The 61,443-nt window shown below is 36.1% G+C and overlaps 3 protein-coding genes across 3 annotated transcripts in view; 2 read left to right on the plus strand and 1 right to left on the minus strand.

Moving 5' to 3' along the window:
• LOC129277458 (uncharacterized) overlaps positions 1 to 1,202 on the plus strand; it is a 13,503-nt gene extending 12,301 nt beyond the window's left edge. The window contains exon 3 of the mRNA XM_064110418.1: positions 1 to 1,202. This exon is cut by the window's left edge and continues 624 nt beyond it. The gene's annotated coding sequence lies outside the window, so the exon portion shown is untranslated.
• Positions 1,203 to 13,538: 12,336 nt separating this feature from the next.
• LOC129277194 (microsomal glutathione S-transferase 1-like) lies at positions 13,539 to 22,346 on the minus strand. Its single transcript, XM_054913404.2, has 3 exons — positions 22,057 to 22,346; positions 17,050 to 17,144; positions 13,539 to 14,932 (listed from the first exon to the last, which is right to left on the minus strand). The coding sequence occupies exons 1-3, from the start codon at positions 22,180 to 22,182 to the stop codon at positions 14,689 to 14,691; spliced, it is 465 nt and encodes a 154-aa protein (XP_054769379.2). The 5' UTR covers positions 22,183 to 22,346; the 3' UTR covers positions 13,539 to 14,688.
• Positions 22,347 to 33,561: 11,215 nt separating this feature from the next.
• Positions 33,562 to 60,666, plus strand: LOC129277925 (parafibromin-like). Its single transcript, XM_054914113.2, has 15 exons — positions 33,562 to 33,760; positions 41,904 to 42,009; positions 42,876 to 42,945; positions 43,695 to 43,757; positions 44,315 to 44,394; positions 45,084 to 45,148; positions 46,881 to 47,103; positions 47,538 to 47,648; positions 48,319 to 48,397; positions 49,526 to 49,608; positions 51,894 to 52,075; positions 52,976 to 53,113; positions 53,833 to 53,930; positions 55,047 to 55,188; positions 55,464 to 60,666. The coding sequence occupies exons 1-15, from the start codon at positions 33,630 to 33,632 to the stop codon at positions 55,498 to 55,500; spliced, it is 1,608 nt and encodes a 535-aa protein (XP_054770088.2). The 5' UTR covers positions 33,562 to 33,629; the 3' UTR covers positions 55,501 to 60,666.
• The last annotated feature ends 777 nt before the right edge of the window (positions 60,667 to 61,443 follow it).

Below are 61,443 nucleotides of genomic sequence, written 5' to 3' on the forward strand. Positions count from 1 at the left end.
AACTGTTTTGTGAAATTAAGCGAAACTTTAAAATGTCATAACTTTCTTATTTTACATCCGATTTTGATGGAATTTTCAGTGTTATGCTTTTGTGATTTTTCTCTTTTTATTCAAATCAACTTCTTGTTGGGGTGGACTTGTCCTTTAAATTGCCTTTCCTAGTCGGCACACTCATCTTTTGTTGAGTATGTCAACCAAAAAAGGCAATGGATTGTTTTTAAATCTTGTTATTCTTATTGGAAATTGTTGATAGTTGTTTGTACGACGAACAGATATGTTTTTTTCGAGGTAGCCATGTCTTACACAGAGGATGAGTTGAAAGTGATCTTGCAAATTTTTTACACAGTGTCAGTCTTCTCTCCTTAAGTGTTGGTAAATCACATACCTGAAATGCATTTGTGTATGTGATGTAATTATGTCCTAAGATAATTTTACATACTCTCCGTTGTATTCTTTCAATAGTATTATTTTGTTTTGCTGTAATTTCAAATCAGATTGTATAATAACTCCAAGAATTTTGATACTTTCTACATTACATAAGGCAGAGTTATTAATGGCAAGAACCTCAGGAGTGATGGGGTTTTTCATAAAAATAATATGTAAGGTAAAACACTTTGAGGGATTGAGTGACATATTTTTTGATTGCGACCAGTATTGCACTGAATTAAGTACTGATTGTAATTGCAAAGTGTCGGTTGATTTACGACACTGTACTAAAGACAAACCATCAACATATTTAAAATAGTGTATAGGAATATTTTCACATGAATCGTTTACCATAATTAAAAAAATAATTGGGCCAAGTCGTGTCCCTTGGGGCATACCGGCATGATTAACTTTGATATCAGAAAAGATTCCATGATATAATGTACATTGCTTGCGATATTCCAAACAAGTGGAATGCCTCTGGCGGTATCACCTGCATCACGCGATTCAATATAGCAGCAGTGCTGACTTTGAAAACTACTATAAAATATTTATTCACAAAAAACACCATTCATATAATGATACAATACTACGTTCATTTGAAATCTAAAACTTGTCAGTGATACTTGATTACCCCAATATCCACATTTTATACACTATATCTATAAACTTTGAAAGTTATGACAGCAATCTAATAGTTACCTCTAAAATGGCCAAAGTTCAATGACCTTAAATGACCTTTGACTTTGGTCATGTGACCTTAAACTCGCATGAGATGTTCAGTGATACTTGATGACTATTATGTCCAAGTTTTATGAACTAGACCGATCATACTTACAGAGTTATAATGGTAATTCAACAAATATCCCCAACATGGCCAAAGTCCATTGACCGATGACCTTGGTCATGTGACCTGCAACTCACACAAGATGTTCAGTGATACTTGGTTACTCTTATGTCCATGTTTTATGAACTAGGCCAATACACTTACAGAGATATGATGGTAATTCAACAAATAATTATATTGTCGCCCTGCGTGGCTGACATGTGGTAGTTTAAGCTCTTTTTGACTGGTATGTTTCTGGTGTCACTAAGGTACTGGATACCTGTGCACCATCTTCAACCAAGTCCCGCCCTCTGAAGCGACGTAGACCCTGGTTTAATCAGTCTGTACTTGTTGCTCGCCAGCACCGACGTAAAGCAGAACGTAAATGGCGTAAAACACGACTAGATTCAGATCGCACATGGTTCATATAATAGGAATATATGCCAAATCATTGATACCGCTTAAGAAGATTTCTTGAAAGATAAGTTAGGTTCATGTTATGTCAAGGAGGTATATCAGATCATTCATTCACTTCTGAACAAGAAGTCGAATCAACTTCCCTTATACGAATCTGCAGCCAGATTTTTTGTCAACAAGATAAGGAGAATAAGAGCTGAACTTGATGCATGTACTGTACCTGTTAACATTCAGTTTAGTGATACTGAAAATAAAAATATTCCACTTTTCGCAGAATTTCAGGTGCTTTCTCAGTCAAATGTATCCAGAATCATTATGTCTTCGGCTACTAAATCCTCCCGACTTGATCCCATTCCTACTTGGATTTTGAAAGAAAACATTGTTCATTTATTACCATTGCTCACAAATGTAATCAATCAATCTCTTTCTACAGGTATTTTCCCTGATCAAGCACATTCAGCAATCATCAAACCTTTTTTTAAGAAATCAGGGTTGGATGTAAATGACATCAGTAATTATAGACCGGTCTCAAACTTAACATTTCTAGGTAAACTCATCGAGAAGGCGGCATGTACTCAACTAGCTGATCATATTGAATCTAATAATATTTTTGATCCTCTCCAATCTGCCTATAGGCCAGGTCACAGCACCGAGTCAGCTCTGATCAAAGTAAAAAATGGCATCATGTTTTCTCTCAACTCAAATAATGTAGTTTTTATGGTGCTGTTAGATTTATCTGCCGCGTTTGATACAATAGATCATAACATTTTCATATCTCGGTTATTCAATAGAATAGGCATTAGGTCCACAGTCTTATCCTGGTTCCAATCATACCTGTCTGGATGGACTTCGCAAGTTGACCTTTCGTTGGAAGAACGCGAACGCTTATTTACGACGTTAGTTGATTTTGGAAGAGACTTTTGGGCCCGTCGTCATGGTCTTAAAACTCTGTCCTGCAATGCAAATTGTGTGACATGAGATTTCTTTTTCGTTTCGCATCTGGAACGGAAACATTCAATTTGCGTTTCGTGTGCAAAATTCTGGTTGGTACTATGGAAACAGCGATATATCCGATTTAGGACGACTTTCCAAATCCACATTTGGTTCCTCCCAGAGCTCGAGAGGCCGCCCGGGGGCCCACTTCCATTGAAGAGTGGATACCAGGCGCAACCACGCGTAAAAAGGGACTCAAGAGTGGGTAAGTACGTTACGTATAGGCCTATGTAACGTTATAAAGGTGTCAAAAACGATGATTAAAATACTGAAAAAGGGATATATTTCCAATACTTGTAGGGTTTCACAAGCCAAATAATTGTTAAAAGATGCATTTTCATAATCTGGAAAAGACTTGCTTCCCTTGTTTAGGGTACTTTTCGAAACCCCATGGTCGTGCCTGGTATCCACTCATCAATGGAAGTGGTCCCCCCGGAATTTGAATCTAATCCCCATTTCTGGGGAAAGTAAAACATAATGCCCATTACATCGTGTGCTAGAGGCGTATCGTTTGTGTAGAAGGAGTAAACAAAAGAAACCCGCATGTTCAAACGTATTGCATACGCTGTGTACATATCAACGCATGCGAAATGGGTTCGGAATCAATTGCCAGTCATCCATCAATAATCCACATTAAATGCAATATCGATTCGATGGACTGTAATGATTCAGTAACTTTTTCCTCACTTAATATATACTCGATTTGTTTGAAAAACCACTTTCTTATCCATATCATATTCTATTTTAGGTCCTGCATTTCGAATATCTCCATCCATCAGTCGTAATACATGCATGTATGGTGCGGGTGTCGCGGGAAAGAATTTTGCACACGAAAAGCAGATCTGTAGGGCCTGTAACCCCCCTGTAACACAAATCTTATCATTGATTGTAGAGCAGTTTTCTACGTTTGATTCTATTGACTATAATGTACAATCAATCTTAAAAATCAAGTGTATGATTAAGCGTTAACTTTTGTGTTAGGGGACCCTAATATTAGCGTCCGTGAGGATTGCGAAAGGTGGCAATTCTCAAATCCCATAACTCTAGAATTTGGACTCCCTCAGGGGTCAAAAGTCGGACCCATAGGCTACTCAATATATACTCTTCCAGTTGGTGATATCATCCGAACTCACTGTATCAATTATCACTTTTATGCTGACGACATACAATTATATGTTTCTTTTCATCCGAAGACTCCTGGAGCTCTCAATAATGCACTGGTTAAACTCCAGAATTGTATATCAGATAAGACAGTGGATGATAGTGAATAAGCTAAAATTAAATGACAAAAAAACTGAATTTTTTGTTGCGGCCTCTACTTATAACTTGCGCTATCTTCCAAATGTTCAACTTGATGTTGATGGTACACTCATTAGACCATCAGAAAAAATACGAAACCTTAGTGTCATATTTGATTCCCGCATGTCAATGTCGTACCATATCTCTCATATCTGTAGCACAGTCACTTTTTATTTAAGGAACATTTCTAGAATCAGAAGGTTCATTGACCAGTCTGCCTGTCACAATGCTGTTCGTTCTTTAGTTCTGTCTCGTATCGGTTATTGCAATGGGCTCCTTTCTACAATTCCCTCTAATCAATTAATCCTTATTCAACGACTACAAAATTGGGCAGCACGATTAATTTTACAGGTTTCCCGAGATCATCCTTCCCAACCACTCTTTGATTCTCTTCACTGGCTTCCTTTTAAACAGAGAATTACATTCAAATTACTCTTGATTGTCTACAAAACACTGAATAAACAGGCTTCACAGTATTTAAAGTAACTGCTTGAATCTGTATACACCAACTAGAGCACTTAGGTCGGCCAGTGATCACCTTCGCCTCACACATTCATTAACTCGTACATTAGCTGGTGACAGAACTTTTACGGTGTCGGCTTCAAAATCCTGGAACGACCTGCCACTAATATTTAGACAGTCTCCAACATTAGCAATTTTCAAAAGTCATTAAAAACTCATCTCTTTCGTACTTTGTAGTTTTTTAAATATTACATTTAATTAATTCATTGTAAGCGCTTTGGGCCTAATGGGAAAAGCGCAGTACAAATAATAAGTAATAATAATAATACCCCCAATTTGGCCAAAGTTCATTGACCCTAAATGACCTTTGACCTGAATCATGTGACCTGAAACTTGCACAGGATGTTCAGTAATACTTGATTACTCTTATGTATAAGTTTCATGAATCAGATCCATAAACTTTTAAATTCTGATGGTAATTCAACAGATACCCCCAATTTGGCCAAAGTTCATTGACCCTAAATGACCTTTGACCTTAATCATGTGAAACTCAAGCAGGATGTTCAGTAATACTTGATAAACCTTATGTCCACGTTTTATGAACAAGGTCCATATATTTTCTAAGTTATGATGACATTTCAAAAACTTAACCTAAGGTTAAGATTTTGATGTTGATTCCCCCAACATGGTCTAAAGTTCATTGACCCTGAATTACCTTTGACTTTGGTCATGTGACCTGAAACTCAGGCAAGATGTTTAGTAATACTTGATTAACCTTATGGTCAAGTTTCATGAACTAGGTCCATATACTTTCTAAGTTATGCTGTCATTTCAAAAACTTAATATTCGGTTAAGATTTGGTGTTAAAGCTGCCACCGCCGCCGTCGGAAAAGCGGCGCCTATAGTCTCACTCTGCTATGCAGGTGAGACAAAAACTTACAATCCAATTTATGATCCATGGTTTTATGTGCATATTAATCATTTTTTAAATTAGAATATTGTGATCCAGGCGATCAAACGCCTTTCTAAAATCTGTACATACAACAGTGGACACAGATTTTTGTTTTCTGCTTTGTCATAGAGATGATACTATTCATACCGAGCTAGGTTTTTTACCTGACTGCTAAGAAAGCAAGAATGTCTGTGAGCAAGCAACCAGGGGACCAACGGCTTAAGGTCCTCTCCGAGGGACCTGGTAATGAGGATAAATGCCTTACCAAAGGGCACTATAGCGCACCACTAGGGAATCGAACCCGGGTCACCGGAATCCGAAACCCCCGCTCTACCGACTGAGCTATCGCGCCTCCCTCAATGTAATAGACCAACAAGATAATGTGATGTAGACTGGTCTGTTACCGAACTGCTACATATCAATTTGCTTCTCAATCTTCAATAACCATTGAGCCATAAAAGATTCGGCGAGCTTAGCAAAATGTGAAGTTAAAGCTATAGGACGTAAATTATTGATGCAAGGTGGGTGAGATTTTGGAATGGGAGTTACTTAACCGAATTTCCACTGTGAAGGTACTATTCCTTATCTAAAAGATATATTGAGTATCCTAGTAACTGGTACACTCAATTCACATGCAAATTCTCTAATAATACGAATGGGGAGATCGTCTCTGACAGATTGTAATTTACGCAATTTACAATAGACTTGCCAACAACTGATCTCAGGACTTTCAAACTGAGAAGGTAAAAAATCTGGTAATGATTCGCTATTTAGAGGAGAAAGATCAGAAGCAATTGACACCAAAAAAAATCGTTGATTGCATTAGCTGCTTGTTTAGATCATCTTCATTGTCAATACCAGGAATCGTGATTAGAATATTGTCTTGATTACCATTTGTAAGTATTTTAATATGTCTATACCAGGCTGAAGGATTATTTAATTTTACTGTTTTTTACGAGTGTTGTAATAATTAGTTTTTGCAACATAGATAGCTTGAGCAATTTTATTTCTTAAATGTCTCCATAGAGAGTCATTTTGTTTTTTAAAAGCCTTTTGTCGGTCAAAGGTGTTCGAAAGATCAAAAATGTATTCAGTTGTGAATAATTTTTTTTTCTAGTGTCTCGAGACAAGATTAATTTGGAGTTGAAACAAGTAATATAGTTATGAGAGATTTTTTTAATATTGATATTTCATCAGAAAGAAAATATTTTTTTTCATTGTAAAACTGAATTCCACTGAAATAAATTGTAAATAGTTTGATATTGATTGACACAAGTTTGGCTGAGTCTTATTTGAGTATGCATGTATCCATGTGGCATTTTACAATACTTTGCTTTCGATTGACATTTTATTTCTTACAATAAATTTGTAAATCGAATCGGGTTCGAATTCTAACCATGGCGTGTTTTCCTTCAGCAAGAAATTTATCCGCACTGTGCTGCACTCGACCCAGGTGAGGTGAATGGGTACCCGGCAGGATTAATTCCTTGCTTGCACTGAGCGCCGGTGATGGTAGCTAGAGCTAAAGCCAGGGTAATCAGTCAGTCTGCAAGCCCCTGTGTTAATGAGCAAATGAGCAAGATTTATCGAAGTCCTCTCGTGGCTGAATTCATATCCCTGCAAAATCTCGTGAATTGTGAGACTTTTTTCTCAAAGAATTTATTCATTTTCTCTTTGAGTAAACTTGATTATTCTTGTACCAAGGGAAAGAGTAAACGTTACTCTTTCGTATTCCTTATTTCTTTTGAATAAAATATTATGATAAATAAGTGAATTTTAGGACTGAAAAGATGTCTCAAACGGAGTTTTCTTTCTCTGTTTTCTCTTGCAAATTGTGCAATTTTTTTGTTTTAGGCACAAACATTATTTATATCATCAGAAAGCTCAAATTCTCTACTTTCATACAATGTGACTCTTGATACGTGACACCTTTTAGATGGGTCAGCAGCCAGCTTTTTCCATCAAGATGCAAGACGAGATTTCTGAATTTCTAAGTAGCATAAAATCTAGAGTTCTGATTGGCTGAATGAGGTTTTCAAAGCAACAGGCGCGGGTTATTTGAAGCGATTACCACATGGGGAGTGTGACCTTGCTGAGGCCCAGTGTGGGGAACATTGGAATTTGCGTGGGTGTGTGGTCTCTATGATCAATCAGAGCGCAGTATTTTTGTTTTTGTGCTGCTAAATGTACTTGGCCTATGCAAAGCTGGCTGCTGACCCATCTAAAATATCTCTTGTTATAAAAATTATATCATATTAAAGCTTAGATCTTCAGCTTTATCATAATTTAAAAATCATTTGGGCTCAAACAGAAATTAAGTGTAAAAACAACAACTTTTGTTGCATGAAAATAATCATTTTGTTTCATGTTTTAGATCAAAAGTTTCCCCTATATTACAACTTTTTTTGTAAAGTCCAAACACATGACCCGAAAGAATGATTTTTCTTCTTTATAAAGATACCAAAACATGAAATTTTGCCAATATTTAGAGCAGCAATGGCAGAATAAAAAGAGGTGTTTTGGTCCGCACCAAGCTCATTAACAATGCAAAAAACACTCTAGTCATGAATATCACTGGGATAAAAGAAACTACTTTTTCAGGGCTTGCCAACTGACTGTAATAATAGGAGCGCTTTGTATCCTCAGGCAAAAGGCGCTTCATAAATACAGCTATTATTATTATTAAATACGTTTTGATATGTATAATAATCTCCAGTCCGTGTATTCCTACGATTTCTCGTTATGTTGATAACCAACCCTATTCGTACTTGTAATCTGAGCAGCTGAGAGAGATTGTGTTATATTTCAGTATTAGTTGGAGAACAAAATGTACATTTTTGTGTTATGAGTACAATCAGTGGCGTACCGTGGGTCACGGCATGTGAGGGGCAGGAGCAAAAAAATGTAGTCACTTAATATTTGAGTCACTTATTACTGACTGCTTCGCACGCTCAGATCAAGAGCCAGGTATTATAGTGACCTTATAGGGATATTTTAAGGATTGTTACTATAGGAATGCATGAAAAGGAAATGTTTCATTTCATATCATGGTTTGTGTATTTCAAGTAAAAAATCATATTCATACTGCAGCTAAAAAGCTGAAAGATATGCATTTACAGAGGTATAAAAAATTGACAATACATGTAGCATAAAACAATAATGAAGTGATGATAAAACTAATGGTACATTAAGAGAGATCTAGTATACAATATGAAATTATAGTGACAATATACAGTTCATCAGTTATTTAGGAGATTGGTTAAATACGGTATTGAACTATCATGACTATGTTTTAAACGGGATATCCTGCATTTGTATTGCATATACTTTTTGTTTATTGCGTAAAGTCATGCCAACAACGTTCACACTAAGAAATAAAGGTTCAAAATTGAACCCCGAAAGGTTGATGCAAAATCAGCACCCTATAGGTTCAAAAATTGAACCCCTGGTTGGGGTTCATTTTTGCACCCTGCGGGTTCAAAACTGCACCCCTAAATCTGAAATTGAACCCCTAGGGGTGCAGTTTTGAACCCGCAGGGTGCAAAAATGAACGCCAACCAGGGGTTCAATTTTTGAACCCATAGGGTGCTGATTTTGCATCAACCTTTCGGGGTTCAATTTTGAACTTTTATTTCTTAGTGTGTTCCTTTCCAGTAACCAATTTTTACAATCTGTATTCTTGCTCACAGATACTTCAAATTCATAACAAATAATTGTTCACGTCTATCTTTTAGTATATCCAGTTTACATAGTTTTAAAGCATCTTCCTAACATACTTTTGGCTACGATAAATTTGCAAACTCTTTCCTGGATTTCTAATTTTTGTACATGGTCTAAAGTTTTAAACTTCCATTAAACACAGGCACAGTGGCGTAACTACGGGGGGGCATGGGGGGGCACGTGCCCCCCCAATCGGCTGACCAAAAAAAAAAAAAAAAAAAAAAAAAACGGGGAAAAGGAGAAAAAGAGGGAGAAAGGAAGAGAAACGAAGTGGGAAAGAAGACATTATTGTTCATTATAATGTTATATTATATCATAATTATGTTATGTTATATTACATAAGAAACATTTTTTTTCATAACTTTATGAAACGTAATTTGCTCAGGGCCTATGTCGTCATTGTTCCTGGTGCTCGCATTGTCTGTTTACCGAGATATATAATCCTGTTATACTAAAACCTCCCGTTTTCAAGTCAATATACACCAAACTGCCAAATATATTTCCTCGCACTTCGAGTTATTGTTTTATGTACAAAGTATGCTTCTTTTTCATGACTACTTAAAGTGATTGCCCCATTTTAAGGTCTTGATATAAAACATTTCCTGTCCGTGCTTACGTTCGCAGTAGTGGATTGGTGAAATATGTCTGCTCTCCATGGATTCCTAGAATCAGTCCTTAAATGTCCCTCTTTCTAATCTTTAAGGTCTTGATATAAAACATTTCCTGTCCGTGCTTACGTTCGCAGTAGTGGATTGGTGAAATATGTCTGCTCTCCATGGATTCCTAGAATCAGTCCTTAAATGTCCCTCTTTCTAATCTGAATATCAAAAATTTTCAGCTCGCGCTTCGCGCTCGCATCATTTGGTTAGTGAACTACGTATGGTCTTCGTGAATTTCTACAAACAAGCCTTAAAATGCCCCTCTTCAGGTCTGAAATTCCTAAATTTTCAGCTCGCGCTTCGCGCTCGCAAGATTTGATTAGTGAGATGGGTATGTTAATCATGATTACAAGTGCTTTATGTGCATGTTTAGATGTAATTCTAACAAAATCAGCAAGCGCTTATTGGCACTCGCATTAGATGACTATGGTGAGATGTGTATACTCTTAATGCATTCCTAAAATATAGTCCTTAAAATCTTCCTGTTTTGGGGTCAATATTTACAAAAATTTCAGCTCGCGCTTCGCGCTCGCATTATTTAGCGAGACAGGTACATATCATGATTACAAGAGATTGATTATAATGTCCCTTTTTAGGTCTAAATATCAAAATTTTTAAGCTCGCGCTTCGCGCTCGCATTATTTGACCAGTGAGAGACATATCCGTTTAATGGCACTGTCCTTAAAATGTCTCTATTAGGTAAATCTGGCAGCTGGGCGCGCGTCGCGCGCTCACTTAGTGACTAAAAACTTTTGCTGGTGCCCCCCCAATGCCGTGACCCACGGTACGCCACTGCACAGGCACACAGTATTCTAAGACAGGGCGGCTATATCCGATATATATTTGAATTAAGTCAGATATTGGTAGTTTATATTTTCACTAATCTTATCAATTAAAGCTTTGTATTGCACTTTTTTCAACATTTCATTTATATGAAAGTCTCTTTGGATGTTGGATATAAACTCCTAAGATCTTTAAAGTATCAACGTAAGGCAGTTCTGACGCAAAAAATCACAAAAAGGTGCATTTTCCATTAATGTTATGTTCATTGCTCTACACTTAGGGTTCAGTGTCATATGATTACTGTCTGTCCATTCTAATAAATCATCTAATGCATTTTGTAATATCGATTGTTTTTGTACAGTTCTATTTTCAAGTAACGTATGATCATTAACGTATTCAAAATATGACAATTGTTCTTGACAAGAATCATTAAACATAATCAAAAAATAAAATGGGTCCTAATTTTGTACCTTGGCCCAGGGGTCTCCGCGTATTCTGAAAAATTATTATGATAGTTACATACGGAAATCTTTGTTCCAAGAAACCATGGACCTACTACTAGGTCCATGAAGAAACTAACAATCAAAAGCCATTTGACAATAAAGGATTCTGCTCCTTCAGAGAGACGACTTGTTAGTGCAATTGGGCGTAGTTGAGTAAAAGTAGGGGGGTTGTGACTTTGGGCAGGGACAATTTGACCTTTTTTCCACTGCCATGGCACAATACCTAAATTAAAAGTGCATGTAAAATATCTGTTACAGGTTTACTACATTCATAAGCAAATTCACGTAAAATGCGGGGTGGAAGGTCTTCCTGCATGCTTTGTTGCTTTTTATCTTTCTAAGGGCATTGTAAACTTCATATTGTTGGACCCCTGCATTTTGAATTCCAAGGCAAGTAGGCTGGTAAACTGTTCTTGTCGAGAGGTTCTAGATCCCTAGTTACTGATATACAGGGGTGTGAGTGTTCAGATTTTTAGCTGATTTCAGATTTTTTTTTTTTTTGATTTGATTTTCTGCTTAATTTCAGCTTATATTTGGCTTTCCTCTGTACAAAAAGTCTATTTCAGACCTTTTCAACACTCTTCAGCTTTTATTCAGATCTTTTTATTTGCGACCACTCACACCCCTTTGATATAGGGCCTAAATTGCTCATGGATAGCACCAGTTACTTTTAGCATGTTTAGGGTCTCTATATCTGAAATACCATCTACTCTTATAACGGGGGGGGGGGGGTATTTGTCCTTTAGTTATTATTTTGATTTGTTTATACCAAGCACCTGGGTTTGTAGATTTGAGATGATAGACGAGTATTATGATAATATTTTTTTCTGTGATTTATCATTTTATTTATTTTATTCTATAATTTTTTTATCAAAAGGCCTTTTCCATGTGAATAGGGCATATACACTCTAAATTACAGGGATTTAAAATAAGTCCAGATGGACTGTAGCTAGGGACCAATCGATTTCTGAATTTAGTTTTAATCCTAACGACTTAAATTTAAATCTCAAATGATTTAAATTTAAATCTTTCGAGATTTAAAAATGAATCTTAAGGATTCAAACTAAATCCGGAATTCGATTGGTCCCTAACTACAGTCCATGTGGACTTGTTTTAAATCCCTGTAATTTAGAGTGTACTTTATTTGTGAATCACCATCCATTCCTTGTCTTTGTCATTTTGTTTAGTTCTGCTTCGTTGGTAAATTCATTCAATTTAGACAATAGAAAATTAGGAAACGGTGAAAAAGGTTCTGATGGTTTTAACACGTCACTCCAAGAATTTTGTGTGACCCACTATATCACTCTAAATTACAGGGATTTAAAACAAGTCCACATGGACTGTAGTTAGGGACCAATCGAATTCCGGATTTAGTTTGAATCCTTAAGATTCATTTTTAAATCTCGAAAGATTTAAATTTAAATCATTTGAGATTTAAATTTAAGTCGTTAGGATTAAAACTAAATTCAGAAATCGATTGGTCCCTAGCTACAGTCCATCTGGACTTATTTTAAATCCCTGTAATTTAGAGGATTATCGTAATAATAATAATTATATCCATTTATATAACGCAGTTACTATGTGCAAATACACAACCGCGCCTTGATACTTGGTATCATAATTATTACCCTGGCTGTAGCTGAGTCGCCATATTAATAGGGGCTAAAGCGTTCAAGGAATAAATCCTACCGAGTACCCATTCACCTCACCTGGGTCGAGTGCAGCACAATGTGGATTAATTTCTTGCCGAAGGAATTTACTCATGGCTGGGATTTGAACCCTCGACCCGCTGTTTCAAAGTCCGGAGACTAATCCACTGGGCCACAACGCTCCACAAACTCTCTACTGTCAGGAATAGGAAATACAACTCTTCTTTTAACTTTCCTCGTTGAACGTGTATAGATGGTAAAGGGGATAATTATATACAATTATGATTACTTCTACCAAGAGATGATAGTGTTATCACTGGTAGGAAAAACTTTTCCTCACTAGCTAGTTGGCACATTTATAATTTGAGTAAAATTTCCAAAATTGATAATACTCTAAACATCAAGGTTATTCCTTATCACCTATACTACGGATATCTGTTACAAACCTTCTTACATATAGTTAATTTGATTTGATTTTTATGAAAATCCCAACTAATGCTTCAGTGAGTGCACAATATTCGAAAATTATGCAAATTAAAAGAAAGTTCAAGGCCTTAGCCATACTCTGTGCCATATCAAATGATTATTTTGGTGTGTGCGCCTTTTGGATATTGCCACCCTGAAGCCATGTGCAAGTTTCATGAAAAAAAATGCAGAAGTTACAAATATCGTCCATGAAACAATCCCTCATTTCATTTTTGTTAAAATTTTGATTTTCTCTCTCATAGGCATTGTGTACACTATGGGTGCATTATTATGTTTAAGAATAAGTAACCCCTTGTTCAATATGTTGGAACTTTTTATTACAAAAAATGTCTTTAATAATGGGGACAAATTCTGTTTCAAATGTGAGTTTTATCATTTTATTGTCACACACTTTCCGAACTTTTCACACTTTCATGGTGTTTGAACGAGCATAATACTTGGGAATGAATACTCTTTATATTACATAAATGCATTTCTAACAATTTCTCAGGATGAGTTGAAATTATGGACAAATCAGTGGTGGATCCATAATTTGAAAATGGGGAGGGAGACACTAAAATTTTCAAATTTTAACATGTAATTTTAACATGTGTTTTTTATGTTATAGATCGTAGGGTATTACAATAAACCCCTATGATGATACGTCACAAAAAATGTGCTCATTCAACCATGAACATATACGTTATCCAAATATTGTGTGGAGTGGTAAATAAAATTAATGTAGGTAGTAAAGCATAAGCAGTAAAAACACCATAAAATTACCAAAAGACAAACTTCGCCCAATTACTCCGTATACTTACACAATCTGAAAAACAGTTCTTGTGACTTTCAAAAATTATCAATTTTCATTTAATATTGGCTTACTCATGCATGACTCAACTGATCAATCTCATTTTTTCACACGAGTTGCTTAATGAGTGAAGAAAATCACCTACGAAATATTGTGTCTCAAAATTATTTCTGTCAAAAGTTACAGCATTGATTTAGGGGTTTACTTTTTTTTTTAGTATACATATATGCAATATTTTATATTGAAAAAAGTAATTTATTCCAAAAAAGTCAATTTACAGTAAATTAATGATATAAGTTACAGGAGTAGATTCTCCATTCGTTATATTCTTAATGAATAGTCATAAAATTCAATTTTGGCGGGTGTTTAAAAAGGTGCGATATAAAGACACTTCTTGCAACAAAAACATTACTAGCAAAACAAAATATCACTGAAAAGGCGGACTATAAAGAAAAAAATGATAGAGAGAGAAAGAGAAAGACTGACACTTCAAAAGGGCACTTTGAAACAAAAACAAAGAGAAACATTTTGGCAAAGGGGGTGTCACAGCTAGAGACAAATCGCCTATCATTTTCAACAAAATTTTCTATAGTCTTTAATACGACCTATAACAAAATGCACATTCCCATAATAACTTTCCACACCTAAATGCGAATACCAAATCTTTCAAACAAATTGGATAGCGTCTTTATGGGAATTCTCTACCCATCCCAATGAGCGTTATCATAACTGTCCTTGGTTGACGATGCTAACGGCCATGGAAACATTGACGATCACCCCAATGATGTGGGCTAATAGTCGGGAGGGTTGCGGCAGGGGTGTGAGGTAGGCTATGGTGTGGAAGACTCGGGAGAATGCAAATGCTCGGAAGAGTAGCGAAGCCGCATTGAAGCTAGGTCTTGTTGCTATGTAGAGCAATCCCAGCACCAAGAAAGGGACGATATTTTCAAGATCATTGACGTGGCATCTGCAACAACAACAAAAAAGAAAAATAATTTACAGTTCATTCATGCCTACATGATTGTAATTATCGTAATTAACTCAAATTGAAAAGACAGCTAAGTGAACATTAATAAGATGGGCCGCGGAACGAATTCGAGAGAGTACTGTATGTGGAGGAGGGTGTGAATGACTTAAATGAAAGTCACAATTTAAAGGCCATAACGTTTACTGAAAAGGTAAGTTTTAAAACCTTCCACCCCCTCCTTCCGTGGCCTTTTTGAAATTGAATATGATCATTCAAAAATTGCAATATCAAGAAACTGCACTTTTCAGAATAATTTTGTTGGCTTTTGAGGAAGGCCGAAGAAGTGAGGCTATTTCTCCGATTTTTTGTGTATGATTTAAATCTTGGGAACAAAGATGAATAGGCATAATAATACAAAAATCGTTTAAAAATATTTTCAAAATGTAACAAAAACAATACTGAAAGTCTAAGCTGGCGTAGGCAGATTAACATATATATATTAAAGGCAGAAAATATGATTTTAACAGATAGAGAAAAATCAGAAGAACAAAACATTGAAAATTTGATCAAAATCGGACAAGGAATAACAAAGCTATGGCATTTTAAAGATTTGCGTTATTCCGTTGAAACAGTTCCAGGCATGTCATCATGAATATTCAATGAGCAAACTAATGATGTCATATCCCCACTTCTTCTTTTGTATTTTTCTGTATTTTGTATATGAAATTAGATTATTCAAATTGTTTATACCAAGAACTAAAACACATGTATTGACAACAGTGCTGATTAAGTGCCTTATTGCTGCAACTTATTTCATTATAATGTAATGACAAAAGAAATAGGAAAGTTTGGATGTGACATCATCTGACCACTTAATGAATATCATGACAATGTGCATATAAACTGTTTTCACAAAATATTGAAAAACTTTAAAATTCAATATTTTAAATTGTTAACCCAATTTGATACATGTATTTTCAGCATTTTGCTCTGTGAATTTTACTACATTTATTTAGATATAAATATTTTCAGCCCGGAGTATTGTGCAGGCCGCTAGGTCTTAAACTGGCCAGATTTGGCACGGTCGCCATAATATTTTGTGTAAATCTCGTATTTTAGATAAATCTTGAATATATGGGAGTTTGAAATACCAATTAATCAAGAAGATTTTTTATTATTGTTTACGATTATCCATATAATATTTTATGTATCGTCATCATCATCATCAATCATCATCATTATCATAGAAATTGTTAATATCTAAAATACATTTTGATTATTTAATAGATTATGAAGGGTTCGGGTGAAATTTAATTATTTTCAGCCTTTTATATATTTTATTCGTTAAATTGTATTATCACCGCGTAATCGATTCCATGAACCCTGCACAACTCGACCCAGTATTTGTAGTGGGGCCGAGTTATATCATGGCCAGCGTTGTTTCGATACAATTGTAGAACATTTTGATTGATTGTATAGACTACGGTGTAAAATAATAGTGAAAATCAAGTGTAGATCAATCCCTAACCCTTGTGCTACCGGTCCCTGACCCAAGTGTTCAATCAATTATCAATCCACAATAACTAATGCTTGACAGTGATTATTTTAATCCACAGTAATTAATGATTGGCTTAGAGTCTACTATGTATTATTCTTAATGTATAATACTGTATTCTGTCAATTTATTTTGTTATGCATGGCAAAAAAACAAGTTGAAAAAGCTTTATCGATTTGTATTCATAATTATTATTTTGTATAATCTTTCGGAAATTGATATTTTGAAACTTGATGGGGAGGTTAAAAGCGCATCATTATCAACGTCGTTGTTGTTGCCATAATAATTATCATTATTATCATTAGAAGTAGTATTAAAAATAGTAGTAGTACTTAGTACAGGTAGTAGTAGTATAGTAGTAGTAGTAGTAGTAGTAGTAGTAGTAGTAGTAGTAGAAGAAGAAGAAGAAGAAGAAGAAGAAGTAGTAGTAGTAGTAGTAGTAGAAGTAGTAGTATAGTAGTAGTAGTAGTAGTAGTAGAAGTATAGTGCAATAGCAGTAGTAGTAGTAGTAGTAGTAGTAGTAGTAGTAGAAGTAGTAAATAAAATTACCAAGGCAACGTACCTTCTTAATCTTTCAATGTTGTGATCACCATGAATAGGTTTCAGTTTTTCACTGTCATCTCGTGCGAAAGCGATGTCCTCTGGATTGGCAAATACCTAGAGAGTAGTAACAAAAAAGAACAATAACAAATATTGTTATGACTCATGCAGCCATGGATTGAGCCCACGACACTCCATTCATGCGAGGGTGGCCCTCAAACACTACTAAATGAACCAACATAAAAAGCCCTCATATTTTCCGAAATATACTGTATCATCCAATTAGCAATTAGTAGTTGTTTAGAAAAATAGGGATAGTCGCAGTACAGCCGCTGACATCGACCAATATCGAAACGGAGAAACGGACCGTCGCGCATCCACGGCCACGTGCCCCCAACTATGTTTCATTTGAAAAAAGATTGCCAAATTTCTGTATTGATCCCATTCGAGTGTGACAGCAGTTAAAATTTGCTCAATTTAAAAAGTTATTAGAATTTTAATTATTTGATTTACGGTGACGTCATAAGCGAGCAGGTTTCCTACATATCGTACATGTCGTATGGTAAATATAAAAGAAATTTTAATTTTGTCAAAAAATGAAAAGGGTTTCAAGTACCTTTAGTGCATCAACAGACAAATCATTTCACACCCATTTCTAAAAAAAAGAAAAAAATAAGTCATCACGAACCATTAAAAACTTGAAATTTTTGCATTTATATAGAAAAAACGTATGGCAGCTGCTCGTTATAACGTCACAAATTCCAAACTTAAAATTCTAATAACTTTCTAAATCTTTAAAGGACAAGTCCACCCCAACAAAAAAATTATTTTGATAAAAAGAGAAAAATTTAATAAACATAACACTGAAAATTTCATCAAAATCAGATGTAAAATAAGAAAGTTATGACATTTTTAAGTTTCGCTTAATTTCACAAAACAGTTATACGCACATCCCGGGGGCCGTTTCATGAAAGGACTTGTCGGACGTTTTATCCGACAAGTCCCATTTTATCCGACAGTTACCATAGTAACAGTACCTCTCAGCCAATCAACATCAGAGAAAGATGTCAGATCTGACAACTTGTCGGATGAAAATGTTGATGAAACACTCCCCAGGTCAGTATGCAAATGAGGAAACTGATGACATCACTCGCTCACTATTTCTTTTGTATTTTACCATATGAAATATGAAATATTTGAATTTTCTCCCCATTGTCCTGTGAAACAAAGTTTTATTTCTCCCTGAACTCATGGAATTACCATTGTTTAACATTTTCTGGTTCAGTCAACTTTGTCCTTAAAGTCAAATCTGTAAAAAATGAAATTTTGTATAATTCAAATAATAAAAAACAAAAGAAATAGTGAGTAAGGGACATCATCCACTGTCTCATTTGCGTGTCACTGAATTGCGCATATCACTGTTTTGTGAAAAATAAGCAAAACATTAAAATGCCATTACTTTCTTATTTTACATCCGATTTTGATGAAATTCTAGTTTTTTTTATTTTTTTTATTAAAATCATCGATTCTCTCAATTGCATGTGACTAAATTGTGAACATAATGGTGAAAAATAAGCGAAACTTTGAAATGTCACAACTTTCTTATTTTACATCCGATTTGATGAAATTTTCAGCATTATGCTTGTCTGATTTTTCTCTATTGATTCAAATCTACATTTTTCTGAGGTGGACTTGACCTTTAATGGATTTTCCTCAAACCTTCACCAATATTTTTTTTCTGCTATTTTTTACAACAAACTTTCATTCAGGGTGAACTCCGGGGTTGAACTTCCCCTTTAAAGAAAGATAAAATTTAAAAAATGTAAATCAATCTTAATGGACCGTTTCTGGACGCCTGTTGTGAAGTTAGTTTCCCCGCAATTATCTGATTAGGTCTATATTAACCAATAAACTCTATTCACGCGTACATGCATCAGCCTCATCGGGACGTCAATATCCAATATGGATATGGAAATGCCAACCAAATATTACTTTAACTATGGAGATAATGCTTTCATATTGTGATTCAACGGAGAGATTATAATCACATCTACGCAAATCAAGCAAACAGAAAATTCCATTATTATGAGTACATGCCTTTATTGGTTCACTAACCCCACATTTACACATCAGACCGGGGCAGTGCCAGGGCATTTCAATAGGGGTGTAGCCGGGAGGGTCGTTAAATTTAAGGGGGCATCGCTATTTTCTCACCGAAAAAAGGATTTCATTTATAATATTTGCTATTTCTATACTCCCCTAACCCGGCCCACCCTTCTTTTGTAAAATCATCTGAAAAGGAACAACAAGGTGTTCAACAGTATAGCGTTACTAGAGCCAAGAAATTTTGAGGATCTAGATATGGCATATCACGTAAAATTCACAAAGAGTTGCGATCGAGCAAAGCGAGTGAACAACAATTTCGACATTTTACAAAAAATCAAATTTTGTGATAGATTTAGACATAATATTCAGAAAATAATAAGGTATTTCACACTTCTCTTTTTCCTTTTCTTTCCTTTTCTTTTCTTTTGTTAGTCGTGAAAAATTGGGGAGCGGCAAGAGCCCCTCCAGCCCCCCCCCCTATCTGTACGCCACTGGTGTTCATCAGGGCCCTGTCCCTTATTATGCCGCTGCCAATAATTTGTGCAATCAATGATTTTATAAAGGTAACACTGATCAAATCAAAATCCATACGTTCTAATTTGTCACCAAGTTCGATATTTTTTTACTTCAAGATGGATTATCCACAATTTACAAAACATTCATTTTCATCTTCATAATGTAGTGTGCGTGGCAACCGAGTCTTCAGAGAATGCTTCCCAGGTAGTAAGGAATGCATGTCATGGGGAAGCTTTTGGTTTTTCTAATGAAATTTAAGCATTTTGTGCACATGCACTTTTTGCGAATCTTGTGGAAAATCTTCAGTCAGTGAAAAATGTAAGATTTCAAACTTTCGGAGTGGGGGGGGGGGCAACGTATTTCGGGCAGTGACGTTTGGTCCCAGATAAATGATTAAGTAATTACACACGCACGATATGACACCGTCTGTTAAATCCATCTATTGATACAGTACGTACACGTGTAATTAATCAAAATAATAATACACGAAGAAACATTATCTGTGTATTAGTCACGCGAAACATATAGTTGAGGGCATATAGTTATTTTCAGAGTTAAAAGAAAACAAACATTTAATTATTACGCAATAGTGATACCGATCACTTCAGATTGAGCATATTATAATTCCAGAATTCATGAAACGCTATAACCATATTTCTAGTTCAAACTAAGCTAAATATTAAAAACCATCAACACGAACTGCCAAACAACCTAGATGACCATTTGAACAGATCACGTATATGTTTAGATTATTTTGAATAAAATGTTTGAAATTTAAACAGCAATTTTCAGTTTCTAATATTTATTGCTTTTAGGTTTAACATTGTTGTTCAAAAAAATTTTAAAACTCTCTTTGAACGCGAACCTACACACTAAAAACTGAAATGTTAAATCAACAATAATATTGAGAGTTTGGAGTGACAACCTTTTCCAAATGATGCGCATTCAATCCAGCATTGGGTTCAGCTTTATGCAACATTTTAGAAAAGATTGTCACGCATCCAACCCTTTAATTGCTGATTTAACATTTAAGTTTATACACTGCAAAAACTCTGGTGTTGATTTAACACCAGCCCGGAATCTTATATTTCCACACCAGAGAAGTGTTAAACAACACCAGTTTCGTTTTGGTCGAACACCAGATAGGTGTTTATACAACACCAATCATAAAACAACATCGGTTTGATTCCAAACTGGTGTATTTGTTTCAATACTTCTCTGGTGTAGACATAATAGATTCCGGGCTGGTGTTAAATCAACGCCAGAGTTTTTGCAGTGTAGCGTAATGTACGTTCATAATAGCGAGCTTGTACATAAATATGCCTATTATAGGGGTCTACAATATAATTATACACCCACCCCACCCACCATCCTAACTAGAAGCGAACTTCAAAAGTCTTCAGTGAACATATAAAGGATGCATAACATGAAAAGCATTTTGAAGAAAGAAGTGGGCTCAATAAAGGGTTAATAACTAAAGATTTGGATAAAGAAGACAATATGACAGCATACGGTAGGGGTCGAGGCAATCGATAAGAGACCGGGATAAGAGAGGACGCAGATTATTGTCGACTGCTCTTTTTACACCCATTTCGTCAGGGCCATATTAGTCATCCCACACGACAACCAGTCCCAGTCAGTTTGCTTGATACGACTCTGTATTGTTTAGCACCTTCAGCATTCTGTCTGATCTTGAGTAGGATTCGACTAATATTTAATCTATATGATTAGAATGATCTGTTCATGAACACAATTTATTGATAAATTCTCTGGTGTGGACATAAAATTATATAGATTCCGGGTTGGTGTTAAATCAACACCGGAGTTTTTGCAGTGTAGCGTAATGTACGTGATCGGTATCATAATTACCTAATAATTAAGTGTTTTGTTTTCTCGAATTCACTATACTTACCTATTATTTCGCGTGACAAATACACGGATAATATGTTTCTTCATATTAGTAGCCGGTGGCTTTAGTAGATTGAGTGGAAATAACAGTCAAAGTGACAAACCCAACTAGACTTCAGACAATAAAAATGATAATTAAGTGAGATCGCGTATAGTGTGGATCAAACTACAATTAATTGATAACGGTTTCAGGTCATATAAGACCATTTGAAAAGATGAACAACTGGGATGAATATATAACCAGACGTAATACTCATGTAATATATCGGAGTCGTCTTTAAAATCGAATAGAATTTATGTCCCCCGGTCCGGGTATATGTCAGAAAGTGAAGAACATTACCATCAGACCATATCTCTAGAAAATCTTTACAAGAAATTACGAAATGACGGAAAAATAGACGCAGATTTGTGAAAAAAAAATCTCGTAATGGGTGGGACAACTCGGCCCGCGGTCCGAGATGTCCCGTGGTCCGAGTTGACCCGACCCCATATGTCCTACCTTGTTTTGAAAGCGGTACTTCGAAGTCCAGATACCGACCCAGAGCATCTTTATTACGACGATGGTTGCATAGGTGGCGAAAAGACGGAATATTTCATTTTCGAATGAATACAAAGGCGATGCCATTATTTCAGAAATCAGAATTACATAAACGGACTTATTAAACGATCAAGGAGTAAAGACGACACAGCTGGTATGCATGCATGTAGAATGGTATTTGGCCTTCATGAGCTGTGTGCAAGACGGTAGAGTTTATGAATGGGTGACGTAATAATATAAGAGGCCCCTGGACTTACGACAGCTATAGAGGCGAATGCTGTCGTCGTCGTGCTAGTCTTTGAGCGGGAGTTGAGCAAATGACGAGCAAATGGCCCGTCAAATGGGCTTAGCTGCAAATAATAGATTGTTCTGCAAAAAAAATCCATAATATGATTGTCTAATAGGGGTCAACCCGGGACTTTCGGGCAGGAAATGTTAGCTTTTCTTACTCAAATTTAAATAGAGTCTAATATCCAGTAGACTAGCTATATAGGGTACCTGATTATGCAATACCAAGATTGGAACGAACCATTTATTGAAGAGGAGTGACAACAAAGTGGTTTAATAAACCCCCTCATAATTATAATTGAGGGAGCTCGGTGTCCCGAGAATGAACTATTCACAGCAGTATGCTTACCCTGACCGCAGTGGTTTAACCCTATCTAGGCTGGGGGGGGGGGGGCCTCGGAGGCCCCCCTCAACGAATCGCGCGATATTTTGGCCGCGCAAATTTTTTTGACCGCGCCGCTCGCTGACTTTTTACTTACAAATCTTGCGCAACTTTTGTGATCAATTTTGCGTCACCCGGGTACGTGGTTCCGAAATTACGCAACATTATGTAAGTGCATGTTAGACCAAAAATTGCTCAAAAACGTGGTTTTATGTACAAAGTCAATGCAAATTGTGTTTTCAACCAAAATTCATAAATGTATGATTATTTTTAGTTTTGCTGGTCTAAATGTATTTATTTTATGCCAACAATTCCATTGAAAGGACAATGAAAAACAAAAGGTAAAAAAACAAAGAAATACATAAATTGCAAAAAACAATATAATACATAAGAAAATGATTTGATATCGCAATTTTTTTCATGTACACTTGCTAAGAACACCACGAAGAGTTTCTATACCATATATTAGAACATTTGGAGCTTTATTTAGGGAGTTTGAGGAAAAAGTATGATTTCGCATACTAATTACGCATAAATTAGCATAATCACTTAATAGCGATTCGCGTGAAATAAATTACTATACAATTTTGTAGATTATGTCCAGGCAACTCGCGTGCCAATTTTCGGTGCGATCGCGCGGTCGACGGCCGAGATCTCAAGGGAGGGGGGGGGGCTGGGAGGCCCCCCCCCCCCCGGCCATATGAACTCCAAAAATACCCCGGCCTAGATAGGGTTAAAACTCTATATTTTAATGGGGGAAACAGAAACAAAAGTTTTTTTTATTCCTCTGCATAATTGGGTTTTTTACACTCATATCTCCTAAATACTAGCCTCTTGTCGAGGCCCTGGCTGCTGCTTCCCGAGCGAAGCGAGGGATTTCCTAATTCGAAGCGAATTAGGCCAGGCGCGAGCCGCTCTGCTTCGCTCTCTACCTTGCTTCGCCATGTTCGCTCGGAAAGCAGCCGACAGGGCCTCGACAAGAGGCTACCTAAATACAAGCGACTAAAAAGATACTTGTTTATATTCAGGCTATGGTATAAACCATTTTATTTTACATAATGAAAAATAGAAGTATATTTTAAAGCATTTAAATGGAAGCTAACCCTGACAGAAATTTTATTGTAAAAATGGCAGCAAATGATTAAATAAAATATTGGTGAAGGTTTTAGGAAAATCGATCAAAGATTACAAAAGTTATTATAAGTTTGATATTTTTTATTTGTGACGTCATATGCGACCAGTTTTTCATGTTACGTGAATTTAAAAAAATGTTTTTATTTTGTTAGTATATACCTTCAGTATATCAACAGACAAATCATTTCACAAACGATTAAAACAATTAAAACAAAAATTAAATTAATGCATTTTATATAACATTACATATAGGGTAGCCTGTAACGTCATATGCGACCAGCTTTTCATGTAACGTGAATTTAAAATAAATAATCTTCAGTATATCAACAAACAAATCATTTCACAAACGCCCCTGAAAGAAAACAAATATTAAAGTCATCATGAACGACTAAAACAAAAATGAATTTGCAGCATTTTATATGACATTACATATAGGGTAGCCTATAAGGCAGCCTATACGTCGGGCTAGTGGGCAAACTACTGACGCCCTCGCCCGTCAGTCTCCTTCATGCGATCAGTAACTTGCCTACTAGCCCGGCGCATATCAGATAGGCTACATAGGGCAGCTGCTCGTTTATGACGTCACAAATCGAAAATTGAAAATTCTAAAAACTTTCTTCATCTTTGATAGATTTTTTGAAACCTTAACCAATATTTTTTGTTTATTTTTTTCTGGTATTTTTACAAAAAAAAAACACTTTTCGGCTTATATAATGGGGGACGTGGCTTGGAGGCCATGGGTCCCAAAAAAGTTATGCCCCCCCAAAAAAAAATTGAAAAAAAGAAAGAAATGAAAAAGAAAGAGTGAGTGAAATGTATATCATGTTAAAACATAAGAGAGGTAAAAACATTTGCTCACTTGCAGCTGTTTAATGGAGCGTTGTGGCCCAGTGGATTATTATTTTGACTTTGAAACAGAGGGTCGTGGGTTCAAATCCCAGCCATGGCGTTATTTCCTTCAGCAAGAAAGTATCCACATTGTGCTGCACTCAACCCAGGTACGTGACGTGAATGGGTACCCGGCAGGATTAATTCCTTGAATGCATGAGCGCTGAAAGGCAGCTCGAGCTAAAGCCGAGGTAATAATGATAATAACAATGCGCCTGGAATATTATTTATGTATGGCGCAATATGAATGCCTATTATTGATTATTATTATCATAATTAATAATAACCATTCATATTATATTATATTATATTATTGTTATTCATCTTTCCCATAAAGCGACATACGCGACAACAACATGCCTCTTGTACGAGATCTACCAAACCCAAGCCTTGAGAGTGAGAAGAGGATGTGAAGTGCCCAGGCTGCTACAAGATCTCAAAAGTGTTCAGCCATGCACAGACAGTTGTTTTGTGTGTAGGTTGCTCAACCGTGCTCACTAAAGCTCACTAAACATGCTAAATGTGGGAGTGGATTGGGAGTAAACAGATAAAACCGTGGGTTGATGGAGCACCGCCACACCCCCGGGCCACACCTCTGCTGTCTTTAAGATGATCTTGAAATGTACGCAACTAAGAAGACGAAAGAAAATTATATGTTAATCACATCAATACATGTATTATAATAAGTGGGGTTAGCCATCGTCACATCATTAAAAAACAAAAAAAATACTATACAGATATTGCCTACCTAGAGTTTGAATATAAAATTTCCTCTCCCTGACGGAGTTATATTTTTCCCAAGGGATTATATTTTGCCCGAAGCGCGCAGCGCTGAGGGAAAATATTATCCCGAGGGAAAAATATAGCTTCGGAGGGGAGTTGAAATGTTATTTATTAAAAATTATAGACCAGGTAATATCTGTTATATTATATAGTCTATGTGGATTCGCCATCAGAAATTGCATTCATCATCTGGCTCAAACCCGAAATTCTTACTACAGCTCTGATCCATCTACGTCATAATAGATTTTGTTTTAAATACATCAAGCGCGTTCTTCATGCAATCGACGCGTTAACATTAGCGCGTTCATTTACTTAATCGGCATTTGAATCGGCTCGCGGTTCTGAACCGCGAGCCGATTCAGCATCGGCTTTTTCATAGCGTGTAAACGCGAGCAACTTGAATCGGCTCGCGGTTCAGAACCGGCAATTTGCACCACCAAAGTAGTAGGTTCTGAACCGCGAGCCGATGCAGAATCGGCTTTTTTACTACGTGTAAACAGAAAGCCGATTCTGCACCGGCAATTTGTGCGCATTTCAATTACTTTACCATTGTGACGTAATTGTAAGCGCACTGATCCAGCGTTGTCTTTATTATGACGTATATTGTAGGTATGCGTATCATTTCAGGTTTTTGCATCGGCTCGCGGTTCTGAACCGCGAGCTGTAACAACGTGTAAACGCAATCCAAATGCCGATTCTGCATCGGCATTTGGTTCAGAACCAATTGCCGATTAAGTGTAAACACGGTATAAATAAACTACCTTGTTACGCAACTTGTATGCAGCGAGTGACGTCACCTTAGTGAATATAACGCCGCAATTGAAAATACAACGCAGTATATTCCCTGAGGTGACGTCAAAACCTAGAATATAACAAATGCGATCCTCGCAGGTATGGTCACGTGATGGCGTATTGACCTATCACTGACTCGAATCTACATAACCTATGTAATATATATTATTATTATACGCCAAGCTCTCGACCTCAAAATGTTGGCTCCTTTAACGGCTGTGTATCAGTGACCCGTTTGTGACGAAAAACACTGATATATTATATGGTGAAAATGTATCTTTCTTTAGTGTATATCACACTAGACTATCTGTTGGAGATGGTCCTCCAAAACATAGGCAAAATGTTCCACGTTACTAACAGGCGAGAATTTAAACTCGGTGTCCGTCATTGCCCGACCGTATAATCCTTTATGAAAGCTTTTCAGATTTATTATAATAAATAGTAATTGTATATTCTAGTTACTAATATGAATTTGTTTTTCGAGTTCTAAATAATTTCTTCCTATTTATATCTCATGTTTTTAAGTTTGTAATACATAAAAAAAAAATTTACTTAATGTTTATAATTACAATCATAATTTGATGAAAGTTTATTACTTTATGAATTTCTTATAATCGATTATAATTGGGAAAAAAAATTTGGGGGTCTCTTTTTAAATGCAAAGTGAGTGTTATCCGCATACTTCGATCTCTCAAGAATTTACTTTTAGTAGTTTATTTTGTAAATATACGCATGCATTCATACAGAGCAAAATTTCCCTCTTTTTTGCCCCATTTGGAGGCACTTATTCTTAATCTTAATCTCTCCTTTTCCCACATTTTTTTAGAATTCATGAAGGCGTCACATGTCTTGTATTCAGTTATCCTAGCAATAGGCCTACTGTAGATTACATTTAGTTTGAACATTGCTACGGCGTATAGTACATTTGGAGAAGGGGTCTCGGGAGTCATGGACTCCAAAGCTTTCACAGCCAAGAAAAAAATGGAAAAAAGGGGGAAAAGAAAAGTAGTAAAGGGGTGAAATATATCACTTTTGGAATATATTACTGGTATGTTAAAATCTATCGCAAAATCAGATATTTGTATTGAAGAGATCACAAATTTTGCTCGCTCGTTTCGCTCACTCTTAGCTTTTTAAAAACTTCATACGCCAATTTCGCCCCTCAAAATTTTGACTCTTTTGAATTTCAATGATTTGAAATAAATCCAAAATTTGTAAAAATACAATTAGGATTTATTTTTAAACGCAACGATTAACTTTTAAATCTCATAAGATTAAAATGAAAAAAAAAAACTGAGTGGTACCCAGGGAGAAATTGTACTCTAACGAAGAAATCTGATTTCTTTCTAAGAAAGGAGCTTCGCAAATTGCACATTGTCAATTTAGAAACAAAAAAGGTTGCCCTTTCATTGTTTAGGTATGTTCTATATAATTAATATAAATTTAGACTCAAATAAAGATATCAATTCAAATCATTTAAATTCTTTATGTGTTTTGGTTTATGATAAAATAACTCGTAATGTGCAGTTTTAGTGAATGTTAATTATGATTTAACAAATATTGTCACAAGTGTACAATTTTTTTCATTGGTTATTGCCTGTTCTTTATAATCGATTATAATGGGAATTTTTTTAAATGGCTCTATTTATTTGCGAACAGTGATAATAATACAATCCAAAATCCGGTACGGTAGAAGTCTGCAGAATTTTATCTGTCACAAGTTCTGTTTATTTTGCATATACACATGCAGTCATAGTGATAATTTCTCGCATTTTTTTTTTCAAATTCACGAAGGCGTGACATGTCTTGACAAAGTTTGTATTGTATTAATCCAGCTGCTGCAGTATAGGCCTACATATTACACTATGTTTGAACATTGCTACGGCGTATACAGATGGGACGGGGTTTGGAGGCCATGTCCACGAACCCCAAACATTTTACGGTCAAGAATAAACGGAGAAGAAAGGAGAGAAAAGGAAAAGGGGTGGAATGTATTATTTCCTGGGTATTATACTGGTATTTTAAAACATATCACAAAATAAGATTTTTGTATTAGAGAGGTAAAAAAATTGCTCACTCGCTTCGCTCACTAGCAGCGAGCTGTTTAGAAGCCTCCATACGCCAAGTCTCGCCCCTCATTTATTTTTAGGAAAGGAGCTTAGCAAGTTGGCTCCTTGAATTTCAACGATTTAAAATAAATCCAAAACGGCTGTGAAACAGTGACTATCAGACTATTCAAATTTGGAAACGATTATGGGCGATTCCACAACTTCAAAATATCATAAATTTCAACATGCTTTCAATAAGTCATAAGTAGTGTAATATTTTACTATGATACCTAAATTTTATGAAAAATGTGAGTTTTAGCCAAAAGTGAAGTCAGATTAAAAAAAATTGAGGGGGGGGGCAATGGAATTTTCAATTTTCAATATTTTTACTGATTAAATAGTCAAGAACAAACACTGCCTGAAACCATTATTGGCAGAGCACAAGAAGATTGAAAATATTGCAGGTCAAAGGAATAATGTATCATTGATGGTTCCAACTAATATCTACAACATTTTCGTGATCCTTTAAAGGTGCAGCCCCGATTTTCCGAACCTACTTTGGCAATGTCCCGTACGACTCATGAAAATGCAAAAGTTGTTTCTACTCTTTTGTTTTTGATGATACAATCTTACGATATCAGTTTCTCTATCTTTGACCCATGGGTGATTGATTTATCCTATATAAGGATCTAATTGCTGCCCTTCATTCTATTTGTCCTCATACGACACATAATTCTATTGCATTTCATTGCAGGATTTGGATTCAGAAACTATAAACAGTAGACCTATTTGAATTTAAGTAATTAGTATGACATTAGGTTAAGTGAATAGGTTTTTTTTTTTTTATCTCAAGAGAACATGAAATTCTGTAAATCTGCAGGCGTAATAATCATGTAATATATCGTAGTTGTCTTTAAAATGTCCCCCGTCCCGGGTATATGTCCTACCTTGCTTTGAAAAAAAACCCGGTACTTCCAAGTCATACCGACCCAGAGCATCTTCATTACGACGATGGTTGCATAGGTGGCGAAAAGACGGAATATTTCATTTTCGAATGAATACAAAGGCGATGTCATTATTTCAGAAATCAGAATTAATTAAACGATCAAGGAGTAAAAGACGGCACAGTTGGTATACATGTAAAAATTAAAATTTGATTTTTGTCTCACCTGCATAGCAGAGTGAGACTATAGGCGCCGCTTTTCCGACGGCGACGGCGGCGGCGGCGACGGCGGCGGCGGCGTCAACACCAAATCTTAACCTGAGGTTAAGTTTTTGAAATGACAGCATAACTTAGAAAGTATATGGACCTAGTTCATGAAACTTGGCCATAAGGTTAATCAAGTATTACTGAACATCCTGCCTGAGTTTCATGTCACATGACCAAGGTCAAAGGTCATTTAGGGTCAATGAACTTAGACCATGTTGGGGGAATCAACACCAAATCTTAACCTAAGGTTAAGTTTTTGAAATGACAGCATAACTTAGAAAGTATATGGACCTAGTTCATGAAACTTATACATAAGGTTAATCAAGTATCACTGAACATCCTGCATGAGTTTCACATCACATGACCAAGGTCAAAGGTCATTTAGGGTCAATGAACTTTGGCCGAATTGGGGGTATCTGTTGAATTACCATCATAACTTTGAAAGTTTATGGATCTGATTCATGAAACTTGGACATAATAGTAATCAAGTATTACTAAACATCCTGTGCAAGTTTCAGGTCACATGATCAAGGTCAAAGGTCATTTAGGGTCAATGAACTTTGGCCAAATTGGGGTATTTGTTGAATTACAGCCATAAATTTGAAAGTGTGTTGGTCTAGTTCATAAAACTTGGACATAATAGTAATCAAGTATCACTGAACATCCTGTGCGAGTTTCAGGTCACATGATCAAGGTCAAAGGTCATGTAAGGTCAAAGAACTTTGGCCACGTTGGGGGTATTTGTTGAATTGCCATCATATCTCTATAAGTGTATTGGTCTAGTTCATAAAACGTGGAAATAAGAGTAACCAAGTATCACTGAACATCTTGTGCGAGTTATAGTAGTTTTCAAAATCAGCACTGCTGCTATATTGAATCGCGTGATGCAGGTGAGACGGCCAGAGGCATTCCACTTGTTGTATTATTAGAGAGGTAAAAAATTGGTCGCTGGCTTCGCTCACTCGCTGCTGTTTAGAAAGCCTCCATACGCCTAGTCTTGCCCCTCAAACTTTTGGCTCCTTTGAATTTCAATGATATAAAATAAGTCCAGAACGGCTGATTTCAGATTTTGTTGGATTGCATGATTTCAGATTTTGTTGGATTGCACCTGCACATGTTCAGTGGGGTACCGGTCTCCAGATACTCTCTGGCATGTCGGAAGTGGGTGGGTTAATTTGTGCCCGTTTCTATTTCTATTACTGCTCTTGTATTGTACATATGTTTATTATCATCATGTTTGATTCTTGTTACCTTTGTATTTTTTTCTTATGCCTATTATTGCCATTGTTGTAAGTTGTTATATTTCTTCTATGCCCCCAGGAGGGGCCGTCAAAGAAATAAAATCATTGTCATTGTCATTGTCATTGTCATTGTCATTGTCATTGGCTGTGAAGCAATGACCATTTTGGCAATTGCGACATAAATTCTGTATTAATGTAATACATCTGATTGTAATATGGACCACCTGTCGGTGATTTCTGATTCGCGTTATAGACGAAGTTCTTTGTCTGTATTTAACCGTCCAAATACCCAAAGGGGGTAGATTTTTTGTAATATATAATAAATAGTAGTTGTTTATTCTAGTTATTTACATAAATTTGTACTCGAGTACAAAATGAGTTCGATTTGTTAATATAAATTTGTACTCAAATAAAGAACCAATTCCACTAATTTACATTTTAAGTCTGTTTTTTTTTGTTAACCGTAATGAAAAAGAACTCGGTTTTTTTCGTGAATGTTGATAATATGATATTGTCATAAGTGTACAATTTATTTCCTTGGTAATTCCCTCCTCTTTATAATCGATTATGATGGGGAAATTATTTCCACGTCTCTAGTTTATATACTGATACAATCCAAATTCGGGTTACGTGATAAAATTGTTATCCGCAGACTTTATATATTTTCTAAATTCAAAGTAATAAAGTTGAGACTGATTGCAATTGCTATCAGGAAGGCATCATCATCATCTTCATCACCATTACGATGAGGATGATGATGATGAGCAATATTTTTTTTTACCTCTTTAATGAAGAGAAGACCTAATTGTCTGATTTCTTTGCATAACATCAGTATTCAGAAATTAATACATTTCACCCCTTTCCTTCTTTTCTTTTCCTTGTCTCCATATTTTCTTGGCCGTGAAAATTTGGGGTCAATGGCCCCAAGACCCCCCCCCCCCATCTGTATACGCCGTATCAATTGCAAAATAAAAGTTAGTAGTAGGTTTACTGCTAGATCTCTCACTTTCCCACACTTTTATCATATTACCGGATTTTGCATATAGAAACATTATTTTTAATAATTTCTTCCTCATAATCGATTGTGAAGAGGTTGCGATTGAAACAGGGACGTCACGTCCCTGATTTAAACAATGTGAAAATGTACACTTATTTCATTTCATTTCGTTTATTTCCATTTTCAACAATTAAAGTTTGTTTTGTATATTTTTACATATAAATAACAAAAACATATTTCAAGTATCCCTGTACAAAAATTATATTCAAGATTATTGGAAATGGAGGTGGCTGCTAAAAGGCGGAGCTTGTAGAGTGCAGCCTCCTAATAAATATTCTTGTAGTTACATAGCATATAAAATATTCTTACATTAATATTCGTTATAAATAATAATGAACATTCGATAAAACTACAATCAACCTTTTTTAACTATAAAAAAAAATGGATGTAAATATTTCGAATTTATTTTATATTTGACTACAAATTTAATAAATATTTTATTAGACAATAATAAGAAGCTACTTTCAATAATATGTATACGGACGGGCAATAGACCGACGGACGCCGAAAGTCTCTTTTGGAGGACCAATGTCAGATGTTCTAAACTGAGCAAATGAAAAATTACAAGTTCATCATATTCGTTTGAAATTTCATTGTTGTTATTATCAAATGGCAATTGCAAGCTAAGTCATTATATTCACATTCTATGCGTTTTGCTGAGTGCCGCTTTAGTCATAGATTTTTAATCATTTTTTTTTCAATTGATCTTTTGCAACTTGATGAGCTCCGTCCGTTAAAAGACAAGATTTCCCCCATTGTATTACATTTTTCTTCTTATCTCCTCCTGACCTCGGCATATATGGTGTGAATTATATTTTCGAGTGACAAATTTTCCGATGACATAGTTTTATAAGTGTATCCCGACACATCCACCTGCTTTCTTGGTTGTTACACCTTGTTCGATCAATGTACATATTGCATTTACATTCATTGTTTTATTACTGTTGATTTGTATATATCATATCTGAAATTGGATTGTAAATCGGAAGACAATAAATGTTTGATGGAATTTTTAGGCACGTTGCGTGATGCCTCGTTCTAAAGCTACAGTTTGTTTCCAAAATAATCGATTATGACATTGGATTCCAAAGGTAGGCCTACCCCTTGAATTGAATGAAATTGAATTATTATGTTGTGCTCAGAAGGGGGCAAGTCTGATAATTTGTATCCCGGAATTTGGGTACAAAATTCATGGAGAGATGTCCCCATATCATCACTCATTATCATTATCATCACCACCACCACTGCATACACACTGGCATCATTAATTCTCTCCAGGCCCAGCATCACCATCATCATCACCACCACCACCATCATGCCACCATCTCCAATTCTTCATTATCATCGTCATTAGGTAGGGCCTGTTGGCACCCGCCTGCATCTAGTCTGCAGGTACAGACCCTGATTGAAACTTTGATCAGCAAATGTGTCTCCACGCAAAGACTAGCACCACATACAAAACTTGCTGTTTCAATCCTGAGAGGCCAGTACACAAGGCATGTGTAGGCTGCATATTCAGACCCTTAACTCGAGTGAATGGTTTGCACAGCATGGAGCTGCTTTAAATAATATCGGTCGAATTCAAAGTTTGCGAGTTTGTGCATGGCTGGGCGACACACTTGGAGTTTTGGGCGATTTGTTTTACGTGCCTGAATTTATTGTGACGAGGTACGTTTGAGGAAAGAAAGGTTGGGGAGGCTGAGACGGCGACATGGCTGACGTTTTAAGTTTACTTCGTGTTTATCACTCTCAGAATAAGGTTATAACGGAAAGAAACGATGATGTTATTTTCGGAGAATTTTCATGGCCCAAAGACACAAAAACTAACTACGTTACCTATGGGTAAGTTAACGGCTTTTCCTCCTTTCTGCTCTGCAAATTGGAACAACACGGTTGGTAACACAGCGCGCTGCAGTGTGAAACAACTGCCCTTAATTGCCTTGCCCTTGCATATGATTATGAATGCATATGCCACATGATTTTTATTTTTTAAATTAAAAGTAATGCATGTTTGTACGGCATTATCGTGGTTTATGTCACCAGTCCATTCACTGCCGTTTATTTCGTCAGCGGTGGTGACATCTTTCCACTCCTAATCCTATTGACTTTGTACACAACGAGCGCACATGCACATAGCCAGGCGGCTTCTAGAGTAGGTACGCTACTCTAGCGCGAGAGGGCGCGATTTTCGCGTCATCATTTTCGCGTACGAAAATGGCGACAAGCTGCTTCGGGAGCGGGTGCGAGCAATAACTGCAAGCCCTATTTGAGTCTCCTGTCTAGGATGGTAAACGTATATCAATGGGAATGAAAACGATGACATCATCTTCCCAATGCATTCAGCTATACTGCACGGTTAGCTCTTGCGACGGAGGATCGAGATCGGAACAAAAATTGCACTAAAACAGTCTGTAAGTACAGTTTATGCATCAAATCATCATTATATGTTATTTTCATGGAATTATCAGACATATTACGCTAAAAATACATATGCTACTCGAAAATTGAAGTCGTAAGCTTTCATTTCTTACCTCATTCATGGCAGCATTTCTTGCCACCATTTGCCACGGCCGAACGTTAAACGCCCTTGCTATTTGTTTCGTGGGATTTTTTTTTAAGTTTGGCGACGCGTTTCGCGGGCTAATTCATGGCGGCTGCTAGGGTTTTTGGTTGCCCGCGGTGTGTAGTCCTGCGCATTGGAATTTGTGTAGCAGACCGTCTATCGTGATATGTCTGGTATTTCTTTGATTAAAAAAAACTTTTTCTTTTTTATAAATTAGGAATTGAAAACCAGACACAAATGTAGAAATCAGAAATATATCCCACACTGACACACATTCATTTTGATTGAATAAAATATTGAAAAAAAATGGCAAATGACGCAACAACTTTCTGAATCTTCTCGAAGTACCTAACGTTAATTTTAGCCTTTACTTTAGGTAATTTACTTTAAGTTTAGTCTTGATTTATTATTTGATGATTATGTTCTGTTGAAAATTCATGTAACATGATTTCTTTTGGCCTAATCAAACTTTACATTTTTATTATTTAAAAAATGAATGGCCTAGATCTAATTTAATTCATTATCATTTTAATTTTCTTTTGTTTTCATATTTTATTTTCATTCAGATTAATTTCTTATCTCCATTTGAGCATGGCAATACTTACTGATCTGAAGTCGAGGGGCCCAACAATGAACAGACTTGGGCTGAGCCGTCGAATATCTGTGGTTCCAAGAAAGCGTGATGGAAATGCCGCCTTAAAAAAACCAACCCCACCTCTGCCTCTGGGCTTTGTTCTTGGCGATCCTGCATTCCATTCAGACTGCAACTTTAAGCAGGAATTGTTCTACCAACTACTTAATTATTCACAAATGTGAATTGCAGCTTTTAAATTGACAAGAAAGAAACAATTGATTTATCTCACCCCCCCCCCCCCAACTGTCTTCTAACATTTTCTATCATCCCAAACTAACACTTTTTTTTTCTTGTATGTCTGTTTAAATATTTTTATTTAGACTTTATGTAATTTTTTCATGATTTATTTAAGAAGTATGAGCAAAAAAAACAAAACAATTTGGCACATGCAGTAGAGAAGAGAAGGAACATAGTGTTAAAAAAGGATACACATACAGATCTGAATATTAAAATAAATTTAAAAAAGAAATGACAAATCCACACTGACACATGAAAGTATTCATTTTATTTTTTTCCTTATTGGCATTGGTTACATTAATTAACTCCACATAAAAATATAAATTGAATATGTTAACAGTATTAATGAAGTTGCTCAATAAAATTTAAAATTAGGTATTCTCATTGGAGGTAATGGTTGATACAGATGGGTGGGTGGACCTGCAGCCACTAGCGTACCTATGGGGGGGGGGGCAGACTGCCCCCCCCCCCCGACGAGTCACAACCAATGTAAGGGACATATCCCTGCCCCCCCCTGATGAGCCACCGGTGGCCCCCTCCTTTGAAGTTTAAGACCTTTTTTTTGCTTGTAATTTTTTTTCTGGTACGAAATCCTTTATTTGTGGTTGAAGACTTTTTTGCTTGTCAAATTTTTGGGCGGACGATTTTGCCCCCCCCCCCCTGTGGAAAATCCTAGGTACGCTACTGCCTGCAGCTCTATTGTTTTATTAGATTTTCATTTTTTTATTGCTGGGGGGGGGGGGGTATTATGTAGAGATGAAGCCAAATGATCTTATGAGGCAAGATTCAATGTACAGCTCAATATGATGCATGTAAAGTGATTTATTAAACTTTTGAAATATCAATTAAGAACTGGAATGATGAATGATATGAATATAAGAAATATATTAAATGCATGTACAGTGATTTATTAAACTTTTGAAATATCAATTAAGAACTGGAATGATGAATGTAATGAATATAAGAAATCTATTATATGCTAGTTCATCACAACTTTAGCTGGATCTTGCTGCAGAAAGTGCATCGTGTAGTTCTACAAATATCTCGGGTGAGAGGCAGTTTGGCAGAGCGGATGCAATGCTTCATAGGGCCTCTAACATTTCTGTGGTAAGGTCGAATCCAAACTGATGTTTTCATCGAATGATACAGCCTCCTGGCTACAAAAATTTCCTGTAGATGAAAGAGAAAACAAAATAATGAATGCAATGAAATTGGGGAAAAATGTGAGGCTAGAGGAGCAAAAACAAAAGCAAATGGTTGTAAAGTTAGTACAGGAGAGGAACAAAATGAGAAGAAAGGAACTCACAGAAAAGGAAACAAAACAGAGAGACAAACTTGAGACTAGCTCCTTTAAAAAAAGTTCTGTATGGTGTACTATGGATCTGTAAAAATATTTTAAAATTATGTAAAGTTTCAAGGATTGAGCATGCATAGGAAATCACGTAAAGGCAAGGATATCAAGTCACGAATAAAAACAAAAAATGAGGGGGGGGGATGGGAATTGCATCAACCCCCCCCCCCCCACCCTACCTCTCCAAAAAAAAAAAACGACTTTAATAACTTGTCAAAACTGTATCTAGTATCAGCTTATGTTATTATCCTTTTTAATGTTATTGTTAGGGATCGAGAGAAAGGATGAACGCGGGGGGGAGGGGGGTGTGCATTTTTCGGTTTCATACTTTCAAGCATCAGTGTACTGAAGGGGAAAATGTAACATAGGACTACACAAAATTGCGGTGGACAGACAAGAAACAAGAAATGATGATTAAAATGAAAGAAAAAATTCTCGATCTCAAAACAACTTGAAAAAAGAAAGATGCAAAACCAAATGTTATCAACTCACTTACATATTATATTTGAAATCCATCCCAATGGTCTTCCATGTCGTAATTGTGCACTGTAATTCAGATAATCTAGTTAAAACATGTGAAATTAACTTCAAGTCTCAAATTAATTGTCTTGCAAAACAACAAAATACTCCGATATATGCGTATCATGAACGTACATGCATATTTATGAGCGCCGCGAAAATGACCAATCTCATTCACAAATGATGCGCACTTACGCTTCGTCACCATGCCGCGAGAAGCGTTTATGCGCGATGTAAAATCTCCGCCCCGAATTGGCAATCCCCGAATGCGCATGCGCGGTGGTGATTGATACTCGATGGTCGACAATTCGTTCGGAATGGATAATACTTAGAAATCATTTTTTTAAAAAATCATAACTTGAGTTATTCTTCATCATATGTCATAATCAATGCATCATCGTAATGGGTGACACATTTTCTTTATGTTGAGGTAAGTTTCAACAGATTTGGATGAAGATTTGAATTATCAGTGGCGTACCTATTCTAGAGAGTAAAAATCAATGATTTACTAACGTAAGGTCACTCTCATACGAAGCCAGGGCTTCCGTCATATACTTTTGCGTGTACCACCAAAAAACCTGAAACTTTCGCCCCCGAGATTTCTACTTTCTTTCTAAAAGATCTAGCCCTAAATCATGTACGCCTACATGGGATAAAACTTCATTTCCGACATTTCTACGCTCTCGTTATTTTTTAACAAGAATTCATCAAAAAAATGAGAGAAATATTGTGTAAAGACGGAAGAGACTTGCCCGATGTTTACGCTGCCATCTTGTTTTCTATTGTTCTTCCCCAACGTTACCCGACGCACACGTCTGTAACGTTGGCGAAGAACAATACTAAATAGGAAACAAGATGGCGGCGTAAACATCGGGCAAGTCTCTTCCGTCTTTACACAATATTTCTCTCATTTTTTTGATGAATTCTTGTTCAAAAATAACAACGAGAGCATAGAAATGTTGGAAATGAAGTTTTATCCCATGTACATGATTAGGGCTAGATCTTTTAGAAACAAAGTAGAAATCTCGGGGGCGAAAGTTTCAGGTTTTTTGGTGGTACACGCAAAAGTATATGACGGAAGCCCTGGCTTCGTATGAGAGTGACCTTACGTTAGTAAATGATTTTTACTCTCTAGAAGCCGCCTGGCTACATGCACACCGACACACTCGAGAAGAGAGGTGACAAATTTCACGATAAGGCCGTTTGTACTTATTTTGCAGTTTATGTTCTTCTCTATTTGACAAGAGGATGTTTTTTTTTTAATTATTCCATGTATATCATGCAAATTAGCGCATAATTAAAATTGGGTATGATGGGGTGTCAAAACTTCGCGCACTTTTCAAAAATATTCATCAGGCTTAACTGTTAAATTTTTTCACAAAATATTCATAATTCATACAAAACCAATTTAAAAAATAGTTATCACATTGACGGCAAGATCGTAAACTATAAAATCATGAACGAAAATGTAAAGTAGGTCAAGGGGATTCGCCGGTATATCTCAAAATTCTATTCCGATTGGCGAATGCGCGCTGTGCTGGAAAACCGTTCAGAAAAAGTGTGACCTAACTTCGCGGACCAAAGTTTTTGTGGACATTTAAACAAAAACTCAAGCTCAAAAAGTGAAATATTTATATCAGATTGATGGCAAAATGCTATAGAATCGGACAGTACAACATTTAACTCACATTTTTGATGATTTCTGCTTGCAAAATGGTGATATCGTGATGCTTGTTGAGAATATCAGATTTCTTCAAAACGGGCGCTAAACGTGACAAATTTGCCGATCTTTTGCCAATATTTTCATGAATACTGAACTCATCCTAAAGAAACTTACACCAAAGGGTAATTTTAGGTCGCTTTTCACGTAATGATGTCAGATTTTAAGGATATTGGCTAGTTTTTTAGATAATGACCGTCCGCGAAGTATGGACACGCGCAAAGTTTGGACTCACTGCCATACTGGCATGACTGGAGTTTGTGACAAAAAAATGAAAATCATCAGTCATCACATATTAAGTTACTGGTGGCCACTCTCTCTTTGATCTATGTTATTGACCGCGATTTATCGCTAATCTCCGAAGAGCGATAAATCGCGGTCAATAACATAGATGAGATGATCATGCACTGGGATGAAATCTAGCTCATTAGTTAGCATGTGAAGAGTACAGGCGATGGGCATGAATTATAATGAAGAGTCATCTTCAGGATGGAATCGTTAACAGAATGAGGAAGGTAAGGGTCATACGGCAAGAGAATGGGGCAAGTAATTTCGAAGGGATCCTGGGTGTTGAGTAGAGTAATTCTTGGAGAGGATTGAAGAGCATCTCGTAAAAGTTTGCTCACTTTGGCCAGAATTAGGTCAGTGCGTAGATGGAGGGTTGACGGACAAGCAGCAATAACCTGAGTCACTGTATCCTCATCATCCTGGCAGAGTGGACATTTCGAATCAGTTTCTTTCTTGAGTTTGGTGAGCCGAGTTCTGGTGAGATATGTTGATGTCAGTATGTCACAAGTTGTGCTCTGATGGTTAATGCCTGTCTGATAATAGTTGATGGAGGATCCTTGGGGTAGAGATTCTTAGGGTTTATAGTTTTCCCATGCCAGAATTTGAGAGAGGACTTAGTAGATGAACCATCTTCATCTAGTGTAGTTTGCTCAGCAGAAAGAGAGATTGAATTCTTCACCTTCCGTTTCCATGAGTTGTAGGGAATAGGATTCGTAATGAGGTCTTCAATGGTAGGGAGCTTATATTTGGCCAAGATGTCACTCAAACACTTCATAGATGGGGTACCAATGCTGAGTGCATGAAGAAATGTACGGTACTCAAATCTGGATCTGTCAAGATTCAGGAGTTGGCCAAGTAACAATAGCTTCTCTTGATCAATGCGAAGGTTTAATGGCAAGAGCCCTGTCAGTAAGAAGACGCTCTCATCTGCTGCTGAGACTGGGATGCCAAGGATCCGCTTCATTAGATGGGTCTGTGCACGGTTGAGCTCGGTGAGCATGGTCTTGTTGAGGCGCAGAATAGAGTTGCCATACAGCATTCGAGGGATGCAGTAGATGTTCCAGAGGTGCACAGAGAGGAGAGGAGCAAGACCTACAGTATGAGCACCAGCCCCATTCAAAGCGTAGAATGCATTCAGACCCTTCGTAATGATACGATCTGTTAAATCTAGATGGTTTGAAGATTTGATTATGCCAAGATGCTCATGTTCATCTTAGCGAGATATGGTTGAGTTGCCCATTGTCCACTTCTGCTGGATGTCTGTTTGGATGTCACTGCGGGTGCTGCTCTTACCGAATAAAAATAAATACACGCGCTTTTGACGTCACCTGTAATTGTTGTGTGATTGAACAAGACATATGATTAAAATGCATAGAAAATTAGTTTAAAACAACAAATAATATGACATCAAATTGCGATTGAAAATTGTCTACGATGAATGAATTTACGAATATGATAGTTTGCTTACCTGAGTCATGATGGATGTTTCTGATCTTACAGGATTTCGGGAGCCATATTTCCATGTTCACTTGCGGAAGTAAAAAAAAAACGATGCATACCAAATTTCTAGAGGGAGATAGACAGACTGAAAATCTTTAAAAGTCTTTGCATGGCATCCACTCGTCAATGGAAGTGTCCCCCCTCCCCCCCCCCCCCCCCCGGGTTGAATTCCTCCGTTCACCGGAGAACTGCAACCTGGCTTGAGTTGGCAGTATGGCAGTGCAGTGTATCCTAGTATTGCCGGACACCTTTATTTCAGTGCTTTAAAAATGACAACTAAAGTTAGAGGAAATACAATCAAGAAAAATTTACTCTTTTCCAAATATTATGAAAATAATGAATATGATAAAATTATTTTATATTTACCAACCGTTTTATTTTCTTGTGTGAAAAATTGCATCATGATTCCAGATGGGTTACGGGTAAAGATTGACTATAATGATGTAAGAAAGAATTGGTGTGAATTTTTCTCCATATATCATATCATGAGTAAATTCTAAGTTTTTGTTTGCTTTTTTTTATATGGAATCTGCACAGATGTTGGTAAAAATATTTGTGTTTGCTAACTAATTTTCTTTTTTTTTCTTTTTAACTGCACATGTTCCATGCCCCCATGGTACTTTCCAATATTATGCTCAATTGTTCATTCGTATCGTGACGCTCATCATGTTCTATCAATTCGCTGTCGACGGCTCTAATCATGTTCAACCTCGTGCACAGGTTCCTTAGAACTAGCCGTTGACAATAACCCAATTACAATTCACCACATCTCAACATTTGATCGAAGGAGCGGACGAGATTGAAATTCTGCAAATCATACCCATATTTCTGTCAGAAAATATCAATTGTTAATGCAAAACTATGTTGTATGATATTTCAAGCATTTTCTGTCATTTTAGAGATAAATAAGGTTAGAGCTGGATTTTTTCGCCTTGTTTTTGCAATCTTGTTATATGTATTGCTCTGTGAAATTGAACTGCAGAAGTCTTACAGTACAAAATTGTTTTCGTACGCAGTAATATGCGCGTCCGGTAGTGTCCGGGATACAGCTACAGCATGGTAAAATAGTATATATAGTCAATTACACTTGTATTTTTTTCCCCTCATTTTTGAATAATTCAAATTAATTTAACATGAATGAAGTATCTCACTTGTTTGTTTATCTATGTGCAGTACTGGCAAAGAAGGGGAGGCAAAGAGTTACTACACACTAGAATCTATCCTCTACCTACTGAAGAATGAGAAGCTCACTCACACCAGCTATGTCAAGAAAGCACTTGTAAGTATCAATTGCCAGGCTGGATAACTTTGAAGGGGAATGAAATTCCATGTGGAAAGTTGTTCGAAAAGTGAAAGATTTAATAATATACATGTAGAAGCAGAATAGTGAAAATGTGATTACTATTTTATTATTCCTTTACATGTATTACACTATGTCACAGTGATCTCCCCCCTTCGGTGATCAGATGTTTCAAACATCCTCAGCTTTTTATTATTGTTGTCTGATTTATTACGGTACCACTTCGCTATCACTCAAATAAATCATCAAAGGTCAACTCCCCATTAAGCAAAGTGCTAACAATCAGAATTTATCCATAAAAGGATGCAGTTCCATTAAATAGTTGGAACAGTATTGAAATTCTGACGTTGAATTTTTTTTCAACAACTAATAAGCACCAAAGCCTGTAAATGATTGCCAATGTGATGGAAATTCACATTAATTGTATTTGTAAAAAGTCAACTCATACATATTTTGGGTGCATGAACTTCTATGTAGCTGCAAAATTAACATACATGTGCTATTGTCAGTTTGAAAAGAAATTGCTGATGAAAATTATTTTCAAATGATAACTCCCTCTCATGTGATGTAAGTTTATACAGTGTATGTTATAATCAGAATACCACAATCTGTTGTATTTCCATTTCAGAATTTGTGTAACTGTTACTGTCATCCGTTTGTGTGCATGGTCTATTTGGTATTTAAGCTAAATTATGCCTTTTTATTTTATGTCCAACTTTTGTAAACTGGTGACTAAACCTGGCTTGCATAAAATATTGACCATGATTATACTTATTGGATATTTTTCATACACAATATGATATTTCATTATGAAGTGTCAACTTGCTTTGTTCTTAAATTAACAGGAAGAGAATATTCCAGTAGTTCGTCGTCCCGACAGAAGAGATCTGCTTGCCTATCTTAGTGGGGAAATAAGTAAGTGATGATTTACCCCCAATTCTTTTTCTTTTATTCTCTTGTGTTCTGCTCATTTAAACAAATCTGTATCAAGCTTTCATTGGGAATAGATTATTTTTTGCTGACACTAGAAATTACTAGAATTGTATGCATATTTAGGGATCAGCAAATAATGCTGTCCCTCCAGATATTCTTTAGTCTGAGTCGGCCACCGTTGTACCAGGCCATTTGAGATAATGACTATTGGATTGAATATATATATACAGCATTATTACACATTAGACCAGTGTGTTTGCTCAGTTGGTTGAGCGTCCGTCTCACACCGGGAGGTCGGGGGTTCAATCTCCGGCCACGTCAGACAAAAAAATTTTAAAAGATGGGAGTTGCTGCTACCCTGTTTGGCATTCAACAATTAAAGGGACAGCAGCTGCCAGGTCCACGATCAATTGGGCAAAGCAAATTTTTTGAGTATTTCATTTCATGTCTATTTCGAACAATAAAATATGGATTTTCATCATTTTTTTTCATCATCATTATCACATTACAAAATGGATGTTCTTCATAAATCTAGATTCCATTCTGTGTGATTAACAACTCCTGTTCCAGGATTAACACTTTTAAGGAATTGAATCCCCTTGAAAAAAATTAATTTGCTGACCCTGTAATGGTGAAAAAATTCCAAATAATCAAAATGATAACAAGATACATGTTTGTAGATAGAATGATTTTATATGTTATTTGTTTGTTTTTGTTTCTTTATTTTTCAGAAACATCTGCAAATATCGACAAAAGTGCACCCCCTGAAATATCAAGGCAGAGACCAACACAAGGTAACATGTCTTCTCAGTCATAAATTTTGTTTTCGTGTTCTTCAAATGATGTAGCAAATATTACACTTTGCTGTGATAGTAAATGTGAAGTAATTGATAATACAATTCAGAATAATGAAAAAAATAATAATATAGGGTATTTGTATAGCACATATATCCTCTTTCTTAGTTGCTCAAATCCCTCCTATATTACCCCGGCTAAGCTAATCTACTGATTCCGGCGCTCACATTTTATTTACAAATAAATGCAAAAGATTCAATAAGTCAGTAAGCCCTCTAATATTCAGAATACACATAAATATTTACTGATGTGGCAAAACTGCTTGTCTAAAAATCTAGTTTTATTCAGGTGAGAGAAAAAAATTGGCTGACAATTTAGCCAATTGGAGGAGCATCCTTTTCTTATATTTCTATAAGATATCACTTGAAAGCTTATCTTTTCATTATTAAACAAAGTAATTTTCCATCCGACAAGAGGAAGCGACTTTTTTTGGAGTAAAGTTTACAGACACGAAGGTCCTTTGTTATTTTATGGTTTTATTTTCCTTCCCTTGTAGTCAAAAGAAGTGCAGATGAACCGCAGATAGAAACGACCAAGAAAAGAAGATTTGAGGATGATGAAGTTCGACGAGACAAGGTGAATATGTTTTCTTTACTTATTTTTTGCTATAACAGGTCATAATGCCAGCATTTTCATTTGTTGATTGTATGGTGAGGATCATGTTAGACAATATTGTACATTGCCAGTTAGTAAAAAGTCACAAAATATGAGTTTTTATATTTTCATTGAGCTTTAAATAGCATGTTCTAAGTTTTGAAATGATATATAACTTGTCAAAATTTATCAGCAATAACCCTTTCAAGTAAATGATGTAGAAGAAATTCAGTGAGAGCTTCATAGAATAAGGAAAAAAGAAGTTTGAAGTTCAGGATTCACTCAGGCATGAGATGTGCATGCTGTGTATTGTCAGTGAAATTGAAAAGTAGTCTGGAATAAATGGTTTAAAAGAAACTCTTTTATCTTGCCGTTTATTCAACTTTACAACTTCAAATTTTTGCAGTATGAAAATGAAAGTACCCTTTCAAATAAGCAAATTTTCTTATTTTTACTGTTGGAGACCAAATTACTAATTTGGATATTTACAGAGCCTTCCCAGGCGATTTATTGTTGGTTATATTACCTTTTCAATTATTTCAATATTTGTTTTAGGTGGGAAAACATGCTCAAGTTACATTATACCATTGATAGCAGGCCATAAAATACTGATGGGCCTTTATCATTCTTGATCATTAATTATTTGACCATAATTTTTTTTTCCTCAAAAGAAACGTCTCTTGGAGAGACTGGAGGGTCATAAAGAAGGTGCCGTGGCAACAACTGATCACATTCGGTGAGTTCAGCTTTTATTTCATCATTGTATTGTTTGGTGGGTTACACAACATATGCTCTTGCAAACTTTGCTCTGGTCTTTAAAGGACAAATCTATCCTAACATTAAGTTGATTTGAATAAAAAGAGAAAAATCCAACAAGCATAACATTGACAATTTCATCAAAATCGGATGTAAAATAATGTTATGACATTCTTAAGTTTTGCTTAAATTCACAAAACAGTTATATGCACATCCTGGTCGCCGTGTGCAAATGAGGAGACTGATGACATCATCCAATCACTATTTCTTTTGTATTTTATTTATTATATGAAATATGGAATATTCTCATTTTCTCATTGTCAAGTGAAACAACGATGAATTTCTCCCTGAACATGTGGAATTAGCATTGTTTAATACTATATGGTTCAGTCAAGTTGGTCCTTATTGCCAAATCTGTAAAAAATGAAATATTGTATAATTCAAACAATAAAAAATAAAAGAAATAGTGAGTGAGGGACATCATCCACTGTCTCATTTGCATGTCACTGAATTGCACATATCACTGTTTTGTGAAAAATAAGCGAAACTTTAAAATGTCATAACTTTCTTATTTTACATCCGATTTTGATGAAATTATCTTTATTTATTCAAATCAACATTTTTCTGGGATGAATTTGACATATAATATCTCAGAGGGCATAGGGTTAGAGTTAGGGTTGTAATAAGAGTTCTTGGTTCTGAATACTGTAAAGATCAGGATGATAAGGGTTTATTAAGTTTTGGAGATTAGGTTTTATGTTTGGCTTTAAATAACGTGCAGATTTTCCATCGGAGCAGTTGCCGCCGGATCAAATTTTTTTAATAGAACCAATTGATGTTACCTTTGGCTGGGTGGCGGAAAAGCAAAAATAAATTACTGTGAGCAATGGGTCTCTCCTGATGTAAGTTATTTGGGGTGTGCAGGTGGACCACCACACCAGGGTTTCCCCATACTCTCTTACAAATAGTGCAGCAGATTCTCAACAAGCAAAGTTTGCCATCTTCTATACACATGGCCTGCATTTAATCTCCCAACCGAGGGACCCCGTGTTTTCCACTATTACGCAACCTGCATGTATGAAACAAAGAGAGGGGTATCTTATCTCACAATGTAATCTTCAGTCATCCGCTCAGGACACGCCCAAAGCTACCCTCTTTCTTTTAACAGAGTTGCATAAACGACCGAGCCAACTCACTCCCTCATAATGATGCAAATCATTGAATTCAATTGCTTCAAGTGAGATCCCTATATATCTATTCTAAACCCTACTATACAAAGAAACAAATACACGGGGGCTCGGGGCCAATACCCTACAGAGCCACGGAAAACTCCTAAAGAAACCGGGAAGTTCCCTTAGGGTCAAATTTAAGTGTAATACAATATAGGAAAATTGAGCTGGTGAGCTAAAAAATTAGCGCTGGAAATGAAATTAATAATTTCCCTGCTTTTTCACCTAATCTGTGTACATACACAGTTACATTTTCACTTCAATGTATGATGCTTATAAATCAAAGTTCCCAAACCATCCAGAAAATTCAGGGAGATTCAGGGAATTCGATACAAATGCCCCAAATCAGGGAAAATTTTGTAAAAATCAGGGAATTTTCTTTTCTTGATATGCGGAAATCTTGTAAAATGCTAATGCAATGTATCTTATCAGGGCTACCATTGGTAAATGGGAATTATTATGATTATCGCTATCATTATACAGATCTCTCTCTGATACAATGTCCATCGAGCGTATCGCATCCATCAGAGCGAAGATCCATACCAAGAAACGTGTGACCATCAAGGCGGACGTGGAGGCTGACCTTGGGGTTGGAGGTCTTGAGCAGCGTAGTTTCATCGACGCCGAGGTCGACGTCTCGAGGGATATCATGAGCAGAGAAAGGAATTGGAGAACGAGAACATCTGTACTAAGGAGTAATGGAAAGGTAGGTTTCTGTCTTGTCTGGGCCAGTCACGATCTTGTTTTTCCATGACTTTTTCGTCCATTTTTTCCTCTCGTACCACACTTCTATTTTTCACTTGCTACTTTTCGCAAACTACTCTTTAAATCTGCAACACTGGATAAGCTTTCACATTGCAATGCATGGGGATTTTCCTGGGCTCTTTTGATAATTTTGAGGGTAAAATCACCCCAGAGCCCCCATTAAATTTTTCTCCTTAGTACTGCAGATATTTTTTTTTGAAGACTTTGATTCAGGTTTCATGTCTTGGATTTTTATTTTTCAAAGTCTCACTTCAATTTCAGTTCTTTTCATAACTCTCAGGTCAGCAAATTGTAATTCACTGCCTAGTGAATGCCGAAGATGATACGTCCTTTAAATGGGGATTTTTTATATATATTTTTTTTTTTTTTGAGCAGGAATTCAAGAACATCTTTGCTATTCTTCAGTCTGTGAAGGCAAGAGAAGAAGGCAAGCAAGGCCAACAGAATCCGAATCAATCATCACATCAAACCCCATCACAAAGCCAGGTAGGAGTGGATTCGGAGTTCACCCTGATTATATATTGGTTTGATATGAGTAGAAAAACCAGAGAAAAATATTGGTGAACATTTGACGAAAACCCATAGAAGAATACAATAAGTTAGACATTTTCATGATCTTTAATTTCTGAAGTTCTGAAAATCAGACAGATTTTGCAGACCAATTTTGCTGTTATTTGTTTTTGTCTTGTTCTGAAAGAGTTCATGTTTTATTGGTGATCATGTAAAAGGTCTTTTACAAATACAGATATGCTCTATCAGAGTAGGGTTTGTTGATTTGGAACAACTATTTTCTTGTTATTGGGGCTATAATTAGGGCTATACTTTTTTTTTCTTTTTGGAGCCAGTTATTGGATGCACATCACACAAGTAGGTAATGTACTATGTTGATAACATTACATGTAGATCTTGAATATAGAGCGACGCAGACATTTTTTTATAGGACTTAGTATGTCTATTACAAATCATTATAAATAGATATTATTGAAGTGCAACAATTCTTGAAAATTCTTGTTGCAGATTGGGGACGATTTTGAAGAAAATGGTTGCACTAAAGGATTTAATAATGGGCAATTTTGGCTGCAATTGGGGCAAATCACCTGTGGCCCTGGGTTATGCATATTTTATTATTATATGTGAAATATCGTCCTTTCAACAGCCCACAGAAAGAAGAAAAACGGTTCAGCAGACTGCACAGTACAACAGATACGATCAGGAGAGATTCAAAGGAAAAGAAGGTATGAATGGGTTATATAAATGATACACATCATTAAGAGCATTAGTGAGAATGGCATGCTTGAGGTAGCTTTGTAACGGTTCTGATTATATGCTTGATGGGTAGCCGTCGTAACTTCATTGATGACTACACTGTAGTGCGCATCCTCTGACCATGGTCTCACAATTCCCATGATCAGGGACACTGTTTTATAATTAGCTCTCCCAAAAGTTTTAAAGGGAGCGTTAGGGAAGTAATATAGTATAGTATTTATTTTCCGTATAAAAAAAAATACAAAGTGGATGGATGGCCCATATTCAGTTTTGTCAACATGAGTTCTTCCTTGGGGTCCATATACAATAAAAAGTAAACACATATGAAAAAAAGCATAGCATATACAGTAAATCAAACAAAATTATCTGTATTTCTGCAGTTATCATTTCATGTCACAAGAAAATTAAATTCACTGAGACGAGCAATATATCGCTCAACCAGAAATGGATTAAGGCGAGCGGTAGCGAGTGATCGCCCTTGCTCCCCTTAAAACTGAGTCCCCGCATGATGCATTAATATGGATATATGGATTAAGGCGAGCGGTAGCGAGTGATCGCTCTCGCTCCCCTTAAAACTGAGCCCCTGCATGATGCATTAATATATACCTCACACTTAACAGAGATCTTATGCGCAATATTTAGTCAGACTTGCTCAATTTTGACACTACAATTCAATATTGACACCCTTTGTTTTAATCTTGCATAAAATGCCAGTTGTGGTTAAACAATATCAAAAGGAGTTCATACAAATCAAATTTTAATGACCACCTTAGCATCTGTATTTGTGAATGAAAAAATGTGCCAAAGGATTCTGCAAGAGATTGCTTAGAAATTAGCAAAATAAGCTTGACATTCCAGCTATCTTCCGGCCTTTTCCAAGCAATAATACAGTGTCCCACATGCGCTTATCTGTGTTGGCTGATCTTCAGGGTATTAAATTTTCAGTTTAGATTTCAAGATTTCACAGAGGTTGGTTTATGTTAATGTACCAGATCTAGATCTGCGATGATATAATGACAATTAACCTTGATTTTACAGACTTACTCATAAAATCAATTTTTTTGCAACTATAATTTATCTCTAACATTTCGAAACAGAAACTGAGGGTTTCAAGATCGATACCGGTGGCTCCCATATGCTGGCCTTCCATGGGATGTCTAATCTCAACAAACCTGCACAGGTAAGCAACTGCCTTTCTTTAATTTGTGATGAATAATACTTACACCACTAACGTTTATTGTCATGAGAGACTTGTAGTTCAAAAACTTTTCCCAAGGACTTACAAGATAGCACGGGCTGCGAGTGAGAAATGCAGATATTAAAAAAAATATGTCATTGAACAATAGATCCGAAGCACAGGGATTAATGAGGATTAATCAGTAAATCTACAACTGAGATTCAGGAAAACTGTATTGGTTTCATGGTGGGTTATTTTTTTCTTCTTTCTTTTTGCTTTGAAAGAGAAACATGTTGATTAATGCATGGTGTTGAGTACACTGGTCAACTAAGGTCGTACGAACTTTGCAGCTTGCACACATGTATCATGAAATGCACGAATTGGAAACATAGATATATTGATGTAAATATATTGATGTAAATATATTGATGTAAATATATTGATATAAATATATTGCTGTAAATATATTGATGTAAATATATTAAGATAAGCTTCTGAGGATTCATTGATCCAAATGTAATTGTATCCAGATTCCTTTGGAAACTCATTGATATGAACAGTTGATAAGGGCTGTAGCAGGGGATAAAAGTTGTTAAAAAAAAAAACGTTGCAAAATAAGATGTGTTAATACAAATTTAAGAATAAAACACAAGTCTTGAATCCGTGCTTTTGATTAGTTTGAAATAAAGTTGCTTTTGATATTTAGAGTTGCATTAAATAGCAACCTTTTCTTCATAGAGTCCCATAGCCCCGTATTACAAACAGCATTTTAATTCTTCATATAGAAAATATTCTAAACATCTCTTGGAGACAGCAGAGTATATACTGACTTGTCACAAAATGTAAATCACAGACTCATTCTAGATGTTGGTAATGCGTGCTTTCCATAGTTGATTGGCTTGATTGGATCAATCACAAAGCTTTATAAGAGTCCAGGTGCCCGTAACACAAAGCTTAGCAATCATTTTTTTTGTCTCGCCTGCATAGCAGAGTGAGACTATAGGCGCCGCTTTTCCGACGGCGGCGGCGGCGTCAACACCAAATCTTAACCAAAGGTTAAGTTTTTTAAATGACAGCATAACTTAGAAAGTATATGGACCTAGTTCATGAAACTTGGCCATAAGGTTAATCAAGTATCACTGAACATCCTGCATGAGTTTCACGTCACATGACCAAGGTCAAAGGTCATTTAGGGTCAATAAACTTTGGCCGAATTGGGGGTATCTGTTGAATTACCATCATAACTTTAAAAGTTTATGGATCTGATTCATGAAACTTGGACATAATAGTAATCAAGTATCACTGAATATCCTGTGCAAGTTTCAGGTCACATGATTAAGATCGAAGGTCATTTAGGGTCATTGAACTTTGGCTAAATTGGGGGTATTTGTTGAATTACCATCATAACTTTAAAAGTATATTGGTCTAGTTCATAAAACTTGGACATAGAGTAATCAAGTATCACTGAATATCCTGTGCGCATTTCTGGGGAGTGTTTCATCAACATTTTCATCCGACAAGTTGTCAGATCTGACATCTTTCTCTGATGTTGATTGGCTGAGAGGTACTGTTACTATGGTAACTGTCGGATAAAATGGGACTTGTCGGATAAAACGTCCGACAAGTCTTTTCATGAAACGCCCCCCAGGTCACATGACCAAGGTCAAAGGTCAATGAACTTTGGCCATAATGGGGGTATCTGTTGAATTACCATCATAACTCTGAAAGTTTATGGATCTGACTCATGAAACTTGGACATAAGAGTAATAAAGTATCACTGAACATCCTGTGCGAGTTTTAGGTCACATGTTGAAGGTCAAAGGTCATGTAAGGTCAATGAACTTTGGCCATGTTGGGGGTATTTGTTGCATTACCATCATATCTCTGTAAGTGTATTGGTCTAGTTCATAAAACGTGGACATAAGATTAACCAAGTATCACTGAACATCTTGTGTGAGTTATAGTAGTTTTTGAAAGCCAGCACTGCTGCTATATTGAATCGCGTGATGCAGGTGAGACCGCCAGAGGCATTCCACTTGTTTTATTTTTACAATTGATTCCATTTACTATAATGTACAATCAATCATAAAAATCAAGTGTTTTATTAATCACTAACCTTTATGTTACAAGACTCTGGTCTACAAGCTTGAGACCATGCTAAATGGGCTCTCAGTCAATGATTCAAACTTCAAAATAGAATGGAATTTAAATGCAAATGCCTCTGCTATGGAAATCCTGAAACTTAGAACAACTCATTTCTTGCAATTGTTATCTTTTTGTCTAACCAGGAAACTGCACCTGCCAGGAAACCTGTTACCCCTGCACCAGCACCGCGCCCGGAACCCGCAGCGGCCCCTAAACCCCAGACACCTGCCAAGAGGGTATCGCGTACCCCCATCATCATCGTCCCTGCAGCAACTACAGCTCTCATCACACTCTATAATGCCAAGGATATATTACAAGATTTTAGGTTGGTTTCTGTCGTATTATTAGCCCACATTAGTTCTGCAGGACCTTGAAGTTACATAATGTTGTCTAGCTTTAATGTCTGAGAAATGAGCATGAATTATTAATGGGGTTTGAATTAATTCATTTGCTGGTTTAGGGATTCATCTAGATATAGACAGACTGCTCATCAAGTATACAAATCAGTGATATGATCAATCGCTACATTTTATGTAAAAGACCACTTTTGTGGGTGTCTTCAATTTCACAGACTTTGAAGAAGGCATAGTCTCTCACCAAGGGTTGAGTTGACTTTAAGGCATGCATAAGTGCCAACATCATTGTATCATTAGTGCGCAATCCTTGTGATGTATTTCAAACATTGTATACATACTACTTCATACAGAATTCCAGTTGAATGCTTGTGTGCACACTTATGTGCTGTGCATGCGATTTTTAAAAGTTATTTTCTGGGATAAGAAATCTTTATTTCATGCATGGATGAATTCGCATTGTTAGCATATTGTGCATGCCGTTAACAACCATTGACTGATAGGAGGTGGGACAGCTTTAAAAACATATCACAAAAGTTTTCTTGTGTTTCCACACAAATGGGGGACATTTCATGAAACAAATAGTGGTTCTCACTGGTGACTGTTATAAGCTACTGAAATCCTAGCATCCGATTGGCTCAGCACAAATGAATAATTGAAAATCACCGACTGTATTTTAATGAAACACTGTCCTGAACTTTGTTGGGGGCGTCGTGTTATAATGTTTACGACTCTCATGATAAGCAGGGCTCACAGGGAGAACAGTTTGAAAACTGAAGTGGTCACCCTGGGTGAAATATGAAGTTATTATTATTAGTAACTGTCAGAGATTGCTTGTTATGTTCTACAACTTTTCTGATCTCACTTTTTAGGTTTCTTACATCGGAAGACAAGAAGAAACAAGGTGCTAGGAAGGAGAATGATGTCTTGATCCAGAGAAGAAAAGACGACGGTAGCACGGTGCCCTACAGGGTCATAGACACAATCACCAAACTCACCCAAGCAGATTGGTAAGTGGCTCTGGTTGCATTCAACTCAAAGGTGAAGTCCACCCCGAAGATTAATTGTTTTCTTAAAAGCAAATAAATTAGCTTAAAATAATAGTGACGGTTCGACAAAAATCCACCAAAGGAAGAGGGAGTTATTAATTTTTAACTTTTTTGATACGTGACATCATTTGCAAGCAGCCCCCCGTATATAATGTAATATAAATTCCAAAGTTTTAATGGAGCGGGATAAATACAAATATTTTTACTTATAGAAGGGGGAATGAAATGATGTGTCTGTTGATATGTTTATTACACAAATAAAATCACTGTCAAGTTTTTGATAAAACGTTATTTTTAAAATTCATATTACACGACATGGAGGAGCTGTTCGTCTATGACGTCACAAAATCAAAAGTTTCAAAATTTTTATCCATATTATTCTTTGACGGAATTTCATCAAAACTTCACCGACAGTTTTCTCAAAGTTTTCTTCTACTAAACCAATTTATCGTTAATGGTGATGATAATGGTAATGGTAATGATGATGATGATGATGATGATGATGAGGATGATGAGGATGATGATGATGATGAGGAGGAGGAGGAGGAGGAGGAGGATGATGATGATGACGACAAGGAGGAGTATAAATGATGGTTAAATAAACGAATTCAGTCTGTACTTGACGTAAACAGAAGTCATAAAAAAACTGAAAGTTTGTAAATTCTATTTTTTATTACCAGGGATCGTGTAGTAGCAGTATTTGTTCAAGGACCAACATGGCAATTCAAAGGATGGCCATGGATGAATGGCAACAACCCTGTAGATATCTTTGCCAGAAGTAAGTATTCCCCAATACCGACCGCACAGAAACATTGTTAGTCTAACAGAGCGCTAACAGTAAGCCCAGTCACATCTTTCGGATTGTGAAGTAAAAATATTCATTTCAATGAGTAAATAATGCATTGTTGTAACATTAGGCATCGCTGCCACATTACCGGTTGTATCAGGGCCTCTGTTAGCGCATTGTTGGCTCTAACAACGTTTTTGTGCCGTTAGTACAGGAAAAGTAACCTTATTGCTAAAAGGGGTTGTCACAACTGAATGTTAAGCCAGTGTACAGCAATATATGAAGGCTGAGGAAGGTGGTTTTCTTAGTCCATTCTCTTGACATCTAGAATTGCCTTTTATTAAGAACATAAATAATTCAAAGAATTATAAAGAATTTTACTTCTTGATATTTTGTAAACAAAAGGCAATTATTGTTATCAAGAATTGAATGTTTGATATCAAGAAATGGGGTTAAAGGAGAAAAAGGCTGGCAACACTTTCAGTTTGTGGGCACACACTGGGTAAAACATCCAGGTGAGATCATTTAAGTATGACTTAGAGTCGCATTTAATGCCAAGTTGCGTGCATTATAAAAGGCATGACAGCATTGGTCAGATCATGCCAAGTGGATGCGCAGTACTGCATACTTATACGATTGTGCGTTTCGTATCATATACGCTTCAGCATTTTAGTGCGATTCTTTATACTTAAATCTTTGTGAAAAACCCCCAGGCGTGACAACTCCTTCATGGGCAATTCCATATGTACATGCAATCCCCTTTATTTGGAACCATCCTGAAATGATTTGCGCTTTGTATGAAAAAGTGTTAAGCTTTCATCAAGGTGTGAGTGAGTAGGACATTAAGTGAAGTAAGAATAGAGAAAAATGGGAGTTGGATGGAGAAAAGGGTGGATTTTCATCGGATATGCCATATACAACTCTCTTTTTAAGAAAATATTTTCATTATGGATGATATGATAATCTGAATTTATTTAAATTGATAATTAAAACACTGTTTTGGTCTACTGCTGAAGTATTAAAGTCAAACTCAAGTAGTCACAATGAGCAATTATTTTAGAGAGAAATTCTTATATTACCCTATTTTTCGATCATTTTCTCTCTCAGTTCGTGGTTTCCATTTGAAATTTGATGAATTCAAGATTGATCCAAACGTCAAGAAATGGAACGTCCACATAATGGAGATCAGTCGGAGTAAACGCCATTTGGACAAAGCTAGGCTTCTCAATTTTTGGGAAGTATTGGACAAGTAAGTAAATTTTCTGATATTTACGCTTCTCACCAAGTATTCTGGAGGTATTTTCCAATAGTTTTCAGATTCATAGATATTTTTCATCACTTTTCATTATGCATCCACATGAACATATTTAAAAAACTGTATATTTATATATTTTAGTCTTTGTACTATGTATCTTGTATGCCAGTTATGATAGTTTATTTCTTCATTTCTTTGTTTATGTCAGGTTTTTTAAATTTGTTTTTAAAAATGTTTTTGTATGTTTTCTTCTTTGTCTTACATTTTAGGTACATGGTGAAAAACAAATCACATTTGAGAATCTAAAGCTGAAGATGGAACTCTTGTTATTCAGGGCAGTACTCAAAAAGCAACATTGAAGATGCTGTGGCATGATGAATCCTGGAGTCAAGACTAGACGCATTGGTTTAGTACACTAAACAGACTACATGAATGTATGATGGCCGATCTCAGACGTAATCTATCTGTCATCATCATTGATGATCAGTAACATGTGATTCAGATGTTTCCTCCACTGACGATGGATAGCGCTATCAATCACCATTGGTTATCTGTAACATATTATTCAAACATTATTACTATTTGTGATGGATAGCGATATCATTCAATACTGACGATTGGTGAAGTGTTTTTCTGAGGTTATTACCATTTGTCTTGGATAGCGCTATCAATCACCAGTGGTGATCAGTACTGTGTCATTCAATAGTGACGATTTATGAAGTGTTTTTCAGATGTTATTATCATTTGTATTGGATAGTGCTATCAATCACCGGTGATGATTGGTAATGTATTATTCAAGTGTTATCTCTTCTTGCAATAGGTAACATGTTTTAAGCTCTTTCTCAGCAGCATTGCAATGTATGATGCGTCACAATGTACAGTACACATTGCCCATGGTGATACATGTCACAATGCAAATAACAGCACACCATATCATGCAAAATCAAAGCCCCCCCCCCCCCCATTATAAGCAGCAGAGAACAGTAATATTTCATTTTGACATTATTACCACTTGCTATCCGGAGCACAAACGTGGTTGCAAGTGGTGACAGGCGTCGATTGGCAATCAGTCACCACTCGCAATAAAGGATCATTCAGTCTGTGATCTTTCACCACCGGTCATTGATAGCACTGTCCATCATGATTAGCTATAATGCTGATATTGAGATATTTGTTACAGAGGAAAATACCAAGGATCTGCTACACAAAGCATAGCAATTGATCGCAATCCGTTTGTTGATATTTCTTGGTAAGAGACATAGACATTGCACCTGTTACATGTCTTACAGGGGTTCCATGACATTTACTCCGGGGACAATTGCTCCGATGGAAAATCCGCATGTTATTAAGAAAAACATATAATCTGACCTCCAAAACTAAATGAACCCTAATCCTTATCTTTACATTATTCTGAACTAGGAACTCTATTACAACCCTAACCTTATGTCCTCTGAGATATTTGGACTGGAGCAAATGTCGCAGGAGCAAATGTTGTGTCACCCGTAGAGGTGTAACCCTTGATTAGGGGAGAGGGGGATGTTATGTTACGTAGAAGAAAGTGTTTAGAATTGATTTTATGAAGGGCTATGGTAGAATGTGTGTACAGCAATACCATGTGTACAGAAAAGGATATCACGTCATTGCACCATTTGTATTTTCAGCTACTTTTCATATCTTCATAGAAGTATTGGTATTAGTACCGTTCAAATGACAAACAAAAAATTGAGTGGGCCAAGACCTTTTTCTTCTTCAGACCATTTGTTAAATTACATTATTTTCTTCTTTTTTATTATTTGATGCAAGACCATATAAAATTATTGTATGCCCCACCCACCATTTTTTAAATGACATAATGTGATCAAAATAGATCCTACAGAGCTGCCAAATAGTACGATTTTGTCGTATTCCGTACGATTTTTCATTTAAAATCCGACGCTAGGACTTTTATGAATAAAATATGATTTTACAAAAAATATAGCTATGGCAAGGCTCGACATTACAGAAATCCACTACGGGCAACCATTATTTAAAAATGTGAAGTTTTGGTGCCCCGAATTGGGCAACCAATAATTTTCAAAGTAGCGCAATTTTTCTCCCGATTTTGCACGCATTTATCAACTTTTTACAGTTCAAATTGCAAGCCAATTCGTCATGCGCCCTTTTTGTTGATCTACACACACACATGACAGTACATAGGCTTACCGCTATAGCATACAGTAGCTATTATCCAGCCGGCCGGCTGGCGTGAGCTTTGCATGAAACCTCTGCAGCTACATGTAGCTATCTGTGTGCTAGCAGCCTATTCAGACTCGGGTAGCTACGATACAAAATGTTGCTGCTAAGAAATCTTCCACAGAACTTTGAAAATCTATGTCAAAGTCACATTTTACACCAATGATATGCCCTTCTACAGTCCATATTACTAAAATTTGGTGTAAACTGATTATTTGCAAGCATTAAAAAGAGGAATTATGACCTCTCTTTTGACTCAAATAGACCGATTTCCAAATGTATTAATACACATAAAAACACATAGGTGAGTACATCACAGTCCCACATGTGCATTTGTATGTATGTTGATACTTGGTTTCTTTTGAAGCTGTGTCTTTTCTAGCCAAAAATAAGCAAACAGTTTCTTTCTTGTTTATAAATGACTTCTTAAACCACTCTTCAGAAAGAAAATACTTTGGGAAGGCATTTCATTGATATGAAATGTGAATTTTTCAAACATTTTAGCAAACAAAGTGAAGGACTTTTCTCACACTTTTTTTCCAGATATAACTTTTGCCGTTTTCTTATTTTTTTTTTTTTTTTTTGACAGTGGTTAAACCATATACCCCTTCCCATTGAATATGCCTGATTAAAGAATGTGTTTCTACTGAAAAAAAAAAAATTGTCTAAAAATAGGATTTTTGGGGTGAAATAATAGGATTTTTGGGGTGAAATAATAGGATTTTTGGTCAAGTGTGGTTGGCAGCTCTGACCCTAATATCATGTAAACAACCTATTTATGTAGCATTTGAATTTGTTTCACTGGTTGAAATGCAAGTGTCCATATGTTATATATTAATTAGCAGATCAGTCCATTATATTTGTCTTTTCTAGCAATAAATGATGCATACTATTCCATTTTCTGACAACTAAAATACTAATATAAACTGTGTAATAATTCATTCTTACTTTGCTTCAAAATCCAGATACTTTGAGAAAAACAGCATTCCTGGATAATTATCTTATTATGAAGAATAATCACTTTGTCAAAGTTGCTTTAAAGTAGGTAAAAGCTCCACATTTGTAAATAAACCTTCGGCGCATTTACTATCCTTGTTTAGAAATTACTAATGTACAGTGTACATATATATATATTACATGTAAAGGATTATATTGTCATGATCCTGTGTAAGAAATATGCCTTCCTATTGTTCTACATGTATATGATCATGTATTTATGACAAATGGTTGTAAACAACAGTTCTTTAAATGGTTTTTCGTTAATGGTAATAAATTCATAACAGGGAACCTACAGTAAATGAAGGTTAATTCATTCTGACTTCTTAATGACTCATCATCTTTTATCCAGACTTTCCCTCATGGTATACATGATTGGTTTATTTTCACTTGGTCTACTAACCTACAAGCAGTTGGTCTTCTCAGCTAGTAATATAACACATGGGCTAAACCCATTGGCCCGTATTCTGAAGTCGGGTTTAAGTTAAACTCTGGTTTTAAGTTGTGGTTTAACTATGGAAAGCCAGTTGTTACATAAACCTATAACAGTAGAGGTTCAATGTATCAGCTCATAAAATATTATTAACTGCCTGGGAAGGATAAGTATGACAGTTGTCTTGACCATTGAAGAAATTAGTAAAGAGCACAGTAAACATGAGAAGCATTCACTGTAAACAAAATATTGAACCGTTTGGCTTCCCATAATTTTAGCACAGAGTTAGACCATGGTCTAAGTTAAACCCTACTCCAGAATACGGCCATTTGGTCTACGGTCGTTGGTAGTATAATGTGTAATTTAGTCTAATGCTGAATTGGTCTGATTTTAGTTTGCTTTGTAGAATGAATATTTGGTTTATTAACAGTTCATTCAGCCATATGGACTAAGTTATGTTATTAAACCAAGCAGATATTAGACAAAATGGTTGTACCATAACTGGAAATTGGTAATTTGGCTAAATGTCAATATATGAGCTGGTTGTAGACAAACTAGGATTAGACCATGTTGGATGAGACTTAACAGAAACTAGAAAGTAGACTAAACGATCATTGACCAACTGGCAATTTACTGTATACATTTACGTACTTGTCTTAAAAGACTTTACATGTTACATAACACTGATTTTTAATTGGTTTAAATAAAAGAAGAAAATCTTGAAAGGTCATGTGTGAGCAGCTCCACAGTATTTTTTTTCCCTAAAAAATAATCATGATTTAACCCTATCTAGGCCGGGGGGGGGGGGGCCTCGGAGGCCCCCCCCCTCAACGAGTCGTGCGATATTTTCGCCATGCAAAATTTTTTGACCGCGCTGCTCGCTGACTTTTTACTTCCAAGTCTTGCGCAACTTTTGAGACCAATTTTGCATCATCCGGGTACGCGGTTCCGAAATTACGCAACGTTATGTAAGTGCATGTCAGACCAAAAATTGCTCAAAAACGTGATTTCGTGTACAAAGTCAATGTGAATTGTGTTTTCAACCAAAAATCATAAATGTAAGATTATTTTTAGTTTTGCTGGTCTAAATGTATGTATTTGATGCTGTTTATGATCTTAGAAGAGTCCCCAACAAATTTTATTGAAAAAACAATGAAAAACAAAGGGTCCAAAAAACAAAAAAATACATAAGAAATTGCAAAAAACAATATAATACATAAGAAATTGATCTGATATCACCATTTTTTTTTCAAGTAAACTTTCTAAAAACACCACAAAGAGTTTCTATGCCAAAAATTAGAACATTTGGAGCTTTATTTAGGGAGTTAGAGGAAAAAGTATGATTTCGCATACTAATTACGCATAAATTAGCATAATTGCTTAACAAGGATTTGCATAAAATAAATTACTATACAATTTTGTAGATTATATCCCAGACAACCTGCGTGCCAATTTTCGGCACGATCGCGCGGTCGACGGCCGAGATCTTAAGGGGGGGGCCTGGGAGGCCCCCCCCCCCCCCCCCCCCGGCCATATGAACTCCCAAAATACCCCGGCCTAGATAGGGTTAAAAGTGACTTCACACAATTTTAAGCTTTATAGATTCATAGTGATGTAATTGTTTTATGGATTTTTACCAAACCTTCATCCAGATCTTCCTCTTATTTTTTATTAAAACCAATTCATTAGGGTGGATTTCGAAGATTTTTCGAAGAATAGAATTTCAATTAGATGCTGTCTTTATAATGTTTTCAAACCCCTTGTCATAACAATGTTGACTGTTACTAATAATAAATGACTCATGAACATTGCTTATATCTGTTGTTTCTCATCAGTATTGTATATTTAAACTCACTAAATATATCCATATCTTAAACAACTGGACTTGGGTATGCCAGAGTGCCCATTGTGCAGAAATAGATGTAGTCAAATGCAAATCCCAAATTCAACATATTTGATCTTTTAACCAATCATGAGTCTACTTTTTAGACTTACTTTTGATTTTTAGTTGCAAATAAATGCAATGCTTTCTGTAAAAGCCTGTCCTATAAAAAAGCAAAAGGCTTTATGGAATTTGAAGGAAAAAAAAGACATTACCTACAATACTCTTTACCTGGGGCCCGTTTCTTAACACCGTCATTGTCTAACTTCTTGACTACATCAGAGATAATGAGCTTCTTGTCTGCTAACCATTTCACAAAGCCCTCCTTGCCAAGATCAGGGACAACAACTTGACTAAATATTTATGACACCTTCGAACCTGTCATAACTTCGTATTGAAGTAGTGGCATCACGTAGGTAGGCTATGACATGCAAATATGCCTCGAAATTTGAAAATTATAATCTTACATAATCAATTAATAATAGAAGTTAAAATAGCATTGCAAAACAAGTGGGTGAGATCATTCAATATTGTAATGCACGGAAACTATAAAAACTGTTTGGTAAAACGGGACAAAACTGATTCATTTTAAACTAGTAAAATATTGATTTGATAAAGACTCTGCCACTACAGGCCATCCATATTGGACTTGAATTCTTTGTTTCCAACCCCTTTATTATATGTTTTCCCCAATTCATCACAATAA

This window comes from Lytechinus pictus, chromosome 15, assembly GCF_037042905.1.
Source record: "Lytechinus pictus isolate F3 Inbred chromosome 15, Lp3.0, whole genome shotgun sequence".
NCBI classification, from domain to species: Eukaryota; Metazoa; Echinodermata; class Echinoidea; order Temnopleuroida; family Toxopneustidae; genus Lytechinus; species Lytechinus pictus.

Coding starts and splice junctions, on each gene's coding strand:
- LOC129277194 (XM_054913404.2), bottom strand. CDS start 22,182: ATGGCATCGCCTTTGTATTCATTCGAAAATGAAATATTCCGTCTTTTC. Junction 17,145..22,056: donor AGTACCGCTTTCAAAACAAG/GTAGGACATATG, acceptor ACTACTCTCTAG/GTATTTGCCAATCCAGAGGA. Junction 14,933..17,049: donor AACATTGAAAGATTAAGAAG/GTACGTTGCCTT, acceptor TTGTTGTTGCAG/ATGCCACGTCAATGATCTTG.
- LOC129277925 (XM_054914113.2), top strand. CDS start 33,630: ATGGCTGACGTTTTAAGTTTACTTCGTGTTTATCACTCTCAGAATAAG. Junction 42,010..42,875: donor GCTATGTCAAGAAAGCACTT/GTAAGTATCAAT, acceptor TTAAATTAACAG/GAAGAGAATATTCCAGTAGT. Junction 53,931..55,046: donor TGTAGATATCTTTGCCAGAA/GTAAGTATTCCC, acceptor TTTCTCTCTCAG/TTCGTGGTTTCCATTTGAAA.